Source organism: Temnothorax nylanderi, unplaced genomic scaffold (assembly GCF_030848795.1).
Source record: "Temnothorax nylanderi isolate EJ_2023f unplaced genomic scaffold, tnyl_v1.0 TNYL_tig0313_pilon, whole genome shotgun sequence".
In the NCBI taxonomy this organism is placed as follows: Eukaryota; Metazoa; Arthropoda; class Insecta; order Hymenoptera; family Formicidae; genus Temnothorax; species Temnothorax nylanderi.
Window position 1 is genome coordinate 103,851 of NW_027249375.1, and position 72,089 is coordinate 175,939.

Consider the following 72,089-nt stretch of genomic DNA (forward strand, 5'->3'; position numbering starts at 1 on the left):
AGAAGTTTCGCGACATGACGGAAACCAGCGACGAAGCCAGAGTAAGCCAAAATCGCGAAACAACGAAACTATTAATAACAGCTTAGATACGTCTATTTATGATGCCTTTGACAAGTGCATGTTATCGATTTTATTTGAGCGATACGCCCGGTTCCTGTCGGTACCAAGACCGACGACCACCGATCGCATTACGCCTAAATGCTTTTCGCATATAAGTAGTGTGAAAATGCCACGGCGAAATCTACTTGCACTTCTCAAGATTGCAGATCGCAATCTTGAGCGAAGTTGAACATATGCCCTTTCGCAAATTTTCGGCGAAGCCTGTCAAGAAGATTTATTTCCCAACTTTACGAAAGTTTCTAATATGCAACTTTATCTAACAAATCGCACATACCGAAACGGATTAATAAAATGCAACGTGTCTGCACGTTGCACGCAAGCAACAAATTTTTACTTGGTGCAATTGCACGAGCAATTTTACATGAAGCAATTGCGTGTGTTAGTCAATTGAAAGAATCTGTGTAATGTTCCATTTGTACTGAGCATAATACACCGCTTGCGATATATATGTATATACGTAATGTCATATTCAAATTGATACGAGCTAATTTATGTATATATGTAGTCACTACATTGTAGTGCGCGGCATATCTACATTTTGATTATCATGATCCGTCAATTAACGCATTTATTGTTATTAATCTACAGAACATTTTTCTAGCATATTTACAAAATTTTAACATGCACATAAATAATTGTATGTAAACATGTATCAATTACTTATGTATTTTTCTATCTTTCCTCGTGATTATTAAATGTAATATTCAAATCTTCTAAACATCACATTGAATCAATCAATTAAGGACAATTGGAGCATGAACATGATGAATACACTTATAAATTTTCAAAATTATTACTACTATATATCCCTCAGATTGTATAATAACAAACTTAATGTAAACCCCACAGACCAATATCTATTTTTGGTTTCGCGTGTTTCAAAATACCTCCGAAATCGGTTCCGCGTGTTAGAATATACTTATTGTTTTGCTCTATTATGTGTTATCTGTTATCCGTTATTTCATAGACATTACAAGTTGTTCAACTCTCTTACAATTTCAAATAAGCAATGCAATTTGAATACGTGTGCATAATGGTCTTACATCTATAGTAAATGCGGCGAACTTTCACCAATTCGCAAAAAAAACATCTACGCTATAGCGATATTGACTAGTAGAAGCAGACGAGTAGAATCGCGTGGAAATTCCCACACGACACGAACAATGCGTCGAAGGGCGGTGCCAGACACGAAACCGTGGCACTGTGAGCCATCCCCCTCGCACCACCTCATACGCTCGTAGAATTTCGTCGAGCTTGAGGGTAGCTTTCAGTGCAACTTGCACTTCACTGCTCAGTGAGCCTTCAACCACGTGTCATTTTCTACTCATTCTAGTCATGTTCGTACAAGGTCCGCAGATCATCAAAGATAGATCGAATAATTCCGAAGACGGTAGTGATGAGGAAGGTCCTGAAGACGCTCTCCAGGTCAATCCTCCGCAATAAAATTGACTTGGCAATTAAATAAAAAATTATTATAATTTATTAATATAGAACTATACCAATAGTTAAACGCAAAAAATATATAGATACCCCTAACAGGACATGTAGATTCTAAGAATGTTCGGAAAATATCGCAAGAAAAAAAATATTATAGGAATATTCTCAGTACATTTATGATATCATGTGCTGTTAGGAATATTTTATATATTTACATTTCATATATTTAAGTTTAATCGAATTTTTTTATTGTGCGCCAACAGTATTCATTATTGTGTATGTCATTAGTTATAAGTGTTGAGTTTTTATACATAATAAGTATAAATTTATTCGTAATCATCTAAAGATTAAATTTATAAGAAACTAAACGTAATTAATAGTTGTTAAAAGCTCTTTTGTGTCATTAATTTGTTATAATTTTAAGTAATAATAATACAGTTTAATTTCTTGTAATTTGAAGAAATATCTTGTACATTGTGCTTACAGAAACGACGGGAAGAATGCGAGAGAAAAGCCAGACGGGGAGAGATGGACCCCCGTTTGGAATTCGCTTTTCAACTCTTGATGGACGCGACGCAGTTATCGCGTCACGAAGTCATGGATCATGTTTTCGAAGATGACATGTTGGACGAAATCAATCAGTTGTTTGTACCGCACATGAGATCTACTCTCGTCTGGTACTATCAAGAGGTTGAAGAGCCAGAACCTCCGACTGATACGGTATAAAATTTCGACAATCGTTAGGCAAGTAAAGGCAGAGATAATCGCGAGAATTTCATTAAAGGTGCAGCCGAAGACTGTAACTTCTAGATCAGCCCCGAATGCGACAGCATCAAAGGTGAAGGAACAAAAGGAGTCAAAGGAGCCTCCGAAGAAGAAGCTTTTTCTAACCGATGGCTGGCAAGTGCCTTGCACAGGCATCTGTATTTATATGTTCAGGTAATTTAACAATGTAATGTTGGAATAATACATAAAAACTGAATTCCTTTTTATTTAAAATATACATCTATATAGAATCAGTGTGTCTAAACAATTACCAGAAGAAGGATTTCAAAAAGACCTTTACACGGGTGTAATAGATACGATGAAGATAGGAATAATAACTTCTGTTCAGCGAATTGTGGAGCAGGTGTTCATGGATGCGTTAGCGCATCCTGGTGCGGAAGGTGAAGACGATTGTTCGATGATTAAAAGTCTCCTGTTACCAGGCTTAAGATCTTTTTGCAGCGCTCTTAAAGGTACTTTTACAAATTCATATTAAATTAGAAATTTTATTTTTATACTCACACCAAAATAACATTTACAATTGTTAAAAACTTATACAAACAAATAATTATGATTAAAAATATTATAAAGACAGTAATTACTTTTTAAAGCTGATTATGACCATTTGTTTAAATTTACGTAATATTTATAAAGTTTGCGAAAAGGTAGCGCTCGATGGTGGTATATTCAGCGACGGCGAGCCAATGATGATGGAAGTGCACAATTTTGAAGAAGCGAAAGCTTTTATAGCGAAAGAGAATGCTGTGGAACGAATTGAGGAAAGGGTGAAACTCTGGATAAAAAAGCTCAAGGATTTTATGGCGGAAAGTAAACAAGTTAAAAGAGAGAATGATATCTCTGGACCGCAGCAAGAACTCGAGTATTGGAAACGGCGGGGTGCACAATTTAGTCAACTAGTCAACCGTTTACAGGTTCTGTGCTTTCTACCGTTCTTATATATATATATATATATATATATATATATATATAATAATATAATAATATAATAATATAATAATATAATAAATATATATATAAATCTTTAATTTTGCGATTAAATTACACAATACAGCATTTCTTAGTTATTTTAAAAGGCATAAATACATATTAATTATTTTAATTCTGCATAAATCATGTTATGAGAATCTATTAGAGATTTCTTTATAAATATAAAATCTTTTTTTAAACAAAACATAACAGGATCATGAAATCACTATGTCACTTCTATGTCTGCAAGTCGCGCGTTCAAAGTTAATTAAAGATTGGGTCGACGCAGAAGATGAAGTGACTTACTGTTATAATGAAGCAAAAGATAACGCGAAGTTCATCCAAGCATTAGAAAAATGTTGTCATTGTCTTTATCTCGATGATCCTGTAAGTTATTAATCTGTCTTGTAAGATAAAAACGTGATACATATATAATCCTTGAACCTTACATGATTTTGCATGCAATTAAATTTTGATTTCTGCAGGTGAAAATGCGGGATTCGCTCGTATCACTATTACAGACTGTCCGATTGATATATAGTGTCTCGAGATATTATAATACTTCAGAAAGGACGAGTTCGCTAATGATTAAAATTACGAATCAAATGATTGTTGCCTGTCGAGATTACGTCACGAAAAGAGGTCGAGAAATTATTTGGGGCCAAGATCGAGTAGCCGTTCGGTCGAGATTGAAACACTGTTTACGTCTAAACAAGTACTGATCATATTTTATACATTTTAAATAATCTTACAAGAGTAAATAAATTTGATTCTGTTATAACTTCAATCATTAAATTATGTTCTTAAAGACGTTTAAAGAATTAGAAAAAGTCCAGTTGAGAATATTCTAATATCAATTTCTAATTAAAGAGACATAAGTAATAAATAACCAAAACTAATTTTTGTTCAAGAGCTTATAGAGAAACGTACAGACTAGTTCGATGTTCACCAGCAGTTACGGAACAAGAATTTTCCTTCTCGGAAACTCACGTTTTTGGGCGATTTGATGCTTTCTGTGCTAGAATCCGCAAGATTCTCACCATGTTTGATCTCATACAAGATTATCAAACTCTCTTTGAAAGACGAATGGAAGGATTGCTTCTCGGAGAAGGTATAACGTATAATAACTTCAATATTTAAATTTTATTATGTAGAATACATATATATGTTAAACATTTTAAATCTCTAAACTACCATAACAATAAAAACATTAGAAAATTAAATAAATTTTCTATTATGCAATAATTAATTTTAAATTTCTTATGTTATTCAAATTTAAATAAAACTATCTAAATAATTCACCATCTTAATAAAAACCATATATTTTATTACAATTAATTTTGTTTTAATTTTGATCAAAACAATGCAAAAATGTTGATTAAAAGATACTTATTTTGATTGTATATTAAATAAATTACTATCTGTCAAATTTTATAGCATTAGATGAAGCCATGAAAACCTTCGAAGAAGCTAAGAAGATTGCGACTAGCAAATCTTACGATTATCTCGATCCAAGAAACACAGACTTCGATATCGATTATGACGACTTTATGGCAAAGACAAATACCTTGAAAGAAAATGTCGGAGAGATTATTGAAAAAAATTACGCTGATGTATGGGAAACACCACAGGGTATACGATTTTTAACGCGATTCGAAAAGGTGATAAATATATTCAAATTTTTAATTTGCGTAGTATATTTTAAAATTAATTATTTTTCTCAGTATATACAAATATTCTTTTTCTAAATATTTTTAATATTATAAGGTCAGCGAAAAAATACCGCTTACAAAATTGGAGGAAAAATATAACGTTGTCGTGAAATATTGCGATAGAGAGATTGATCGAATTTTAAAACTATTCAAACGGCAAAGAGACGATCCTCCGTTGCCGAGACATATGCCACCTATAGCTGGACGATTGACTTGGGCAAATTCTCTAAAGTAAGCAATATAGTTATTTGTATAATTATCTACAAATTAAGAAAGTATTAAAAATTATGAGATATAGTTTTAAAAACAATTCTCTAAAGAGCAGCATTGAAATTTTATTAGAGTACATCTGGATGAATTGACGGCATCCGTGTCAAATCATCCTGTGTTAAAGACATTATCATTGACTGCCGACTTGGTGAAAAGATATAATCACGCAATTGCTATTTTGAAACAATATCAAACCGATATTGCTGAGATTTGGACGCATCAAAATTCCTGGATCATCGAGGATTGTTTAAAACGGTCAGTTCAATATAGTCAAGAATTAATCTTGCTTTCTTAAGATTAACTCTTAAAACGTATATATGTTACGGGCAAAGTCCGCATGGTGTACAGTGTCAGCATTGCACAACGCGACTGGGCAAAGTAGTTTATTAGCGGACATTGCCCGGTTTGATGTAGGCAAAGTTAACACTGCCCATCCAGCGATAGCAATGTCAGCAACTATTATCACATTGCGGACTTAGCTCGGTTCCAAGTGGGCAATGTCAAAAATTAACAGTTAGCCTTATGTAGGCAGGGGAGAGGCTTAGTTTCCACGCGAGACGAGTTTCCAGCATGGATTTACAACTTTACACGCGTGGAAAGTTCACGCATGTACTTTGCAAGGCACACTATGTACTCTAGTTTAACATCTAGTTTAACGGTAGTGGGCCCCTTGTAGGAGGGCGGAACCTACTGCCTCCACGCATACACTTTCCACGTGAGACGAGTTGCCACATGGGTTTTCACGCGTGGAAAGTTCACGCATGTAATCAAAAACATCCACATTGCGTCATGGCTGCATCAATAAGCGTCCACAACGCGTTGTGGCATTTTCACATTGCCAAAACGCGTTGTAAGCGTTTTTGAAAGTGTCACGATACGAATTTCGCGCTGTGACCTTTTTGAATATGTCACAACGCGTTGAGGTCGGTTTTTTCGCTCAGTGAGCGTTTTCGGTCTTTGAGCCTGACATGTCCACTTAGCGCAGCTTAGTCCACGGAGATTTAGCATTGTCGACATTGCTCACTTGGAACCGAGCAAAGTTTGCAATGTGATAATAGTTGCTGACATTGCCATCGCTGGATGGGCAGTGTTAACTTTGCCCACATCAAACCGGGCAATGTCCGCTAATAAACTACTTTGCCCAGTCGCGTTGTGCAATGCTGACATTGTCCAGGCAATCCCGACACTGCACACCATGCGGACTTTGCCCGTAACATATACATCACATATATTTATATATTAAATAATAGTAATTATAAAGAAGATAACTTTACATAACAGACCGCTGCTTATTGTCGACGAGAAATCGGCGAAAGTGAAAGTCAACCTGGAAAACCGAGTCGTTCTTTTATTTCGTGAAGCCGATTGTTTAGCAAAAATAAATTTGGAAATTCCAATTGTTGCGCTAACAATATTAGCAAAAAGAGATTATTTTACTCTGGTCACGGATTCTCTCCAGCTTATGATCGAAGAATTCGTTTGTACCGCAAAGCGTGTAAAATTGGAAGTGCGCCCATTATTGTTACCGCATTTAGTTTGCGTTGCATCTTTATTAGAACCCGGTTTAACGAACTTGACATGGACCAAGCCAGATTGGAAGGATTTTTGTCAGAATACGAAAGAGCAGATCAAAACTTTCGATATCCTTATCACAAGAGTTCACGATGTATATGATAATAGGTGCGTAAAATATTAACTGTTAAAAATAAAGGTAAAACTTTAGATTAAGGGCGACCTCACCGATTTCAATGACCTTGATATATGTTGTCAAGGACATAATTCTGACAATGAGTAACTTTTTCTTATAACTTAATCGTCGCTCGTTGCTTATTAAAAAGTTATTAACAAAAAAAGTTTGAAAAATATAGCAGAGGGCGGGAGAGGGACTCACGCATATACTTTGCAAGGCGAAGCGAGGTCCATCCCACACAATGTGTCTAGTTTAATGGTAGTGGAGCCCCCCGCAAAGGGGCGGAACCTACTGCCTCCACGCATACACTTTCCACGCGAAACGAGGTGCTACATGGGTTTATAACTTTCTACGCGTGAGTCCCTCTCCCGCCCTGCTATATTTTTCAAACTTTTTTTGTTAATAACTTTTTAATAAACAACGAGCGACAATTAAGTTATAAGAAAAAGTTACTCAGAATTGTGTCCTTGACAACATATATCAAGGTAATTGAAATCGGTGAGGTCGCCCTTAATCTAAAGTTTTACTAAAATAAAATTAACTAGTCTTGTTCTAAAAACAAATTTTTTAGCAATGATAATCTTAATATTAGTACATTAATTGCTGAATAATTATTTCGTGATTATATGAAAAACATTTAGAAGCTTACGGAATTATGCAAGTTAATTTAATGATATGTGGTACTAGAATTTTGCAAGTATTGATGAGTATGCAGAAAGTAACTTTACATGCTCTGCCCGAGTCCGATCAACCGTGGACAATAGAGGAATTTGTAGAAAAGAACGAGGAAATATGTCGGATGGCAGCGGTAGATTTGCATCGTAAAAGCACAATGGTCGAGGAAGCGGTGGAGGAAGTATTACAGCTTGTCAGAAAAGCTACAGATAGTTTCAAAAGTACCAATTTCAACCAATTTGATTTTCTTACTACTGAAGGTAACGCATATCAATCTTTAAAACCTTGCAATTAAAATATGAGCTTTTGTGCAGAAAATTGGATTATTTATTTTCTTTTGACATCTATATATATATAAATGCATATATTACAATAATACGTAATAAATAAAAAGTGTGTACCTTCACTTGTTGTAATATTCGTTTATATATACATATATTATTTGATAAGTATCATAATATCCTGCTAACAATGCTTAAAGACAATTTAACTGTAACATTTATTATAAAAATAATAAAAACATCTACAGCTTGTAGAAAATTTTTAAAATGCAATAAAATATAATCCTTATCTTATTAAAAATTAAGGGTCAGAAGGAGAGAAGGCAACAGAACAAACAGGTCAGCAAGATTGGTCTGTGGTATGGAATTGTTTCGATGACCCTCATCAATTACTAACGACACCCGGTACTTTACCCAAAAGCATGCAAGATATGGTTCGAAACGCGGTATCCGAGATGAGACGATATTATTCTAGGAAAGTCGTGGACGTGTTAATAAAGATCACCAAACTATCTCTAGATGCGATTAGAAAACGATTTATTCGGGAACTTGATTCAGGTAATTCTTTAAATAGAACTTTTCAAAATCTTTATGCTAACAAACAAGACAAAGATTTAAGTTATTCTTATCAATGACAGAAAAAGTTTTTACTTAATATAAATATCAATATTAATTAAATTAACAATTTCTTTAAATACATTTTTTATGTTGTATTTAAAGTAAATTAGATCGTACAATTTAAACCAAAATTTTGTAAAATATTCGAAAATTGTAAAATTAATTTGACAGTTTTTTCGCGTTAAAACATTATTCTCTTATTTAACAAAAGATTTATGCTTGTCTATATTTTTAGACTAAAATAATTAATCAAAGATTAAAATAATTAATATTCAAATTTTCAATAGAACATACGCATATAAAATAATATAAATTATTACAAAAGATTCGAAGAAATCTTAGTGTCTTTAGCGTCTTTTTTTTAAATTATTTATTATACTTAGAGATAAATCTCTTCGCAATTGTATTTAAAATTAATTGTATTTATAGAAGCAACTCCGAATCCAGTGTTTTTATTACACGCAACCCTGATGATTCCGGCAGTAACAGTCAAGCCAAGCCTGGATGACGTTCAAGAGGCATTGATATCAGTTGGAAAAATTATCACGGGTGTCGCAAAAGGAGTGGCGCAATGGAATTCCAGAGGTAGCAAGGTAAAAGGACTACATTGACATTTTTAAACTTGGCGAACATGTTCAATACACATTATGTGGTTTTTACGTTACTTTACGATCATTATTAGAGCATGTGGAAAAATCTCCCTTATCCATCCAAACGAAATCTGGCCGATGTCGTGTTGCGGGCGCAGAGTAATGTCACGAAGCAGAAGCAGGAAGAACCAGAAGACTTGAAAACCAGAAGACGAAGACTTTACAAAATTCTTTCTGAAGAGAGACCCGTATTTCCAGTTCAAGAGAGAAACTTCTACACGATGGTTATGGACAATAAGGAAATCATCAAACTTCTCAGCATGTTGAGCACTTGCACAATGGAATTGCGGCAAGTAAGTAATATCAGCTAGATGATATTCATTTATCGACAGAATCGATTATTACGTTGGATTTACAGGATTTGACAGAATTTCTCGATCGTTGGAAGCCTTATAAGTTTCTGTGGAAGAACGAGCGCAGTATGCGAGAATTACTACAAATCTCTTTGTCAGAATTTGAAACTACTCTCCGCAAACACAGCGAACTCGAAGATCGATTGGCAACCGAGCCAGATATGCTCATATTCGGTACATCGATCGCTGTATCAACGGAAAAACTGAAGTATGGTGTCTATACGGAAATCAAAGGTACCACCAATATAATACTATTTGAATTACAAAAAGAATCAACCTGGTATATGTTTCAAAACAAGTCAGAAATTCAAAGACTAATAAACGAGCAATACGAGAAATGTCAAATTTAAAACCAGTTTAATATCTCATAAATACGTAGAGACGTTTCGATCTCCACAGAATCTTCCTCGATCAATTCATGTCCTTGTGTATTTATGAGATATTAAACATGGTTTTAAATTTGACATCTCTCGTATTGCTCGTTTATTGGCTTTTAAATTTCTTACTTATTTTGAATACTATTTGAATTTACGATTATGTATTTATATGTTTTAAATTATGTATATAAATAATACGTTTAAAAAAGTGTTGTGTTCAAATTTTAAAATAAGTACTTCAGAAATAATTCAAGAAGTAAGAAATACAGAGTATAAAGATAATAAATATATACATTTTTTTAAATTTAAAACAATTAAGTCAAGTCGTACAAAAATTACGAAAATTTCCTCAAAAGTTTCAGGCAATAATAGAGTTGTCTGTTTTCTACTTTCAATGCCCGTCAACAATGGATTATTTCATTTAACAATTCCTGCAGGTTGCACACATAAAATTGGTCAAGCAATGAAAAAGAAGTATCGTCGCGAAATGGAATATGTTTATGCGCTAATAAACGAAATGGATCGTAAATTAGACCATCAAATTCGCGATCTGGATGACGTACGTCTCATTATGGACACTCTGAAGAAAATTCGCGAGCAGGAGGTCGACATGGAGCTCAAGATTGATCCTATCGAAGAGGCTTTCAACATAGTCACGAGATACGAGGTGCCTGTGGACCAGGAATGCTTGGAGCAGGTTGATAATTTGCGAGACACCTGGCAGAATCTGTTGGCACGAGCGCAAGAGAATCACGTGTTGCTACTGAATTTGCAACCGCAATTCGAGAACGATCTAAGGAATAATCTCGAGAAATTCCGTGCCGATAACGAAATGTACTGCGAAGAATACAGATCATCCGGACCGATGCAGCCAGGCTTGAGTCCCCGTGACGCTTCGGACAGGCAAATACTGTTTCAGAATAGATTTGACGGAATGTGGCGCAAGTTACAGACCTACCAAAGCGGCGAGGAGCTTTTCGGTTTGCCTATCACAGATTACCCAGAGCTGTCGCAAATCAGAAAGGAGTTGAATTTATTGCAAAAGTTGTATAAACTTTACAACGACGTCATCGACAGAGTCAGCAGCTATTATGATATTCCATGGGGCGAGGTAAGAAATCGTGTTATCGCTGTTTTTCATATACATGGAACCTTTTTAATATACACATTCTGCAGATTTTTCTTTTAATGTATAAGTTAAATAATATTATTTATCAATTTAAATTTATTAATCCATTATTAACTTATTAATGACAAAGTTTTAAAAAATCTTTGTAACCTTCTTTATCAATATATAAAAACGCTGATTGTTATAATGATTTAGGTTAATATCGAAGAAATAAACAATGAGCTAATGGAGTTTCAAAATCGCTGTCGCAAATTGCCAAAAGGGTTGAAGGAATGGCCGGCGTTCTTTGCACTTAAGAAGACAATCGACGACTTTAACGATATGTGTCCCCTTCTCGAGCTGATGGCGAACAAAGCAATGAAACCGCGCCACTGGCAGAGAATCGTAGAAGTCACGGGATATTCGTTCGATCTTGAGAGCGAGGGTTTCTGTCTTAAAAACATCCTTGAAGCACCGCTTCTGAAAAACAAAGAGGACATCGAAGACATTTGTATATCGGCTATGAAGGAGAAAGATATCGAAGCTAAATTAAGGACAGTGGTAAACGAATGGTCATCTCATGAGTTGACTTTCATGACGTTTAACAACAGGGGAGAATTGTTGCTCAGAGGAGATACAACGGCGGAAACTATCAGTCAATTGGAAGACAGCTTGATGGTTCTCGGCTCACTCATGTCAAATCGCTACAATGCGCCTTTCAGAAAGCAAATACAACAGTGGCTTACTGATTTATCTAACACGAACGAGATCCTCGAGAGATGGTTGCTCGTGCAAAACATGTGGGTCTATCTCGAGGCGGTGTTTGTGGGCGGCGATATTGCGAAACAACTGCCAAAGGAGGCTAAAAGATTCAGCAAGATCGACAAAAGTTGGCAGAAGATCATGCAACGTGCTCACGAAACGCCAGGAGTTGTACCTTGTTGCGTAGGCGATGACTTGTTGAAACAGCTTCTGCCACACTTGCAGGAGCAATTGGAGCTATGTCAAAAATCTCTGAGTGGGTAAGTAGGTATACCGCGAATATATAGTGATGCACATATAATCGTCTTTCCTTCTTAGTAAATTTAAAAGAGATCTTTTGATTGCAACTTTTAGTTTAATGACAGCAAATTTTAATGTATAAATTGAAAATATCTTTTATTAATATATCTATTATAAATATAAAGATTATTCTTTTTAATGTTGTAGATATTTGGAGAAGAAGCGCATGATGTTTCCGAGGTTCTTCTTTGTTTCTGATCCCGCACTTTTGGAGATACTTGGCCAAGCGTCCGACTCTCATACCATACAAAATCACTTACTCTCTATTTTCGATAACACACGCTACGTGAAATTTCATGATATCGAATACAATAAAATGACAGCCATTGTTTCATCAGAAGGTGAAACTATACAGGTGAATATATGTATTTAATCAAAATAATAATTATACAATCCTTGTAACGTTATTATTTCTTCTAGCCGTTTTCATATATTGCATATATAAATGTTCAAATTCCTAAATATAAAAACTTTAAAAGTATATTATACTCTAAATCTAAGAAGATTATTGAAATTTATTTTAAAAGCAACATATTTAGCAAATAATATTCGCTAAGTGGAAAATTTTTTATATTTTTAATTTGGCATTATAGTACAGTAATTTTTAATTTTTCTCAAATTTGTGTAATATATTTGTTTAATGTAAATATAAGTTTTAGAAATATGAAACTAAATTTGTTTACAATTTTCTATGAAGCTGGAGAGAGCAGTAAGAGCAGAGGGTTCCGTGGAAACGTGGTTGATGCAATTATTACAAACATCGCAACTCTCTTTGCATTCTATCATCCGACAATGCTACACCACGATCAATGACGCAAATTTCAATTTTTTGACTTTTCTCGACAAAATGCCTGCTCAAATAGGTTTGTTGGGCATTCAAATGATTTGGACGCGAGATGGCGAATTGGCCTTGGCTCAAGCTCGCGCCGATAAAAAAATTATGATCGAAACGAACAATAAATTCCTTGATCTTTTAAATACTTTAATCGATCAAACTACGAGAGATCTTACTAAAATAGAACGGATTAAGTTCGAAACATTGATTACTATACATGTGCATCAACGTGATATCTTCGACATTTTGGTATGTCGCTAAATCAAATTTTTACTGTACAGATACAACGTCAAAAACATGAATAATCGCTGACTAGAATGCAACAGGCTAGAATGCAAAAATTAATAATCACATATTCCATTTATTTAGTGTCGTCTGAATGTACGATCCGTGAATGACTTTGAATGGTTGAAACAGTGCAGGTTTTATTTTAAAGAAGATCTAGACAAGACTTCTATATGCATCACGGATGTTCATTTTACTTACCAAAATGAATACTTGGGATGTACTGAGCGACTGGTTATTACGCCATTAACCGATAGGTAAATGCAATCGTAAATAATATTATTTTATCATACGACATCGTATGCGTTATTTTAGTTTTTGTGTTTTAGATGTTACATAACATTAGCGCAAGCTCTATCAATGTCAATGGGAGGGTCTCCTTGCGGTCCGGCAGGAACCGGAAAAACCGAAACTGTAAAAGACATGGGGAAGACCTTAGCAAAGTACGTCGTAGTCTTCAATTGCTCCGATCAAATGGATTATCGAGGATTAGGCCGCATCTACAAAGGATTGGCACAAAGCGGCTCGTGGGGTTGTTTCGATGAATTCAATAGAATCGAATTGCCAGTTCTATCCGTTGCCGCGCAGCAAGTCGCCGTAGTGCTTGCAGCAAAAAAGGAAAAGAAGAAGCAGTTTGTCTTCACGGATGGGGATCAAGTCGATATGTGCCCAGAGCTTGGAATATTCATTACTATGGTAATATTATCATGCAACAAACTTTTCTAAATTAAAGAAGTTATATCCATATACAGGTGTTTTCTAAATTTTTTAAAGAAAAATTGCCAAAATTAAATGCATATATAAAAGACATGGCGCATAATTCTTATGGCACATCATTCTTTAATACTTGGATGACTTTCTTATCTATTTTTTTATAATAACGTCACAAATTACTTACAATTAATAAAACAATTAACACGTATAAAAAGATTCCAATGCTAATTGTAGAATCCTGGGTATGCGGGACGAAAAGAATTGCCAGAGAACTTAAAGATACAGTTTCGCACAGTAGCTATGATGGTGCCTGATCGTCAGATTATCATACGTGTAAAATTAGCTAGTTGTGGATTTCTAGAGAACATTACGCTTGCTCGTAAATTTTATACTCTTTATAAATTGTGTGAAGAGCAGTTGACCAAACAGGTAACAATATTATGTACATTAGAGAGAGAGAGAGAGAGAGAGAGAGAGAGAGGGAGAGGGAGAGAGAGAGGGAGAGGGAGAAGGAAGGAGAGAGAGAGAGAGAGAGAGAGAGAGAGAGAGAGAGAGAGAGAGAGAGAGAGAGAGAGAGAGAGAGAGAGAGAGAGAGAGAGAGAGAGAGAGAGAGAGAGAGAGAGAGACATTAAAAAGAAGAATGATTAAAATTTGTCGTGATATTTTATAATGTATTGGTCTTAGGTTCACTACGATTTCGGCCTGCGAAATATATTGTCCGTATTAAGGACCTTAGGAGCGGCCAAGAGAGTCAATTCCAAGGACACGGAAAGCACGATCGTCATGCGCGTTCTAAGAGACATGAATCTGTCGAAACTCATTGGTTCTTATGCTAATTAATAATCAATTTTGAAAAACGCACAAACTGGTTACCTACACAGATATGCTGAAACATGTGACGTACTTTTCTGTAGATGAGGACGAACCACTCTTTATATCTCTCGTAGCTGATCTGTTTCCCAACCAAGTCCTAGAGAAAACATCGTATCCTGAATTGGAAGCAGCTATTAATGAACAAGTGGAGCAGGCTGGATTGGTTTATCATTCGCCGTGGGTGCTTAAATTAATACAGCTATATGAGACGCAAAGAGTGAGGCATGGCATCATGACGCTAGGTCCGACCGGCGCTGGCAAAACTACTTGTATACATATTTTGATGAAAGCGTTGACGCAATGTGGCGATTCACATAGGTTTGGATTTATTGCAACTTTTCTTGTCAATCAATTAATAAGCAATTTTTATGAGATGCAATGATAATTTTTACCGAATTTATGAATATATATATTCAAGTAGCGTAATTTAATTTGACAGGGAAATGAGAATGAATCCTAAAAGTATAACAGCCGCTCAAATGTTCGGCCGGTTAGATGTAGCCACAAATGATTGGACAGATGGAATTTTCTCAGCTTTATGGCGTAAAACGTTGAAATTAAAGAAGGGCGAACACGTATGGCTAGTGCTCGATGGTCCCGTTGACAGCATTTGGATAGAAAATTTAAATTCTGTATTGGATGATAATAAAACTTTGACTCTGGCTAATGGCGATAGATTGTCAATGGCGCCAACGTGTAAAATTATTTTCGAGCCGCACAATATTGATAATGCAAGTCCTGCGACTGTTTCGCGAAACGGAATGGTATACATGAGCTCCTCAGGATTAGACTGGAATCCAGTTGTTACCGCTTGGGTGAAATCACGATCGTCATTGCAGCAAGAAGTTCTCGAGCAATTGTTTACAGATTCTTTCGCACAGGTAAATTATTGATAGCAAACAATTCTATATCTTCTAAGAATTTAATTTCAATATTACATATTTTTATTTTAATTTAATGTTATATATTATAAAATTAATTCTTTCCTTAACTAATAAAAAACAATATCGCATTTCACTAGTATTAAACAGAAATTGTAAATATGAGGAAGATTAGATCAATTTTTATTTTTAATTATAAGCATACATTAAAATAAATATTTGAAATTAATAAGGTAAAAAATACCATATTATTAATTTTAACATAAAAATACGATATTGAAATACATATATAAAATATAATTAAATTTTTCATTTATTAGATATATTCATGGAGCACTCAAACGTTGGTACTCGCTATCGATGTCTTACAATGTAATATAGTAAGGCAAATGCTTTGCCTGCTGGAAGGTCTGATACCTCCCGAAATATCATTGGAAGAAACCGAAGACGAAGATATGGAAAAAGACAAACCCATTCCCATAACGGCGGAATATCTAACACGTCTCTACGTGTTCGCGTTAGTGTGGGGCATAGGAGCATTGCTAGAGACTGCCGACAGACAAAAGTACGACAAGTATCTTCGAGAAAACTTCGATACCTTGGACCTTCCAACTTCCGACAGGTATTTGGACGCTACAGTATTTGATTTCTTCGTCACCGATAAAGGCATATGGGATACGTGGACAAGTATGGTAACCAATTATGTCTATCCTGAATACTCGACGCCTGACTACAGTAATGTTTTGGTGCCTATACCGGACAATGTAAGGATTCAACATTTAATCGATTTGATTGGCCGTCAGGATAAAGCTGTATTGCTAATAGGCGAGCAAGGATCTGCGAAAACTGTCATGATGAAATCATATATGAAAAAATCAAATCCAGATACAACTTTGAGTCGCTCTTTCAACTTTAGCTCTGCGACCAGTCCGTATCAATTCCAAAAAACCATTGAGAGTTACGTGGAAAAGCGTTTAGGAAGTACATTCGGACCGCCAGGCGGTAAAAAGATGTCAATCTTTATCGATGACGTAAATTTGCCGCAAATTAATGAATGGGGTGATCAGGTAACCAACGAGATAGTCCGACAGACTATGGACATGAAGGGATTTTACTCCTTGGAGAAACCCGGTGACTTCACCGCCATTGTGGATGTAACTTTCCTAGCAGCCATGTGCCAGCCCGGAGGCGGGAGAAACGATATTCCCTCGAGACTCAAGAGACAATTTTGTATTTTTAATTGTACCTTACCTGACAACGCGTCAATCGATCGAATCTTTAGCGTTTTAGGTGAAGGCCATTACAACATTAAAAGAGGATTCTCACAAGAAGTCCGTCAGCTCGTTAAGAAAATGATTCCTTTGACTAGAATACTGTGGGAAAGAACACGGGCAAAGCTGTTACCAACGCCTGCAAAGTTTCATTATGTATTTAGCCTCCGAGATCTCTCGAGAATCTGGCAAGGTATGGTCGGTACGTTGTCGACAGTCATCGACAAAGAAAGCGTACTGATGCTGCTCTGGAAGCACGAGTGTACACGAGTGTTCAGCGACAGGCTAACGATACAAAGCGACAAAGATTGGTTTGATGAAGGACTAATTAGCACCGTAGCTGATATTTTAGGAGAAAAATACGTAAACATGCTGGACCAAGATCCTACATTCGTCGATTTCATGAGGTACGTAGTAATGGTAACTATGATCAATGAAATTATCAACACCCATATTGTAATTTAAAAAATGTTCCGTAATATTAACAAGATTGTTTTTAATGACAGAGATGCTCCAGAACCAACCGGTGAAGAAGGTGAAGACGCAGACGTAGAACTTCCCAAAGTATACGAACCTGTTTACGATCCTCAAGTGTTAAGAGAGAGATTAGACATGTTTCTGGCGCAGTTCAACGAAATGCAGAGAGGTGCTGGAATGGATTTAGTATTTTTCCCTGACGCTATGCTGCACCTGGTGAAAATATCTCGAGTCATTAGACATCCGAAAGGCAATGTGATGCTAGTAGGTGTCGGCGGTTCTGGCAAACAAAGTCTTACAAAGTTATCCTCTTTTATTGCTGGATACAAAACATTTCAAATCACCTTGACTAGGTCTTACAACGTAGCCAATTTCTTGGAAGACCTAAGATTTCTATATCGCACTTGCGGCGCTCAAGGCAAAGGCACAACGTTTATCTTCACCGATCTCGACATCAAAGAGGAGGGCTTCCTCGAATATCTAAACAATATCCTGAGTTCTGGAGTTATCAGCAACTTATTTACTCGTGACGAGCAAGCGGAAATTATCTCAGAGTTAACACCTATTTTGAGACGGGAAAATCCTAAAAGAACCCTTAATAATGAACTGGTGATGGATTTCTTTTTGCAAAGAACTTGTCAAAATTTACATGTCGTTTTCTGCTTCTCTCCCGTAGGTGAAAAATTCCGGAATCGCGCCCAGCGTTTCCCGGCACTCATTTCAGGTTGCACTATAGACTGGTTCCAACCTTGGCCTAAAGATGCTCTGGTTTTGGTTGCCCATCATTTTCTTCATGATTTTGAAATCGCTTGCACTAGCGACGTAAAAGCTGAACTAGTGAATGCATTAGGATCTATACAAGACATCGTTTCGGAAACGTCGGTCGAATATTTCCAAAGATTTCGACGCGCCACTCACGTGACTCCGAAGTCTTATTTAAATTTCATTGGTGGATACAAAAACATCTATCGATCTAAGCAACATGAACTAGGTGAAGGAGCTAAAAGAATGGATACAGGTTTAGCGAAACTCGAAGAAGCATCAATATCAGTTGAGATCCTAAAGAGAAATTTAGCCGTAATGGAACAGGAGCTAGTCCAAGCTTCTGAGAAAGCCGAGTCGGTGCTTTTAGAAGTAACAGAGAGAGCTATGCAAGCTGAAGCTTTTAAGAATCAAGTGCAAAGAGTGAAGGAAAAAGCGGAGCAATTGGTAGCTTATATAGCTGATGAAAAAGCGCTGGCCGAACAAAAGCTAGAAGCAGCGAAACCAGCGTTAGAAGAGGCGGAAGCTGCTCTGAACACCATCAAACCTGCTCACATAGCAACAGTGAGAAAGCTAGGTAGACCACCTCATCTCATAATGAGAATTATGGATTGCGTACTGATCTTGTTCCAACGTAAAATCGGATCCGTTGTACCTGACACGGCTGCGCCATGCCCTAAACCTTCGTGGGCAGAATCCTTGAAACTCATGGCCAGTACGACGTTTTTATTACAACTGCAAAATTATCCAAAAGACATAATCAATAACGAGATGGTTGAGCTACTGCAACCGTACTTCAAAATGGAAGATTATAATATGGAAACAGCCAGGCGTGTATGCGGCGACGTTGCTGGTTTGTTATCGTGGACCAAGGCTATGGCATTCTTCCATTCTGTCAACAAAGAAGTTCTTCCTTTAAAAGCTAACTTAGCATTACAAGAAGCACGATTGAAGCTCGCAATGGAGGATCTGGCAAGCGCTGAGCGGGAATTGTCCGAGAGAGAAATGGCTTTGCAGACAGTCAAAGAGCAATACGATACCGCGGTAGCGGAGAAGCAAAGGTTGACGGAAGCGGCAAACGTGTGCCTGAGAAAAATGACAGCTGCGACTGCTTTGATAAATGGATTAGGTGGCGAAAAGATTCGTTGGACCGAGCAAAGTGGAGAATTTAAAATTCAACTGGGACGATTGGTCGGAGATGTTTTGTTGGCAACTGGATTTTTGTCGTATTGTGGACCTTATAATCAACAGTATCGTGCCAGCTTGGTGACTGCATGGATGAATATACTGACCACCAAATCTATACCTTTCACTAAGAATTTGAATATAACGAATATGCTCGTCGACACAGCAACAACGTCGGAATGGACTCTTCAAGGATTGCCGAACGACGAATTGTCCGTCCAAAATGCACTTATTGTCACGAAATCTTCATCTTATCCGCTTCTTGTGGATCCTCAGAATCAAGGAAAGATGTGGATCAAGAATAAGGAGAGCACAAACGAGTTGCAGATTACTTCACTAAATCATAAGTATTTCCGAACTCATCTTGAAGACAGTCTTTCGTTGGGTAGACCACTGCTGATCGAAGACGTTGCAGAAGAACTCGATCCAGTACTCGATAATGTACTTGAGAAGAACTTCATTAAATCAGGATCTATTGAGAAGGTCATCGTTGGGGATAAAGAATGCGATGTAATGCCAGGATTTATGTTATATATCACCACCAAACTACCAAATCCAGCATACAGCCCAGAAATATCCGCGAAGACATCGATTATTGACTTTACCGTGACAATGCTGGGTTTAGAAGATCAGTTGTTAGGTCGAGTAATACTTATGGAGAAGGCCGATTTAGAAGCGGAAAGAGTCGCTCTATTCGAATCAGTCATGACCAATCAACGTTCCATGAAGGAACTTGAAAGTACGCTATTACACAGACTTACATCTTCGGAAGGTTCTTTGGTGGACGACGAGGCGTTGATAACTGTTCTTCGAGAAACTAAAACTACGGCCGAATCGGTGAACGAAAAACTGCAAGTGTCCGCTCTTACTGAGAAAAAAATCACCTTGGCGCGCGAAGAGTTCCGCGCGGTTGCGTCAAGAGGATCCATTTTGTATTTCTTGATAGTCGAAATGAGCAATGTCAATGTAATGTATCAAAATTCATTGAGACAATTCTTGACAATCTTTGATAATTCAATTACGAAATCTACGAAGAGTCCTATAACTTCGGAGCGAATAAACATTATCCTACGCCATCTCACGTATGAAGTTTGGGCGTTTACTCTGAGAAGTCTCTACGAAAGGCATAAATCTTTATTTACATTGATGCTAGGTATGAAGATAGATTGTCATAGAAACGCCATTTCCCATGCAGAATTCAATGCCTTCATAAAAGGTGGGGCATCCTTGGATCTTAATGCAGTAACACCAAAACCGTTCAAATGGATACTCGATATAACGTGGCTAAATTTAGTCGAGATAAGTAAACTGAAAGTGTTCTCGGATATACTGACAAAAATTGAATTCAGTGAGAAGGAATGGAGAGTATGGTACGAAAAAGAGAAGCCGGAGGAGGAAGATTTGCCTTGCGGCTATCAAAAAAGTCTTGATGTATTCCGGAAATTATTGCTCATCAGATCGTGGAGTCCCGACAGAACTTTGTCCCAGGCGAGAAAGTATATCACTGAATCGTTGGGTAAAGAATACGGGGAGGCCAAAATATTAGATTTAGAAGCAACGTGGTTGGAGTCTGAAACTAGAACGCCACTGATATGCTTATTATCTATAGGATCTGATCCAAGTCCTCAAATTACAGTGCTAGCTAAACAAAAAACGATTCGTAAGTCAGCATTTTAGTTATTTTCTTAACACAGTTAAAGGAAACTTAATTTTTTTCACAATAATGAAATGTATATCGTAACAATATTTTAAATATTATAGCATTAAATTCAGTATCTATGGGGCAAGGCCAAGAGCTTCATGCTCGAAGAATGATTAGCGAAGCTATGAGTACAGGCGGCTGGGTGCTGTTACAAAATATTCATTTATCTTTGCCTTTCTGTACGGAAATAATGGATGCTCTTGTTGAAACAGAAACTGTTCATGAAGTGTTCAGATTATGGATGACAACTGAAGTACACCCTCAATTTCCCATCGGTTTACTACAGGTTAAATTTATATTTCATAATTCTTAACGTATTTAATTCTTAACCCACGTAAACATCGATTGTCGTATTAAAAATGGAAAGAGAACAAATTTGCGAAACAAATTTGAAGAAATATAGCAAATACAGGAAGTGATATATTTCAGATAGCAATCAAATTCACGAATGAACCACCTCAAGGCATAAGAGCTAGTTTAAAAAGAACGTATCAAGCGGTAACTCAGGACGCATTGGATTACAGTACTCAATCGCAGTGGCCACCTTTGTTATATGCTGTTGCATTTTTACACACTGTAGTACAAGAGAGAAGAAAATTTGGACCGCTCGGTTGGAATATACCTTACGAATTTAATCAAGCAGATTTTGCAGCATCGGTTCAATTCATACAGAATCACTTGGATGATATGGATCCTAAAAAGGGTGTTTCTTGGCCGACAATCTGTTATATGCTTGGAGAGGTTTCAATCTATTTTTTTCATTTTCATTAAATAAGTAAAGTGACATACTTTTTATATTTCATTCATATTTTTTACATTTATTTATAATATGTTTACACTTAGGTTCAATATGGCGGTAGAGTTACGGATGATTTTGACAAACGTTTATTAACTACTTTCACGCATGTCTGGTTTTGTGACGTATTGTTACGACCCGGCTTTGAATTTTATCGGGGATATAGAGTGCCCCAGACGAGAAATCTTCAGGGATATCTGGATTACATCGATAGTTTACCTGCTACCGACACACCGGAAGTCTTCGGGCTACATCCTAACGCCGACATTACCTATCAAATCAATACAGCGAAAGGAATACTCGATACAATTCTTAATGTACAGCCAAAAGAGGGTGGTGCACAGGGAGGTGAAACTAGAGAGAACGTCGTGTATAAATTAGCCAACGATATGCTATCTAAATTACCCAAGCAGTACAATTCCTTTGAAGTGAAAGAAGCACTTCAAAGAATGGGTCCATTGTTGCCAATGAACATTTTTCTAAGACAAGAAATAGATCGGTAAGTATTCCTTCTCATCTATTATACATAAAATGAGTTTAAATATGATGCCGATAAAATACAGTAATAAAAAGTTAATTCTCTTTTTAATCTTCGTTAACGACGATTTGTTTTGTAGAATTTCGCGAGTCATCAAGGAAGTACGAAGTACTTTAACAGATTTGAAGCTAGCTATCGAAGGTACTATAATAATGAGTCAAGGTTTGCGGAAATCATTAGATGCGATGTATGATGCACGCATACCGGACAAGTGGTTGAAAATATCTTGGGAATCGGCAACCTTAGGTTTCTGGTATACGGAACTTTTAGAAAGAGATCATCAGTTCAGACAATGGTGCATTCATGGCCGTCCAAGAGTATTTTGGATGACTGGATTTTTTAATCCACAAGGATTCTTAACGGCAATGAGGCAGGTAAGCGTTAAAGAATTGTGTTAATACAGAAATAAATAAATCGATTAATATTATTAACGAGAGATATCTACATATATTTAATATGTTATCTAATAGATATTTAATTTAATAATTAATAAGAGTTCAAGAGAAAACAAATATAGTTACAAGTAAAGTCAGTAAATTCTAAGTCAGAAGTTTTGTAGTTATATTTTCCAGTAAGCAAACTACTAGCAGTATCCGTCAGAAATTGCTAGCAAATTAGTATCAACTGTGTCCACATTGAGCTCGTGTTTTGTTAGCAAAACCTATTGATATAACAAGACAGAAGATTGTTTGCAGAATTGAACGCAGCCTCTGCTTTTTATTTCTGAACACCGATCTACATTAAACTGTGTAGCTATATAGTGTAGTGTATGTTAAAGTCTACTTGATTTCTGCCGTTAATCTATCATCATATTTTGTTGATGAACTTTTCTATATTTCTGCTAGCATTCTATCAAAAGTATCGTACCAGATTCTGTATCAAATTTGTAGTTTTTGTTGTTTTATATACAACACCCCAGATAGCACAGTGACGTCATATGACGTATTAATTCCGTCATAATGCCGTCTCTAACGTCATTATGACGGCATTATGACGGAATTAATTGTCATTGTGCTATCTGGGACATAATGACTTACAGACTTTCAGACTTACACTTATAGACTTACAATATTTTTTAACAAAATTAGATTTATTTGCCTACTGCTAAATATAAAAAGTATATAATATTTTATATTAGATATAATATGTCGAGTTCTAGAAAATATAAAATTTGCAATCAATACAGTTTAACCTCGTTACAATAACTAACTTTGTCTTTTAATGCTTAAGTTGTCCTAACTTCAATTAAATACATGAATTTTAGGAAGTGACCAGAGCGCATAAGGGTTGGGCTTTAGATTCCGTAGTTTTGCAAAACGTGATTACACGCTACAATAAAGAGGACATTAAAAGTCAGCCTCAGGAAGGAGTTTACGTCCACGGTTTGTTTCTGGAAGGTGCATCACTTGATCGAAAAGCCGGTAAACTTGTCGAGAGTAGGCCGAAAGTTCTTTATGAACAAATGCCGGTTATTTATATTTTCGCAATTAACACAACCGCCGGTAAAGATCCAAAATTATATGAGTGCCCTATATATAGAAAACCTCAAAGAACAGACGCGAAATATGTGGGTTCTATTGATTTTGAAACGGATTACAATCCCCGGCATTGGACACTTAGAGGTGTAGCCTTGTTATGTGATATTAAATAAAGAATTAGATAAAGTACAATAAAATTAAAGTAATTTAAATAACTTAAAATTATATTCGAATTATGTCTGGTACCTAAATTTGTTGTATTTTTTCCCCGCTTTGAGGTATCAAGCAATAAAAGATGTGAGATGTAATTAAATGTTTAAAACGTTTATATTATATGACTAATACAAATTATCATATTCTTTAAATAATCATGAAACATATAAAAATATTGATTGCTTAATAAAATTAATCACAATATGTCGGAACGCTTATTACGTATATCCCTACAAAATTTTATTTATAAAGAGTATAACTACAAAATAAAAGACACATTAACCCTAATTATTGATATTTCTTGTTATATCACTAACGGTATGTAAATCGATAACAAAAAATAAGTCTTCTGAATGATTAAATTTTATAATTATAGTGCTATGAAAATGTACTTAATAAAAACAAAAATGATATTTTCTACTTTCCATATATTTAAAAAATATATATAATAAAATAAAAATTATTGTCCAGCTTTGCATAGCATAAACTTAGAAATAAAGAACTTTTTACATTTTATACAGTGTGTACAAAATGAAAACAACTTGAATCAATTCAAAACTTTTTAAAACCTTCTCAAAAATGCATTATATTGGAAAACAACTTTTAGTAGTATTATCAATATTATATAAAATATGATTTGTATATTGTTGATTTTATTTTAGCAACTTTGTTTTCTACAATAAAAGTAATTTTAGAGATTTTATCACTTGGGATAATGCTTTCCAGGAAGCTTCCACCTCATTTCTTCCCATACCAATCTGCATGAGAAGAGGACAAGTATTAAGCTCTATTGCTTTCATGAAATAATGACTCTCTGAAATTATATCCTTCGTATTAATTGTTACATCGACCTCTGACAGTACAGACGCCAATTCAGATATCTTTTCCGTTATGGATTCATTAGTAATGAATTCATTGCCAAAAAATTCGTTGGGAAAAATAGATTCCAATTGTTCTAATATTTTATTGCGCTTATCCTCCTCCAAGGAATCTCTCCATTTAATATGATATTCAGCTAATTTAATACCTAAATTAATCTTTCTTGCCGTTTTGGCGAGTGCGCGATAACGTTCTTCCGCATTTTTATTCATTAATTCCGTGTCAATAGTTGTAATGGACGAGTTTGAAGAATCTTCTTCACTTTTCTCTTTATGGAAATCGTTTGAATTATTCACAACACATTTTATTCTATCTACCATTCTTTTTGCAGCATCATGTTTTGCTTGCTTTTTTGTAGTTGCTATTCCATCTTCTTCAAAACTAGATACTTTACATCGAATAGTAAAGATTCTGGCATGTGGTGGTCCAATATCCCGGATAAGAATATATTCTGGTTCTTGCAACTGATTATCAGCACAAAGTTCCTAAAAAAAAAGTGAAAAAAAAAATAAACCCAGAAATACGTTATTATAACATTAATTATATAAATTTAAGATAATTACCTGCAATTCACCTACAGCATTAACAAAAGGTACATTTGCTGGTATCTTTGGTGGTGGTGGAGCGGAATGAAATGGTGACTTTGATGGAGACATTGTTGGTGTAGTAGCAGCTGGCAACTGTGGATAGTTTCTATGTGCAGCAATCTCTGTTAGCATAGCTTTAGCAGCTTCATGTTTCGCATCTTTCTTACAACGACCTGTACCAGTTGCACTGAGTCCGTCGCACATAACACGATATGTAAAAGTATTCACATGACGACCTCCACCGTCATGTATCAATTCATAATCAGGTATCATACCCTGTTTCACCATCATCTCTTGGAGAATGGAAACTGGTGTTTTACTCATGTTAATCGGATTATTCTCTAACTTTCAACAGTATATGTTGCAAAAGTTGCAGTTACTTATCCGTGTGTATTTACTGCGCTGCTTCGTACAAAAGACTACTCTGAAAATAACAGTTACGCTTATAGTTTTTTCTGAATTTACAACTTGAGCACACATATATAGACAGAACACACAAATATATCAAATAACATAAAGAACATTTGTAGCATTGTAAATCTCATATAACTGTAGTTTATATCGTACTTCCAGTTAGAGTAAAATTTAAAAATTTTACAAAAGAACTAACTCAATAAAAATAATGTCTCAAATCGTGATATAAGACGTCTGATTAACGTCTTTAAGACGTCTTATATCCCGAGACATGCATGTTGTCTGGGAACTATCCCAACTCTAGGCCTGTTCGTTTTAGCTGAACTTCTCGTACAGTTCATCTTTTCTCTCTTTCTATCCAACGTGAAAAGAAAAAGAGAAAAGTTGAACTGTGCAAAAAGCTTCAGCTAAAATAAACAGGCCTTATGTCAATAGAAATTTGTTTGGTTATACCACTTTTTATATTTTACACTTTTTCTCTTTCTCCGTCCAAAATTTGAATACATATCCATTTTATTAAAAAAAGAAAGAGTACGAAAAATACAAAGGCAAGCAAACAAAATATATATAATAATAGCTTTAAAAAATCATTTATACAAGATAGACAGATCATATAAAAATATCAACATTATATATTGCAAAGTTGTCATATTCATACACATATAAATAATATATGTATACATATCTCCTACTTAAAAAAATATGAAGATAATTATCTGCACCATAATATGTATTGTAAAATTTAAAAACAAGCTACAAGCACATTATGTAATTTTTTAATTAAATTTTTAATTTAATTAGTTTGAAGTTTAGATATAAACAAACATACTTTTTTACGAATATTGGCGTGTTCTTCCACTTCTTTTTTTTTACTGTAAATTACATTTACTGTAAACTGCTTTGGTTTCTTGCCAGTATCGTGTTTACCATAGCGATTTGTTGGTTATAAGCTTCTCACGTTAACTATAAACGTGCGCGAAAGTGACGAACAATGCGATCGAAAGCGACTTATAAGTACTGAATCTTAAATTTGGTAGTCTGCCGATAGAAACACATGGCAAGCTCGCAGGATTAATTTCTTCATGCTATTCACTCGTGCCTCGTGCTGTCTGTAAACGATCTACACTCTTAGGCTGCGTTCGGGGAGCGCGCTATTAGCGCTATTGCATCATTCTATCTTTATCGCTCATCAAGTGTAGAACAAGGATAGAATAAGCAAATAGCGCTAATAGAGCGCTCCCCGAACGCAGCCTTAGGGTGCCATTACATGGAGCGCGGAAACGCGGAAACGCGGAAGCGCGGAAGACAAAATTTACTAGATTTCCGTCGATCCGTTCCGTTCATTTGATTGCCTTAGGATGCCGTCCCATGCAGGACGGAATTTCGGAAAACGGAATCTCGGAATCATTCTGATTGGTTAGCCCCATGGGGCACAGTACAAGCCCCATGGGGCTAACCAATCAGAATGATTCCGAGATTCCGTTTTCCGAAATTCCGTCCTGCATGGGACGGCACCCTTATATTACATGGAGCACAATTTGCGCGGAAAAGCGGAATAGGGAATTATAAAATAAGAATGTTTAGCGGTATTTATTGATTAAAATGCTTGTATTCAATAAATAAACTGAAAAGATAAGCATACTAATACAAATTGCAATGAATTAAGTCAACACACATTTAATAAAGGAATATAAATGTCTAGTTATCACCATATTGTTCCGCTTTTCCGCGCAAATTGTGCTCCATGTAATATAAGGAGAAATAAACTTGCGGAACGAGCGCGTCAAATGTTCGTTCTTTTTCTCTGTACTGTTGCACTCAGATACCTCAGATAGGTTATGTATTTTTATAATATATTCTATCCCGCTTAGAATATTGTGGACAGTTCTCCGTGAAATTGGAAAAGTGATTTAATTGTTATAAACTATTCGGTAGAACAAGCGCTAATGCATAAGTGCCCTATAGCCGTGAAGCTCCGCTGTTCCGCTCAAATGGGATAGAAAGAAGCGACGGAAACGCGGAATCTAGTTACTTTCTTTCCGCGTTTCCGCGTTTCCGCGCTCCATGTAATGGCACCCTAATCCGCTCCATGGGACTCCACCCTCAGGCTGGGGTCCCATGGAGCGGATTACGCGGAAGCGGAACGAGCGTATCACCAATCACGGGACCGTTTCGACGGAATCTTTGAAAGGGTTCTATCAGAATGATGCCGTGATTGGTGATACGTTCGTTCCGCTTCCGCGTAATCCGCTCCATGGGACCCCAGCCTCAGTGTTGCTACATCTCGTCGGTATGACGGGAATCATAACCTGATTTCTGTCAACTTTAACGTTTAATATCTCGCGTTGCGGGGCAGAGCGACACTTTTTTCTGCCAGATTCTTTCGTTTCGTGCAAAAATGCGTCGATTGAGCATAATTTCATTGATATTTGAGGTGAGGCCCCTAAACTAAATAATTACCGAAAATTGATTGGTCCATACACATGTGCATAAGGAAATAGACCAATCAATTTTCTTAAGGCCATCGCACACAAAATTGCATAGCTTAGCATAAGCGTAACATAAGACCGCTAAACCAATGAGCATCCAGCATAAAGTCGCCATATTGATTTACATAAGATGCTCATTGGTCCAGTGCATTTTGTGTGCGATGGCCTTTAGGCTGAAATCCCATGGTGCGGAATGGGAGTGCGGGATAGAGAATGCGTCATAGACACAGCCAATCAGAGCTATGCGGCAGTGTTTACGATTTTTCCTGCATGCGTTCGTGGCGCAGTTGCGTTAAAGATTTGCGTCATAGAGCCATAACCTTATACCTCTCATGTATACTCTCATTAAAACTTTAATAGACTCTTCAACCATCATTATTTTGGTTTCCATATTCACACAAAACAGTTTTAGCAAAAAACGGCAACAATACTGTATGGCGTGTATGATTGAGACCAACAGTACTGTGCCGAGGCTGCATCACGCATTCCGCATTCCGCAAGTCTTTGACCGGCATGTTCACATGGTGCAGAAAAATGACCAAAAATGCGTCAATGCAGTTCAAAAATTTAAAAATATTGTTTTCAACTTTTTCATATTCAATATAAACTTTTATTTAATGTTATATTAATAATTATTTTTGCTATTACAAAGATTATTTTTTATAAAAACGTTTGAATTATTTTAATAAAATGTTTATTATATCAATTATTTTCATTCCGGATGCGTCATTGCTCGTCTATGACGCACCATGTGCACAGGGCGGGAGACATTTGCAGAATGCGTTGATGCGGCATAGCTCTGATTGGCTGTGTCTATGACGCATTCTCTATTCCGCACTTCCATTCCGCACCATGGGATTTCAGCCTTATGCTTACGCATTATGCGTTATGCAGAAGTGTCTGCTCCCCGCTTTATGCCCGGTCTGGCCCGGTCTACAATGGATGTTGTAAGTCGTAAGTCGTAAGAATTAGCCAATCACAGTTCATTATTCTTCGACCGCAAGGAGAATAATGAACTGTGATTGGTCAATTCTTACGACTTACGACTTACAACATCCATTGTAGACCGGGCCAGACCGGGCATAAAGCGGGGAGCAGACACTTCTGCATAACGCATAATGCGTAAGCATAAGGCTGAAATCCCATGGTGCGGAATGGAAGTCGTAAGTCGTAAGAATTGGCCAATCACAGTTCATTATTCTTCGACCGCAAGGAGAATAATGAACTGTGATTGGTCAATTCTTACGACTTACGACTTACAACATCCATTGTAAACCGGGCCTCTACAATGGGTGTTGTAAGTCGTGAGTCGTAAGAATTGACCAATCACAGTCCATTATTCTTCTTGCGGTTGAAGAATAATTAACTGTGATTGGCCAATTCTTACGACTTACGACCTACAACATCCATTGTAGACCGGGCCTAAGGCCCGGTTACTGTTACGAAAAAGTGTGTGTGGCCAGCTTAATGGACTGTGATTGGTCAATTTTTACGACTCACGACTTACAACACCCATTGTAGACCGGCCCTAAGGTCTATCCAGACAAACTTGCATAGGTGCATAACCATATGCATAAAGAAACAGATTGGTCTATAGGCCATCGCACACAAAATTGCATAGGTTGCATAAGCATAGCATAAGACAGCTGGACCAACGAGCATCTTATGTAAATTAATATGGCGACTTTATACTGGATGCTCATTGGTTTAGCGGTCTTATGCTACGCTTATGCTAAACTATGCATTTTGTGTGCGATGGCCTTATTTCCTTATGCACATGCATATGGACCATGGTGTTAGAAGACAGGTGTAACAGTTTCGAGGATGCGCAGTCGTCATTTTCTTTGACCAATCAGAACTTTATCCAAGATGCCAAAAGCAATATGGCTCCTTCAATATTATTGTGAAGTATATTATAGTTAAAGGTTATATTGTGTTTAGATATTAGATATTCTATTTTTGCGGAGAAGCTATGCCAACGTGCTGTCGTCGTCATTCACAGTCCTCGTCATCATTGACTGTGTTTACATGACACCGTTAATCGGGTTTTATAACATCGGTAGTTGTCAGGAAGACCAATCGTAATCATTCTTCAGAAGAATGGAATAGCTGTGATTGACCGGCCTAAGAACTACCGATGTTATAAAACCCGATTAACGGTGCCGTGTAAACGGAGTCATAGTCTTCCCGTTGACTTTTGTAATTTTCACTTCGTTTCAAGATACATAACCGACCTCCAGACGTACGCGGCGGTTTATTTTACCGAAAATGTACAAAATGTAAAATAAAAACATGTTCTGGAAAAATTGCATTCCTTTATTTATAATTGTTTTAATATAATATCACTCCTACACTTTCTTTTATATTACAATCAATTACACGTCTCTACAACTTAGAACGGTGCTCATAGTTCAATCTCAGATTTCAGATTACAGAAAAGCTTATCTTAAGATGCTGCAAAGGCTATTTTATTATAGCATTTTATAATAAACTTAAGACAATTTTAAATATAACATTGTGTCAGGAATATTGTTCTTACAGTTTGCAATACGAGTAATCATTTCTGTATACTTCCTTATTAATAACGTTTTCTAATTCCTTATTTGCAATATTTATTCTTTATATACTTATTAATGTAGAAATTGTTTTTTTAACATTAGTATATTATGTATTATATTTTTTTAATTAATTTGTGAGGTTTTGTATTATATTTACAAATTTTTTATTTTTGTTTGCATTTTTGTCACAAACTGTGACTAATGCTGCATTTAAATGTGGCGCCACATTTTGGATAAACATTTGATTGGCTGTCGTATTCTCCGGCCGCCATTATGCGCAATGTTACACCTGTCTTCTAACACCATGATATGAACCAATCAATTCTCTTATGCTTATGTTTATGCGCTATGCAAGTTTGTCTTGATTGACCTTTATGCGCATGGGATTAGAGGGACTCTATTGTAGACTAGAGTCCTATATTAGTAGAGAGACGCGAGAGACGCAAACTTGTTCCTCCTTCTGATTGGTCGGTTATAGACCAATAGACAGCAGGGAGTACGATCATAAGATGGCGGTCTACTAATATAGGACTCTATTGTAGACGAGCCATTAGATTGGACATTTACACGGATTGCACTTCTGACGAATGCACCAATCGCGATGCTTGTCTGTAATTTAAGGATTGTTTTCAATAAAATTAGCCGCCGATTTTACAGAATATAAAAATTCATGGGCGATTAATAATTTTATTCGCGATTAAATTTCAGAATTGTAATTTAGATAAATTGGGATATAGATTATAACCTAATTTTGCAACATTTTAATAACATGTATTAAGGGGATCCTATAGCGGCAGTGCACTTTATGCACTAAGTGCACACTTTAACTCGTATTTTATTTATTATAAATGTTTAAGAGCAAAAATGCAAAATCGGGCTGTTTCGGGCACTACATATGAGCTTACTGATTAAAAATATCCTAAATGGCTAAATTCTTATAATTTGTAATTAAATTACGAATTATAAGAATTTAGCCAAAATATCGAATGAATCTTATTCCATTTAGGATATTTTTAATCAGTAAGCTCATATGTAGTGCCCGAAACAGCCCGATTTTGCATTTTTGCTCTTAAACATTTATAATAAATAAAATACGAGTTAAAGTGTGCACTTAGTGCATAAAGTGCACTGCCGCTATAGGATCCCCTGAGAAAGGTTAGGTATTACTGCAATGTGTACGTACACGTGCAGATCTATAGTAACGTGTATAATATTTTATATTGTTTGAAAACAGAGTATGAATACTACTAAATAAATATCCAAATATATTGGGTACATGTTAATATTTTAATATTATTACAATAATAATATACTACAAAAGTAATACTACTGTACTCTGATTACATTGAATATTTTATGACAGTAAGAAAATGGGAAGTTTAATAGGCATACGTTTCTGTGTCAATACTCAGTTAAGAAGTTATGCAGTAATCTCAGCATTAAAACCGATAAAAAAATCTGTACATTATTGGTCATCAAATAAAAGAATACATTGTCTCCAGAGCCAGCAAAGGTCTCTGCAAATCGCTCAATGTTGTGACATTTTTTATTTTTCACTTTACAATTGCGTCAAAGTGAATAATGCAAGAAACTTTTCGACGACCTCTATGCTGGCAAAAAGCAAAAACCGTGGCGAAAAGAAGCAAAAGACACAGCATATTGATTATAATGAGTTCGAACAAGTTGTTGATGTTAATAAATTGGTATCTCAACTCGACAAGGCAATCGAAGACTTGAAAAATGACTTTGCTCAGCATTTGTCAGTAAGATCAAGTATAGGTGCTATTGAGATGTTACCCATCAAATTTGAAGGCAAAGATTACACATTGCAAGAGCTTGCACAAATTAGTCGTAAACCTAAATTGGTAGTGCTGAATGTATCTACCTTTCCACAAGCTATTCCAGATATTCTGAAGAGCCTTATGAAAAATCAGATGAAGCTAAATCCGCAACAAGATGGGACTACAATTTATGTTCCTATCCCTAAGTAAGTTTTTTTTTAGAAATATTACTATCTTATTATAAAAAAGAAAATGCCTTCAAACTTCCATAATTTTTATAGTTATTAAAAGCCAGAATATATTATAGTTTTGAATATTTTTTTAAGTTTAAGAAAATTGAATTATAAGGAATATTCTTATGATGCTGATATATTTTCAGAAAAAAGTATAAGGGTATTATTAATTATATTTTTGTAAAATTGTTTATTAAATTCTATAAGCAATATGTAATAAAAGTTTATAAGTAAAATAGCATGTAATTAGCTGTTTAATTAGTTATTTATTTCTATGTTATCTATTTATAAAATAAAATTAATATAAAAATATAATAACTGAACATAACTATTATTCTGGCTCAGATTAGTACAAAAACATTTACATATGTTTTTACATTACAGAGTAACAAAGGAACACAGAGAAACCTTATGTAAGAACGCAAAAAGCTTTTATGTGAAATGCTGTGACCATGTTAGACAGATACGCAATAAGCAAATTAAGGTAGTAAAGCAAAAGGAGAAACTGGCTAAAGATCTAGTATTCAGAATAGAAAATTACATAGATATTCTGAGTCATCAATATGTAGATAAAGCTGAACAAATGTTGGAAACCAAACAAAAAGAGTTATTAGGCGATTCTGAATAAAATTATTTGATTTCAACAATTTGTAATTTTTTATTTGAATTATGTTGCTAATTGCTGTATGAAAATGTATATAATATTTAATTATATAATAAAAAGAAATATATACACTCACTTTTATAATACATTTCCTTATCCTATTCTTTTATATATACATATATGTATATAAAATCGATTCTTCCTCGACAAACTTTTCATAATAATTTCTTTACTCCAATTTCCATCTTCAATACTCTTTTTACTTCATTTTTTCATTTATCATGTTCATATAGCCATTTCATCTTCTCTTCCTCAATTCTCTGACAAATTTATTCTTGCTTTATTTTCCCTTTAATCTTTATTCTTCTATTGTTGAATTATCTCCTGCAATGCCTAGCCAAAAAATTTCTCTTGATTCCTTTTTAACAATCTTCCTACCCTTTTGAAAAAGAATAAAATTTTATAGAAAAGATTTATAGAAAAAGACTATATTAGCATTTTTCTTTTCTTTTGTTCTCTGTTCTACTTAATTATATATGTCATGTCCCCATAAAATATTCCATATTTTATTTGTATTATACTTGAATATACTAGGTTTATCTTCGTGCTTATTTCTCTTCTCACATTAGTCTTATCAAATTATAGTTATATCATCTCGATCTATATATCAGAGACACGGAAAATTAGATGATAATGAAATGACTTGCAAAAAAAAGAGATAATATGTAGAGGAAAGTCCCCTATTATGAGATAGGCTCCTAATATGCGACAGCAAGGTTTCTGCTAAACTAATAGTCCCTATCTGTTGGTTCCACCATGAACTTATTACCCTTGGGATAAAACCTATTTAGTGGAAAATTCATTGTTTGATTGTGCGTGTAGTCGTTGCAGAGAAAGAAATTGTGAAATTGGATGTTGTCAAGTGCCATGGATATGAGTCTTTAAACCTTGTTTATTATATAATTAATAAATATTTGGCAATAAGTTCTGCATGCAGCGATAGAGTAAGGTCGTATTAATAGGAAAATACGGGATATGTTGAGTTGCTCAATTGTAGAGATTAGATTTGGTGATCGCGAAACCGCAAGGCGTGGTGCTCGTAACATGAGATACTCAGGGTACTCCTGGGTTGCTGGAGTATGAAAGTTATTGTATAGTAATAAAAGAAGAGAAAATACTATATTAACGTTAAGGGAAGGTTTATACGAATTTATAAGACTGTGCTGACCTTGATTTGAAAGGAAAGGGTGGAGGGGGAAGATTAGGTACAATATTGAGTATAAGTGGGTTTACGATTGTTGCAAATATGCTTCTCCATTACATTTGTCTTTCAAAAACTTTAAATAAAGTTTTTTAATTGCAATATGATGTATTTTGCACTTTATTAGCGATTTCCCGAGGTCTCTCATATTAGGAGCACACTTTTTCGATTTTTTTGAAAGTTTATTTTTTACATTTTTCTAATTTTCAGAAAAATCAATATTTAAATTAAATTTTACATTTCAGCATCTTAAAGCTTATTAAATTCCCTTCATAATGACCTACTATATTTTTCAATTCTGCCCATAAACTTCCGGCAATCATATAAAATAGATGTGGTATCTCATAATCAGGGTCTTTCCTCTAGTATAAAAATAGAACTTATTGTAAATCAGAGATAAATATTGTACATTACATACACATTGGCATACATTTTCAAATGTTTAAAATTACCATATACTATTATAAATAAATTATAAATATAAATAAAGAGAGAGGAAATAATATTAATATAAAAAAGTAAATTTCTCTAATATAACAATACAAATTAAATAATAATATTTTATAGGTATTATAATAAAATTAAAAATATATATTTAGTATTTTAAATTGAACATTAAATAATATAATGTGTTAATATATATTATTAATATTATATTATGCTATTAATATAATAACGTTTACAATTATTATATTATTTATATATTGATAGTAATGTGTTATACTAACACATGGGTCCTAGTAATTAGTAAAATATATAATAATATGCAGGGTGCTTCCAAAAATGTTAACACTATGGAAGTAACTTTTTCTAGAGAAATAGAACTGATATAACACAAGATATCATAGTAACAAATGTATTTTACTTTAAAGAGTCTTCACTTATTATTCACCATCGATTGTCAACACAACTTTGGAATCTTCTCCAGGTGATCTCCAGAACTCTGAGGCACATTTCTTTGTATTGTTGTAATTTGTAATCACATTTACAATTTTCTGTTGGAGATTGCGTGATTTCTGGCTGCAGAAGATGGTAAAAGAATGGTAAAAGGATGGTGTTTATCCTACGAAGCCATGTAATTATGTACAAGATCTCTGACCAAAAATTGTAGATGTGATTGTGAACAATATCCGAAGAGATGTACAGTGCCTCAAAGTCCTGAAGACCACTTGGAGAACATTGCAAGAATGTGTTGACAATGGTGAACAAGTGGAGACTCTTTGAAGGCAAAATACATTTTGTTACTTTGTAAGATATCTTAATTGTGCCATCAGTTCTGTTTCTCGTTTCAAAAAAGTTACTTCCATATATAAGTGTTAACATTTTTTTAAAGCACCCTGTAAATTACTTTATTTAAAATTTAAAAATATGTATTAACATAATACATATTATTGATGTAAATAACATATTATTGTACTATACTAATATTATTGTATATTTTAATATTAATAATTATTATCAACATATTACATATATTTAGATAAACTATATATTAAACATACTCCATAACCATAAACATACTCGGAAAAAAAGGATTTGCTACTATAGCAAAAGGATTTGCTAGTATTATAGGGCCAACTAACATTTTTTGCAGTGAGAGCTATTAATTTTGTAATAATAGCAAAACCTTTTGTAGCAATAGCAAAAAGTTTTGCTGAACTTTCGCTACTTAGTAATAATTGCAAAAAGATTTTGCTACTATGGCTAAATTACACCGGTCAACAAAATCCTATCGTTTTCAGATTGTTTTTATGAGAATAAGTATTTTATACTAATTTGGTTGCGCTGAACAAGAATCTAGTCTTGAAAATACTAAGTCGTCTCTGGTTTTTTAAATAAATGCATGGGGTCAAAAGTGCTAAAAAATGTGTTTTTGGTCATTTTTGAACACAGTAGAAAAACAACGGGAGCTCCTGAAACATTCTAATTGGGATGAAATATAAAAGCTTAAAACCTTGCCCTTTTAGGTTACAGATCGAAATAAGTACCAAGTTTTTTATACGAGCGCGCACCGATTCCGCCACATGCTTTCCTTGACGCGTGCACTGTTCTCTCCGCTCTCCAACTATTTTATCATTGGTATTAAGTTAATTTGAGAGTGATTTACTGTTGTTGATTCTAAATTTGTTATACGTTTTATTAGATTATAGCTCTAGTTTTCGAGACAAAGCTTCCTCTTAGAAAGTATTAAAGGAACGGTATAATTAGAAAACTAAGTACTTTAAGTTAATGGCACCTAATATTTCAATCTATAGCCTAAAAGGGCAAGCTGGTTTAAGCTTTCATTTTATCCCAATCAGAATATTCCAGGAGCTCTCGTTGTTTTTCTACAGATGTTAAAAAATGGCCTAAAACACGGTTTTTTGCACTTTTAATCCCGTTGCTTAAAAACTAGAGCCAATTTATTATTTTCATTTTTAGATTCGGATTCTACAAGAAAAAATCTATCAGAATCAGTTACGAAAAGAAGTCTAATGACGCTAAGTGATCGCGAGGTGGCCACAAAATATTAATTGTCCTCATATAAACAAATTGCATTCTATAAACAATAAGTTTGCTCTTTGGTTATTCATTACTCTCTAATTGTGCCTTCTGAAGCCTCGTACGTATGCCTAGATATACACATATATAAGAAAAAGAAACAAAAACCATTGCAATTATTGCAAATTGGGTGTTAATAACAAGAAACATCGCTTTTAGGCGTTTTTCACATAACTCTTATTCCATTCCTTAAGTTGATATCTGGCGGCATTGTTATGTTATTATAAACCTTCTAATAGGAATCTGATCAAAACAGATTTTTTACTGATTTCTTATTGGTCAAGCATTTACATTTATTGATATTCTATTGAAAATGGTCTCGGCCATTGAAAGGGACGTCAATACTCTATACAAATATATTAATCGAGGACTCCACTATGTAGGGGATGGTAGAATGAGATAAAAAGGTGAGATGAGAATGGTAGAATGAGATGGTAGCTGGATTTCCAGAAGTTTCCATTCGGAAAGGGGATATATATCCAGCATGCGCAGAGACACATTTAGACACATTGCGCAGATCAATAGACGCAACATTTTGATTTGAGGGGCTCGTCCGGGAATCCGGGATAGCGCGAGCCATCGACCCTCGGTCGGAGACGCCGCCGGTGACGCGGCATCAGTTACGCGAGGATCAGACACGAAGAAAGGTGGAGTTCCCGGCGATGCTGCGCTAACGAGATAAAGAACTTCAGCGAATTCAAGAGATACTACAGATAAGTCCTTCCTTAACTCGATAACGGGCGTCTGAATTGTTCTTACGGAAATGGTTACCTGGAATGATTTTTACATCTCAATTAAAAATTATTGTTGTTAATTACATATTGCATATTTTTGATTATTCCATAATTCATTAGTATTTAAAAACAATATGTATAGATTTACTCAACAATTTCTAAGAAAAGTAAAGAGAAACAAAAAAATATTTAAAAAAGTAAAAAGCACACATTAAACAGCTTATTATGACAGTATTTCTAAAAAATAATGATATCAATAAATAAAACGCTTTTATATTGCGGATTTTGATGAAGTTGCATATTCAAAGGTTTATAAAAAAATGGTTATAAAAAAGAAAGTAAATACATTATATAATATCCATTTTATAGCAAATTAAAATAATAGCTACTCGCTATCATATAAAGTTATTTATAATATGTTTGCTGGTTCAGATTTATTATTATATAAATTATTTATTTTTATGATATTTGTTTATTATATTATAAAAATCTAAGCCACATAAAATATATTTAAATAATTATAAATATTTAGTAAAACTTGATTTTTTCTAAAATGTTTTATATATTAATTAGATTGAAATATAATAAATCTATATATGGGGCATTCTCCGCGTGTCGGAGTCCTCTCTTGCCCACTTCAATTTTTGACATAATTCAACCAACCAGGGCTTAAAATTTTCGTTGAAGTGTTTACTTTTTAATGCCATGTGGCCTTTTGTAAAAATTCAATATGGCGGACTGATGCAGCGCCGAGAATGAAGAAAGTAAAAAAAAATTAATTGTATATCTTCTAAAAAAATGCAGAAATGTCACTTGATTCGGATGAAACTCGGTACTAGGCGGTTTTCGAGGTCGTTGATTCCGAATCTGGTCGAAATTTGGAAATTCAAAATGGCGGATTAAATATGGCCGCCCGTAATGCAGAAATGTCACTTGATTCGGATGAAAGTCGGTACTAGGGGGTTTTCGAGGTCGCTGATTCCGAATGTGAAGTCGAAATTCGGAAATTCAAGATGGCGGATCCAATATGGCCGACCGAATGCAGAAATGTCACTTGATTTACGTGAAAAAAACTGTCGCTTCAGTAGCGCCAAAAGCTGTCGCTGTAACACCGATAGGATGATTAGAACAGTTTTACGGTATTATTTTTAAGATCTAGATATTACATTTGTATTTAGAGACCTTCAAAAGTCCCTAACAATAATTTTGCATTGGTTGTTATAACTATTATTACGATTTTTCCTTGAAGTAATGGATAGTTTAGTTAGTTAATAATAACACGAAAGGAGGCAATGAGAGCCGTACATGCTTTTACAGAATTGCTTTTCCGGTGGTTCTTCAGTCGTTGAATACGAATTTATAGCTACGAACACGTATTTTTTAAAGAAGGTACCATAAAATCATTCAAACTATCCTGTCGGTCTCAGAGCGACAGATTTTGGCGCTACTGAAGCGACAGTTTTTTTCACGTGAATTAAGTGACATTTCTGCATTTTGGTCGGCCATATTGGATCCGCCATCTTGAATTTCCGAATTTCGACTTCACATTCGGAATCAGCGACCTCGAAAACCCCCTAGTACCGAGTTTCATCCGAATCAAGTGACATTTCTGCATTACTAACGGCCATATTTAATCCGCCATTTTGAATTTCCAAATTTCGACTTCACATTCGGAATCAGCGACCTCGAAAACCCCCTAGTACCGAGTTTCATCCGAATCAAGTGACATTTCTGCATTACGGGCGGCCATATTTAATCCGCCATTTTGAATTTCCAAATTTTGACCAGATTCGGAATCAACGACCTCGAAAACCCCCTAGTACCGAGTTTCATCCGAATCAAGTGACATTTCTGCATTTTTTAAGAAGATATACAATTAATTTTTTTTTACTTTCTTCATTCTCGGCGCTGCATCAGTCCGCCATATTGAATTTTCACAAAAGGCCACATGGCATTAAAAAGTAGACACTTCAACGAAAATTTTAAGCCCTGGTTGGTTGAATTATGTCAAAAATTGAAGTGGGCAGGAGAGGACTCCGACACGCGGAGAATGCCCCATATATAAATATTATATATTATTAACGAAACATGTTTTGTATTAAATAAATTTATAACAATTATTTTATTACTTGTTACATCTCTTCTAAGCATTTACACATATATTTTCATTGAATTGTTATTTTTTGTTATACATTAATAGTTAAAATTATATACATTATTATTTATTTATTGTATATACTCATAACAATACACATTGTATATACTCATAACCACATTCAAACTTATAGTATAGTATGCGTTTACTTCTTCCTCTAAGGATTTGAAAGGCGTTTTTTAAAAGAAACGTTCACAAATCTTTTACATCTTTTACAATCTCTCCAAATCCTCTCTTCTGACCATAAGCTACCCTTACATACTGATACCTTTCCCTCCTCTCTCCCTTGCCCACCCTCTCTCCTGGTGACTTCCTCCTCTCCCTTCCATTCCTCCATTTCTCCTTCCACCGTTTCTGTTCACCTCTTCCGGCTTCTCATCCTCTCTTCTTCTTTTTTTTGCTCTTGTTTCTTAATTCTCTCTTTGTCAAGTAGTCACCTTCCTCGTTCTCTCCTCTCCACCACCTCAACCTCTTCTCTTCCATTGTCTGTTCCTCGTCCACCACAGCTTCCGATTTTCTCCTTATCTCCCAGCTCTTTTCTATCAGTTTCTCTTTATTCCTCTCCTTTTTCAGCTTTACCAGTAGCACCTTTTTTTCCTTCCCCTATCCTTTCTACTTCCCCCTCACCTTTACCCTTCTCCTCAGCTCCCTCTTCATTATCATCTTTATTATCTTCCTCCTCTCATTTGGTCCCTCTGCAACGATCCCCCTCCATATTATATTCCTCTTCCTTTTCCCTCTCCTTTTCTTTCTTTCTCCTTTCCTCCTCTGCTCTTTCTTCTATCCTCTTCCACAGCTCTCTCTCCTGTCTTTCCATCTCCTTCTCATTTTCCCTTCCTCGTTCCTTCCCCTCTCCTTTCTTCTCCTTCTCGCCTTTCCTCTTCTCTACCTCCTTCTTCATCTTTTCGACTTCTTTTAAAGAGTGTTCCTTCAGGTACTAAATTGCTTAAGGAAGTTTTGCTGTATGTTGCTTAGTTTTGTCCCCAGAAAAGGAAAAGTGACGCGAAGACAAATTTTCAAATGGAAAAATGCCGGGGTAAACTCGACACTTTGCCTGATCGTCATAATTTGATCTGGAACTTATTTCTTATTGTCTGAAACTAAACATACATTGTTTATCGTGTATTTAGAAAGTACAAAAATTCGGAATTAAGTAAAACAATCATTTGAAATAATGAGAACAAAAATTGTTGAACATTCAATAATTTTTATCTAAACTCATGTCTGAAATACAATTTATGCAAGTAAATTCGCTTCTTCTTCTTCTTCTTATATTTGTATTGGCTCCTGCCTCTAATACGAGGTCAATATGGCCAGCATTTGCCCCTGTTTGCGTAAAAGTCTGAATCACTGTTAGCGTGGCAAAGTCTAAATGGAAATCACTAAAAATCTGAGTGAGAATCAATGCAGACAGTATCAGTCGCAATACTTAAAAAATTTTCGTTCCGGACAAAACACGTCCGAACAGGTCCGCGCACGTTGAGCGAATTGCAAGTAAATTCACGATTAGACGTGCGCACACATTTGTCATGGGCCATGTAGCTGCATGACAAGCATCGTTTGTTATTGCACTGTTAAAGGTTAGAGGATGAAATTTAAACCAATACCATGAGTTAGATTTATTTTGTTATTTTTAACTACCATGTGCGTCAAAATTTATTAGTTTAAAACAAAATAGGATTATTTTAACTCCATTAGTTTAGTCAAATTAACATTGTTTTAGTTAAATTAACTATATATTGAGTAGGAGCAGTATATGGGGTGACGGCTGGTCTAGTGGGTAGAGCGCCAGATTCGTAATCCGGAGAACCGGGTTCGAATCCCGCTAGGCCACTGAGAATTTCTCAGCAAAAACGCTGCCCCCTCCATCTAGCGGAGAAAGGTATCCCTAGATGGAAAAACTGGGCTCCGTCTTTCGGAAGAGACGTTAAACCGTTGGTCCAAAGGAAATGGTAATGGTAAAGCCCCTTGCACAATGCCAGGCAACAGGCAATAGGAACAGAAAATAACCAAAAAATCGTTAATTACAAACTAAAAAATTCGAATGCTATGATTGGTTGGCAACAGGCAATAGGCACAGAATTTCGAACGTGACGGAAACTCTGTGTCTATTGCCTGTGTCACTGTTTATTCTGCATTTATACATGATTTCTGATTTCTATTCCCTGTTCCTATGCCTGTTGCCTGGCATTGTACAAGAGGCTTTATGGATGAGTTGGATAGTTTTGGGTACGTCCCTTTAAAAACGCCCAAAGGCAGGTTGCAGTTGGATAGGGTTGGGTACGTCCCTTGAAAAACGCCACAGGATACTAGATTGTAAACCCTACGGGGAAATGCAATAAAAGTCAGATTTTACGGAGTAGGAGCAGTGGCGACCTATGGAATAGTTAAAAATTACTCAAAATTGAGTTTAATTTAAGGCCCCTGGATAGTCACGGAAAATACAGCGGTCGAGTGGCACGACACCTACTGGAGGAAGCTTCGTAGCTTGATACAGAGCGCCGCGATGTGGCCGCGAGTCACTCGAGAGTCGGCTGGTGGGGGAAACGCACACAAGAGAAAGCACGTACCTGTGCCCTCAGATACGTTCTTTCTCTTGTGTGCGTGTGCCCCACCAGTCGACTCTCGACTCTCTCGAGTGGCTCGCGGCGGAAAACAGTGGACAATTGTCTTGCGGAAGATCTCATTGGTAAAATAACTCATTAATCGTACTAAAAATTGTGTGTTATTGAGCTTCAGTTTGTTGGTTATGTCAATGTGCTATCCATTGCCTCAAATAATAATCCAATAAAGTGCCATAAACCATTTTCCAGAACAGTGCTACGCCGACCGCATCAGCTGTCAATTTTTCATTGCACTGTTACTACACTTTCTATATTAGGATCAGCAAATTAATGAGCAGGTAAACATACAATATGTTTTCATCTTTCATTTGAGCGCTTATATTCAATCGTACGGTGACTCCTTATTTGAGATCTTCCGTAAGAATTGTCCATATTTCATCTCTCAATTCAAGATGGCTGACCTGGGTATCCAGGGCCCTTAACCCTATGAATTTAACAGTGTATGGGAGCCGATAAAACGGCGTGGTGTCGACTTTGTCCCGGACGTCGTTTTTCACTTTTGTCACTTCAAAAATATAAAAATGTTAAAAATATGCAAAAACTATTATCGGATTCATATAGAGCATCGAATTTCCCATCAAAATCACTTACCGGTAGATTCGCAAGAGTAAAGCTCGAAAGAGTTGAAATTTTCGACAGATCAGAAAAATTACTTTTCACCATCAAAAACGCTTATGTCGCGCTAAAAATTACACCATAACTCAGAATGTCACCAAATTCCGTTGATAATACTGGCACATAAAGACGCATTTACAGTAAGAAAGGCAAGTTTCTACGATAGATTTAAATTGGCAAAAAGCCTAGTGTCAAGTTTGTCCCGGTCTCTCCTATTTATTTTTTTATTTTCTGAAATTTCAAAATTTTTATTGTGTATGGGCAATATATCGCATTTATATATAGGTATGTTTCGAAGTTTATCTTGAATATAGGTAATACTGCTTGTTGTCGAATTAATTTATTTTTTACATACATTTTACGACATATTATTTATCGTTGTCATAAATATATTGTTCTTAAAATAACATTTTAAAATTGAAGTATAGGCTCCAATGGAAATCCACGAATATAGAAAACGAGCTAACGAGTTTTTAGTTAGCCCGTTTTCTATATTCGTGAATAACATTTTAATTTCACTCTTTCTTCATAACATCACATATATACATATACTTATGTATTTAGTCTTCTTTCTTGCGCTTTTTCTATATGTATGTTTTGCATAGAAATACAATTTTTATTAATTAATTTTTTTAGAAATTTAACAAAAGAAATATTAATAGATTTTAGAAGAAATACTATTAGTTAGTAGAAATATTATTGAAATATAATAGTAGAAATACTATTGAAATGAAAGATATGCTCGGCTCTTTTTTTACATTTTTAATGTCTTCTTTTAGGCGGATAAAATACAATTCAAAAGCACGGAAAAAAGAAATGGAAAGTTTACTCAAGGCAAACGGTTTTTCTAGTCGATACCGTATCGGAGTTTCATAATTCAAAGGCTCACTCAAGGACAGTACTCTCGGGTAGTCTCGCCAAGAACTTTCAGTAGCAACGTTTGTTCGAGGTAAGTAATTCGCACGCGTCAAAATTAAATATTAAAGATTTGGTGATCATTTCAACGATACTTAGGACTGACTTTTTCGTTATGTTATTATTTAATATCAGTTATATTTAATCGCTGCTCTTTCACTATTGCTTCTTTTTTTCGGTCTTTGCAAGGCTTTTCCGCGCACCTAATTGACCGTCAAAATGCATTGAGGTCATCCACATTTTTCGACGAATGCAAAGACGCAAGTAAGAAATAAAGCGGATCCGTATCTTTGTGTGCGAATAATGTCGAGTGCTTGACCGACGATTTTATTTCTTTTACGCGAAGCTAATAGAACTGTTCTGAAGTTTTCTCGTTCTTTCAGCATCAATAAGAAATGTCACTGATCTCTATATAAAGGGGTAAAAACCACAGTGGTGTAAGTAAAATATTTTAAAAAAATTGACTTACACCACTGTGGTTTTTACCCCTCCATATAACACTGGATGGCGTATTCAGAGGAATTTTTATGCCGAATTGAAGCCATCTTTGATACAGTAAAATATGCTAATATGCGGCGTTCTACTGTTGATGTACTTATGCTGTTTCGAGTTGTGTCTTTTCAAGAAAGTACAAATAAGAAATGTCTACGCATCGGAAGTATTCAAACAATATACAAATCAGTTTGTGCTTACTGTCATGCAGTGAAAGGCAGTGCATATTTTATTATATCAATAAAAATGGCTGCACATACCATACACCATCCAGTGTTATACAGAGAGCAGTGAGGAATGTTTATTCGCTTTTTATTGTAAATGTGCTTAAGAGCTCATTTTAATGAGCTTTGGATATGTATTTTTTTATTAGCATCGAATTATGTTTACGGGTTGAAACAATTCCTCAAAGAAATTCCATATATTTGATTACGAGTTAATATCTCTGAAATCGTGAGGTATATGAAAAAATGTTATAGACAAAAGAGTTACGGTATTAAGTAATCTCTGTAATCGGTAATTAGATTTTTTTAATGTCCTACTTTAAATGTCCTAACAAACATCCACCTTTCAAGGTATTTTTTTGCAAAAATATAATATTAAAAAATCCAAATACGTGTTTATAGACATCACTTAATACCGTAACCTTTTTGTCTAAAACATTTTTTCATATACCTCACGGTTTTGGAGATATTAACTCGAGTAATCAAATATATGGAATTTCTTTCGAGTTGTTTCAACCCTTAAAGGAACTATCTGAAGTCTGTTTTCTATTGTTGAACTGGTTGCACTAGTTCAGAGCTTATCTTTTTCCTTCCAGTGTGGAGTAAAAAAGATAAACTCTGAACTGGTGCAGCCAGTTCAGCAATATAAAACGGACTCCTGGTTTCAAGCGCTAAAAAATTATGATTTTTATATATAAATTTTTTCTGAAAAAAAAAAAAAACGGCTAGTGCTGTCAACTTCATGTTTGTATATACATTTTATTTATACTTCATAGAATATGAATTTTGTTCCATGAATTTTGATATTCAAAAATAAAATGATCTGCACGGATAGAAAATTGTAGTTATAATTTATATGTCAAAAGCCCAAATCATTGCATTGAGCTGTTTTCTATCTGTCAACAATTTGACAAAATCAGTGTGGACACGTCTACTGTCCATGTAGATATCTTGATAATTTTATGTTTATTTTGTATATTAAAATCCATAGATATTATATAAAGTATAAACAAAATATATGCACAAACATGAAATTGATAGAACTAACAGTTTTTTTTTTCAAAAAAATGTATAAAAATTATTTTTTAGCGCTTCAAACCAACTGCTCCCCTTAAACATGCTTTGAAGCCGACAAAAGATACGTGTTTTCTACGCTTCGCTACTCTACAACATATCAAAATCGATGAGGGACAGTTCTCTATATTCTATTGTTAGAACCTTTACATTATTTTATTATTTGATATCGGTTATATTTCAGTCACATTTATTTTCTTGATTTGGCTTAATAAATGAATATAACATACTGATAAATGTCATTTTCCGGAATTTTCCAAAGTTTGAAAATTTTATTAATCTAAAAATTTACTAATTTTATTAAAAGAGGAACGTTGATGCGCTAATAATAAAGCTGATAATAAAAAATTAATTTAAAAAGTAGATACTCCATCGATGTTTTTAATGGAATTTTAATTGGAGGCTTAATGTCACTCAGATATCGAATATTGGATCTGTGAGAAAGTTACGAAACTTCCATCGAAATTTCTGCGAAGAAAAAATCGATTTTATATTTTACCTATAAAGAGTGATGCCGCCACTTTTTATTAATATTAAAATATTTTCTGTATTAAGTGATTAGTTTTGGTTGATGGCTACTTTACTATGGCTTTCTTGATTATTACAACAAAAAAAACAGATAAAAAAAGCAAAACTCTCCCTAACAAAGTTATTCACAATTCCTGAGGCTTTACGTACTATACGTAATATTTATTTAAATTGCCAATAACTGTCTAGCAGAATTGAATTTACACTTAATATTGCAAGACAAAAGAATTCTTAAAACGATAAAACTGCAATATATGTTTTATAATATGATCCTACCTTTATATAGTTTACAAGTACAGCTTGAAATTACGAATGGTAAATTATTCGATATTTTTCATAATAGCTGCAGGCTGTTTTACAACAGCAATTTTTATTTAACCATACATACCATCTTACCTTTTCTCTGCTTACTTTTTATCTCGATTTATTACTTGTAAATCCCCAGTGAGTAAACCATATATACCTTTTATACCGGCAAGCAAAAGCACGTATTTTTACACGGTATTACCTATCAAATAACAATATGTATATTATAAAGTAACGAGTGAGCTATATCCGAAACGTGTCATGGTCAAAGTTACACTAATGAGTAATGAGTAATTAGTGTGACTTTGACCATGACACGTTTCGGATATAGCGAACAAGATGTTCCGATTATTCCGTTTTATTATACATTTACACTTTTACATTTTATCATTTAAGGGCCCTGGATATCCAGGTCAGCCATCTTGAATTGAGAGATGAAATATGGACAATTCTTACGGAAGATCTCAAATAAGAAGGAGTCACCGTACGATTGAATATAAGCGCTCAAATGAAAGATGAAAACATATTGTATGTTTACCTGCTCATTAATTTGCTGATCCTAATATAGAAAGTGTAGTAACAGTGCAATGAAAAATTGACAGCTAATGCGGTCGGCGTAGCACTGTTCTGGAAAATGGTTTATGGCACTTTATTGGATTATTATTTGAGGCAATGGATAGCACATTGACATAACCAACAAACTGAAGCTCAATAACACACAATTTTTAGTACGATTAATGAGTTATTTTACCAATGAGATCTTCCGCAAGACAATCCCTGGTGGAAATAATTTTACAAATTTTCACGCAAAAATTGTGCGAAAACTACAATTTCTTATAATATAATTACAACTTTTCACGCTATTTTCACGTAATTTTTACGTCAAAAGTACGCGATTTGGGCCATGTTTGTAATTTTTCATAAATTTACGTAGAAATTTTTATGAATAACTACAACTTTTTGGATATACTACAAAATAAAATATAAAATTTACTTAAATTCTCTCGTTGAACATTATTTTATTGCTGAAAATCTTGATTACGTGCAAGCTTAATTAAATAAATTTATATTGTACTTAGAAAATTTGCTTACCACCGCTGGATTTGAACCTGAAACCCCTGGCTCTTGAGTCAGTCACCTTCCGCACTGTGCTACAACATTGATTGATGAAGACGTTTCGTATTGTCTATATATGTTACACTTATTGTTAGCAGACGTACGGAAGGTGTCAGCTCTTAATAGGGTCGGCTCATTATATATATATATATATATATTTTTTACAAAATTGATGTCGGTCATCTTTCGATATCGAATCGATGACTTATCGACATCGAATTTGACATTGAAAATCAGCCGATTTCAATCAAATTGTTTTGGCATTAAGTTGCTTCTTTCTAAGTTACTTGTGTTCAAAACTCTAAAAATTTTGTCTAAAATTAAGAAACTATCACCATATAGTATGCAGATAGTCATCGATTCGATGTCGATCGATATCGAACCGATGACTATGCATACTCTCATATGGTGACAGGCCGATATTCATTATCGGTTCTTATATTCAAGTCCGTCTTAAGTTGAATCTTAAAATGTCATGAACCAATCGCATAGCCGTATTAAGCCTCTTGCACAATGCCAGGCAACAGGCAATAGAAACAGGAAATAACAAAAAAATCGTTAATTACAACCTAAAAAATTCGAATACTATGATTGGTTGGCAACAGGCAATAGGCACAGAATTTCCAACGTGACGGAAACTCTGTGTCTATTGCCTGTGTCACTGTTTATTCTGTATTTATACATGTATTTATACATGATTTCTGATTTCTATTCCCTGTTCCTATTGCCTGTTGCCTGGCATTGTGCAAGGGGCTTTAGCGTCTTAAGACATAACTTAAGACGGTCTTGAAATAAGATTCGACTATGAATACCGGCCATTAGTCTCTTAATTTTAGACAAAATTTTTAGAGTTTTGAACACAGGTAACTTAGAAAGAAGCAACTCTTGATGCCAAAACAATTTGATTGAAATCAGTTGATTTTTTATGTTAATTTCGATGTCGATGAGTTTCCGGTGAATCGACGTTGAATTGACGTCGATTCGACATCAACCTTCTCACTGGATAAACATACTAAATATGCGACATGTTCGACATTTTTACATCAGGCTATGCTGAAATCTACAACTTTCAATAAGATCTGTTTCTATTCCTGCACTGCTAAACTAGTGCACACTGATGCAGTATAAGTTAGAGTGGGACAAGTATACTTTGTTTATATCTTACATTTAATCATAAAAATATTTTTAGAATATTGTAGAAAGTTGTAAATAGTTGTAATTTTTACAATAATTTGCAACTTCTACAAATTACTAAAATTTTTATAAAAAATTTTGTTAGAACGTTGTAGAAAGTTGTAAATAGTTGTGATTTTTACAATAATCTACAACTTCTACAATTTACTACGTTCTCATAAAAAATATTCGCAGAATGTTGGAGATAGTTATAAATAGTTATGATTTTTACAATAATCTACAACTTCTACGATTTACTACGTCTCATAAAAATGTTCGTAAAAAAGTTGTTACAATTTTCTATTACTTTTTACAACTTACTACAATTTACTACAATTCACCATGAATTTCTACAATTTTCACAAATTTGTAGAAATTTGTGATTTGTTGTAGAAGATTGTAATTTTTCATAGAAATACGTAAATTGTTGTAAAATTATTTCCACCAGGGATTGTCCACTGTTTTCCGCCGCGAGCCACTCGAGAGAGTCGAGAGTCGACTGGTGGGGCACACGCACACAAGAGAAAGAACGTATTTGAGGGCACAGGTACGTGCTTTCTCTTGTGTGCGTTTCCCCCACCAGCCGACTCTCGAGTGACTCGCGGCCACATCGCGGCGCTCTGTATCAAGCTACGAAGCTTCCTCCAGTAGGTATCGTGCCACTCGACCGCTGTATTTTCCGTGACTATCCAGGGGCCTTAAGGGCCTGAGCAGAATAGCTGACTTATAATTTCAAGACAGTGTTTTATGCTTTAAATCTTTGTTTTTAGCAACGCACAATACTGTCTTGTGTCTCAAGTCTTAAACGAGTGTACAAAGTGTCAACATTGTAAGACTTGAGACATAAGACAGTATTGTGCGTTGCTAAAAACAAAGATTTAAAGCATAAAACACTGTCTTAAAATTATAAGTCAGCTATTCTGCTCAGGCCCTAACGCACAAAATTATCTTATGTGCGCACGATGGTGCCAGGAATCAACGTCTGGCTACTTATGATGGTTTTGTACTTGTTGAGGCTGTGTGAAAATGTCTCACTTGATAAGGATCCGATTAGGATCGAAACGTTGTGATTTAATAAAGAATTAATTTTGGCCAGTTGTGTCGTTAAATAATTTTGGATCGTTTTTAATATTTACTGGCGAAGAGAAATTATTGTGTTATTTTTAATTTAATTTGACTTTTCGTTATCTTGCTTACTACTAAAGTCATCTTATCCGCATATGGGGCAAGATGACAAAAACGACACGTTCTTTTAAAAATTCTAATTTATTTAACAGTTTTTAAATTTTTACAGTTGATACAAAAGGCTTTAGTGAATCTAAAAAAAATAGGTCATTATTTTTAAATTATTACAGAAATTAGGAAAAATCCATAAACTATAAGGTCGTTATCTTACCCCCCTTTCTCCTACGCAAAGATTACTTTGTAAGAAACGTACTTTCAGAATTTTCTTTCCAAAGGAAATTTCGTGGTACGTGCTTCTGTGGGCCGCAATTAAGCTTTACATCTTTTCGGGATCTCGTTTATTTAGTAGGCAATCTAATTTTTCTTGGATTTTTTCAAACAAACCAATCTGATCACCTATCTGTGTTTTGAATTTCGACAGTTATTAACCGTCCAAAAAAGTTGATCTTTAGATAAGTATCTGACGTCATAATTGTCATACTCCCGTGTGAGGTTGCTGATCCTCCATCGGGCGCCTCCCCAGGTGGCGGATAGGGGAAAGCTCGCTAGAAATAGAGGGTACCGGGGAAATAAAATACCCGGGGCGGACCAAAATCAGCAGGGCCGGTGTCTAGGCCTAAAGGAGGCAATCACTCCAACTCCAAGACACTCGGGAATTGTGGACTGATGACCCGCATTCCTTAAATCTAAGGTATCCTTACATTGCTCCTGAAATCTAACGTATTTTATACAATAGCACAGCTAATTTGGTGTGGCTGAATGCTTACTGCTTAAAACGCGGTACATTCGTTGAAGTTTCGGTGTCGAGGAATGACGACGTCGACACCGCGGTGCAATAGCGGGCATATGTGGGGCTTATGTCCGCCATTCATATTTACATTTATAACAATATGTTATAAAATGTTTGTATTCTTTCCTGCTCATGTGTGGCAGTGTGGTCTTGTGGTAAAGCGCCAGACTCGTAACCCCGAGGAACCGGGTTTGAGTCCACCTGATCACAGGAATTTTTATATTCCAAACTGCACCCCCGGGCACGAGTGGGGCTTGTGCGGAGAAACTGGGCTATCTTTCGGGGGAGACATTAAATTTGAAATTGGTCGTCAAGCTTGGGGAGCTTGGGAGTTTTGGGTCAATAATACTGCTACCACTAGCTGCAACGAAAAATGTTTATTACTAAAACGCGGTACATTCGTTGAAGTATTGCGTTCTGCAGCTATTCTTTCTAGTTTGGCTCTCATTAGTTTTTGCTCACTTTCACGTTCACTTTTTGTCTTGAATTGCATCATAAAGAAGCGATTTTGAGCATTCATCTCGGCACGAGCTTTCAAGTATATAACCAAGTATAGAACACTTGTCGAAAGCCTCTTTGAAAAAATTTTTCGTCCGGACAAAACACGTCCGAACACGATCGAGCACGCCAACCTATCGCGACAGCGTCCGACCGACAAACCGACCGACCGATCGCGACTTTCGAACTCGACGTCGACGCCGCGGTGCAATGGCGGGCATATGTGAGGCTTATGTCCGCCATTCATGTTTACATTTATAACAATATGTTATAAAATGTTTGTATTCTTTCCTGCTCATGTGTGGCAGTGTGGTCTTGTGGTAAAGCGCCAGACTCGTAACCCCGAGGAACCGGGTTTGAGTCCACCTGATCACAGGAATTTTTATATTCCAAACTGCACCCCCGGGCACGAGTGGGGCTTGTGCGGAGAAACTGGGCTATCTTTCGGGGGAGACATTAAATTTGAAATTGGTCGTCAAGCTTGGGGAGCTTGGGAGTTTTGGGTCAATAATACTGCTACCACTAGCTGCAACGAAAAATGTTTATTACTAAAACGCGGTACATTCGTTGAAGTATTGCGTTCTGCAGCTATTCTTTCTAGTTTGGCTCTCATTAGTTTTTGCTCACTTTCACGTTCACTTTTTGTCTTGAATTGCATCATAAAGAAGCGATTTTGAGCATTCATCTCGGCACGAGCTTTCAAGTATATAACCAAGTATAGAACACTTGTCGAAAGCCTCTTTGAAAAAATTTTTCGTCCGGACAAAACACGTCCGAACACGATCGAGCACGCCAACCTATCGCGACAGCGTCCGACCGACAAACCGACCGACCGATCGCGACTTTCGAACTCGACGTCGACGCCGCGGTGCAATGGCGGGCATATGTGAGGCTTATGTCCGCCATTCATGTGTTTACATTTATAACAATATGTTATAAAATGTTTGTATTCTTTCCTGCTCATGTGTGGCAGTGTGGTCTTGTGGTAAAGCGCCAGACTCGTAACCCCGAGAAACCGGGTTCGAGTCCATCTGATCACAGGAATTTTTATATTCCAAACTGCACCCCCCGCACGAGTGGGGCTCGTGCGGAGAAACTGGGCTATCTTTCGGAGGAGACATATTTGAAATTGGTCGTCAAGCTTGGGGAGCTTGGGAGTTTTGGGTCAATAATACTGCTACCACTAGCTGCAACGAAAAATGTTTACTTTGTTATTTTTTTGACTTATATATCGCATATCTCATTATGTAATAAAATCGTATGTTTTTCTTTTGTACATTTAAAATTCCTTAATAATTTAACGAAAGTTATTTACAATTTTTCTGTAACATTGATCTTTTTGAGTATTAAAAGTTATGGGTGTTAATTTATTCTTTAAATAATTAATATATAAGGATGTAAGGATAATTGTGAGACTGTACAAAATAATTTTATACTAGCGCATTGGTTTAATTAATTATACATATGTATAAAAGAATTTTATATTTATCTTTTTATGAAATAAATCACATAAAAAGATATCAACATTAAATAATTTATTAACTACCACGTAGAAGCGACACTAGACAATGTTTGACAAAATTTGTAATTTAAGACATACAATAATTACATATCTTATATTTCATATGCATCTCTTAATTTTTGCTTATCACAGCACTGAATGTTATACTAAAGCACCTTATTTTCACATATGACAGTAAAATAAAATAAGTGCATTGATTCTTTTAAATTTGCTACTTATTTAACATTATTTCATAATGCATTTTTAATAAAGTTGTTTTTGAATTATAAAACTATTTGTTCAAAATTTAATAAAACTAGACATGTTCAAGAGCAAGCGTATATACGTGTCAAACATAAATACAATCTCCCGTTAATCTACACATCCTAATCACAAAACTTTATCTTAAGTAACTGCATTCGTTATAATGTGTGAATTGACACGTGCAGTGCCACTGTGTTGCATATATATTTCTGTTTTCTTAAAAATTATTTTATCGCAGATTAGATGTGACGGGCTAAAGTGTCAAAGAGATAAGAGTGAAAGAATTAATTTTTTAAAAACTATTTGCGATTTACGTACATATAACGCCCGGATTGTATGTCAAGTACTATACGATTTGTACTGTTAGCAGTTGGAAGTATTAAAAATTTAATTAAGGGATAAAGTATTATAAGTTTCTGCAAAATGGTATTCCTTTACTTCGAATAAGACCAACTTGCGAGTGAAATACTTCCAGATAAATATTTTTTCTTGCACTTATTGATAAGTACAAGCCGTATTTTACTGTTTCTTGAGAATTATACGATAAAGTTATAATTGTTAAACGCTTAATGTGCCAAGCGCATAATATTCACGTTTATGAATTTCCGTGTCCGGCAATAAACTTTGAAGTATTTGCTATGGAATTTTCTCGCTGTTTTAAAGAAAGCGATTGCGTATCGGAAATTAGAGAATAGGCTCATTTATTATCTACATAAGAAATACATGTCAAATTTATAAAAGTTGTCGTCTGCAATATTTTTCTCTGGAACAAAACGACGAATTTTAGCAATTTAATTTATTTACAACATATAATATTGTAAAATGTAAAAAAATAATAATGTTTATAAGAGTGAACAATTTCGCTTTTACAAAATGAATCTCTCGCATACACAACTGATATGACGTCACCAGAGAAGGAAGTTCACATTTTCGGATAAAAGCGCAGAGAAAATATCGACGAAAAGGAAGTTAAGTACACCATGGGAGATTGATAGGCTTTATTGCGCACGCGGTGCTGTTTTCTCCCTACTTCGGGCTGCGTTCGGATTTTTGAGCCGCCTGAGCGGTCTCGAAATTAAATTAAATTGGCTTTCGTGCCAGGTCGGTCCACTTGGTCCACACGTAGCAAGACTGCTACGTGTGTGTGTGACCTTACTCGTCAGTTTCTCAACGGAAGTACTATACCCAATATGAGATGGGAACAACTGACAAACATAGGTTGAGTGGTTCTAGCGTAGATTACCTCTTCCATGTTTTCCGTAAACCTATCGTATTTCTCTACAAATTGCGCGATAAGGGTCAATACGGTTTCTTGTTACCACCTCAGCTGATTATTTCGACTGGAGATGAGTGCTATATAATTATCCATATAATATCGCGAGTGCTACATAATTAATATCTTGCGACATTTTTCGGTCTGCCTCAGATATCTTGTGGACGTAATCTGAGATGTCTGCAAAATACTAAATAGCCAGACACTTGTGCATCTGCTGGATATCCACCGGATATCTGAGACCATTTTGGGATGTCCTGCGGTTATTGAGATATCCCAAAATGATATCTGTAGGACGTCCCTCATATAAAGTGTCCTGTGTGGGTCTTTACTGTTCTTCAAATTATCGACCGTTATGGGAATAAATATACAGCTGACTGGAATTGAACTATGTACGAACAATGTATGCACATTAAAAACAAGATACATACGCTCGATAATGTTGCGTCGTAGTTTTAGTACCAGGGTTTTAGTAGCAATTAAGGTTAAAGGCTTGCGGATTCAACTATGTTAAAATAAGGGTGTTTCCGTTTGAAATCTGTGAGTTTGCATGTTGCTTTCATAAAGGAAACGAAAATTATAAAAACAAAGAAAAATTAGACAAACAAGAGAAGAAAAATTTCTACGTACTTTATTTAATCATCAAATTTTCTATGCTCTCTGTTCACGAGATTTCCGGTTTTAACGGATTTCGATTCCAACGTGAACTCTGTTTTTATTTATTGTCGCGAATCTTTTACAATATGCCAATACGTTCGGATATTTCGTTGGGATAACGAGTTCTATGTAGTTCACGTTGTTTTGAATTTTTAAATAGGCGATAAATCATGATTAAAAAGTGAGTTTTTGTAATCATTTTCTATTCCTCTTGACATCATTTTGGTGTTATCGTGATTGACTGCATTCAGTAAAACATTTATTTTGCAACTGTTGAAAGTTTTCTTCGCTAAGATAAAACTATTTCTTTAAATCTAAAAGTATAATCTAATCTTAGCAAAGAAAACTTCCAAAACAGATGCAAAATAAACGTTCTCCTGAATGTGGCCATTCATATTATCTGAAATGTACATAATTTATTTGTAAAAGATGTCAAAAAGGTAAAAAAAAGCATAAAATTGGATATTATACGTTATAGATATATAATTGCATCTTAAAAATTGCACAAAAGAAAATTCTTATCAATATACGTAAGTAAATACTACTGTATCACAAAACAGTATCACAAAAAATAGTCTTATATTAATAAACTACAAATTATGAAAAAACAAAAAGGAACTTTACTTTTTAGGACATAGCCAACTAGGCTACACTGGCCTAGTTGGCACCGATCTCTTGATACGCGTATCAAATAGTATATTTAAGCTGATCAGCCAATAATCAAACTAATTCACTAGTTATTTAATACCCGTATCAAGTGATCGGTGTAAACTAGGCCACTATCTATAGATATAATTGCATCTTAAAAATTATATTTAACGAAAACATTCTTTTTATCAATACATAAGTCAATACTTATTATCACAAAATAGTATCACAAAAAAGTCATAATATAATGAACCGTAAATTATTGAAAAACAAAAACGAACTTAATTTTTTAGAAAATATTCTCTTATACTACTTATCAATTGGAGGGGTTAAAGTCAAATTTTTTAAAATATTGACTCGTGCGCATAGATACAATCTATACAATATATAATTTGCATCTATGCACACGAGTAAATATTTTTAAAAATTTGACTTACACCACTGACTTTTACCCCTACAATTAATATTCAATTATTAAAAATATATATATAAAGCAGAAAAATATATTAATTAACTTTTCGTTGATTACTTGTGTACAACCATCGCGATATTTTCTTTTCCATTTTTGTTAAATTGCTCTGAGGGAAAACATTCAAAACAGCACCTAAAATAAAAAATATAACAAAAAAGTTTATGCATTGTTCAAAACAATAAATATAATTTATGAATAAATTTTACGCAAATTTTAACTTACAACTGATTGCTTCATGAAGTTTTGTATTTTCGAATTTAAGTTTATCACCTGACCCTGAAAAATTCATCATTCGAGCCAAAGAATTTGATATTATTTTTGGTAATAAACGACCAACAGCTGTATATTCATCAGTTTGTGAATCAATCTTCATTAATTTCACAAAATAATCCACCTGAAAAAAAGGAAAATTTAAGTTTATGTATAACTAATTACATATATATGTAATAAAATTTCTCTTCATTATGAGATGCGATCCACTTGATGTTACAAATGCTTCGAAGCATTTGATTGACCAATCAGAATAAAAAACTTTACAAATTGGCCAATCAAAGAATGCTTTGAAACATTTGTAGTGTCAAGTGAATTGCATCCATAATCAACAACAAGCGTAGAGAAATTTAATTTAAATATAATGCCCAGAGAAATTTATTTTATATTTATTATGAGTGATGCAAGTATACTTACTACAGGATAAAAATTATCATCAGACATCAAGAATGTTTGAATTTCTAAAAATGAGTCTTCATTATTTAAGGGCAGTGTAGGAAGATTTTTTGGCTTAATGACTTTTTCCTCTTCTGGAGCTAATTTTCATTTCTTGAAAAAGATCATGTCTACACAAGATATAAATTGCACAATGGAGAAGAAGAAAACACTGGAAGACATTAGTAGGTACATGATCTTTTAAAACATAAATGCAATCATATAATATAAATCTTCTAAATTCAGAACCCTTCCACTTTTCCCTTTTATTTCGAACACCTAAGCTCCTTGGTTTTCGAGTAAACTCAATTGGAAAACAGTCAGTGATATCACGCAACATATTATTGATTTGAAACACAACTGCATCTGGCAATGTACACCGAGAACGAACACTTATAAGAAAATAGAGCATTCTTTTTACAACACCCAGATATACAAGATGGAGTACGTCAAGACGAAATTGAGAAACCATGCCAATTCCAATATCTTCCAATATTGAGTTACCGTTATGATGGCGAGGATTATCTCTATTACGGAAAGATTCATCTGTGCGACGTGGACAATTTTGTTCAAAAAAACACATTCTATTTCTGTAATGCGTCCCTTTCACAATACATTTTTCACATGCATAGTAACCACCATGCGCAACGCATTTCTTTACAAACGAGCGAGCTTCAGCATCCAGCACAAAATTATCAATTCTAAATTGATATGTAGTACCATTACTCCATTCAAAACCGTTTTCTTGTAAATTCGCTACTTCAGTGACAAACTCCTCCAAGAATACATTAACATCATTAGGTTTTCCAGAGCCCAAATAAACAGCAATCAGAAAAGGATATTTTAAATCTCGAAATTTTCCAAGAATAGGCCAGAAATGCTTTTCAGAACTTTTACTCAAAGGAATGCCATCTATATTAATATCTATCACTATTTCACCATGTTGATAGATATATTCGTCTGAAAGTAATTGTCGAATATTTGTTTTGATTCCCTTATACCAAAACTGTCCATCACCGAGATCACTGACAATAATTTTCCTCGAAGTATGCAATAAAGTCTTGTAACTTTTAGGCAGAAAAGGAAATAATGGTTTTAACAGAGCCAATAATGCATCAACCTTTTTCTTTGAAACTCCTCTCAAAGACCATTCTCTTAACGCATTTAATAAGTAATTGTTTTTTTCTTGTTCATTATTAAACTGTGATGTTTCATCTATATCACTTTGTTTATCACAATTTTGTTCAGCAATACTTTGCTCATTATTTATATCATCATAATCTATAAACGCACTGTTTTCAATAGTACTATTACTTTTACTACTGATGGAAAAATTGTCAGAATAATTGGAGGAATTTGAACAAAGATTTGAATCTGGATCTATATTAAGATAATTGCCACCTTCTTCTTGAAAACCTATGTGATTCTCAAGGAAAGAATCTACATTTGTATCATCATTATTGCTCTCACACACATGCCTTTGAGTACTATTATTACTATTAATAGATCCCGTAGCTATAGCTTTAAGTTCATTTAATTTGATGTGTTTTTTAGTACTAATTCTATGTTTGAATGGTATCTTTCTCTTAAATAAGGCTCTCTGTAATATAAAATATAAAGAAAGGATTAATACTATAAATGTATTGATATATATGTTCAATAGAAGAACCAATTAATTCTGTTTTACGAAAATATTAAATATTTCATTAGTTTTGTAATATATACATATATACATGTTTATTGGAAGATGAATGTAAATTGTATAATAAATAGAATATGTCTAACTCTGTGTGTGTGTGTGTGTGTGTGTGTGTGTGTGTGTGTGGAAAAATAATAAAACAAGTTTTAAAGCTTTATACCTTCTTATTGCCTGGCATGATATATTTTCATGTAATCTGATGACAATTTAATAAAAGTGAATTTCACGATCACGAAAATCTGTACAGCTCTCTACAGCTACAATCTCAGTGTGTTTCCTCACGACCATTCGAAAGTGGATTCTCAATATAACTCTTTAATTATAGCTCTCTGCACACAATAGAGAAACAGGGATAAATGTTAAATATTAAAAATAAAAATTAGAAATAGAGATGAGATAAACGTAGCGCACAATGAATAGAAATAAGATATCATACAGATACAACATAACCTGTTATTTATCTCTAGTGCTTATTGAGAAGACTGATTCTAAAACTCTATATATATATAATTCCTTTATTCATTTAATATTTATTCTTATTTCTTCATTGTGCGCAGATCTTACCTTGTAAACACTATAGCCTCTCTCATCGAAAATCTGCTAAACGCACTTGGAAAATCCACCGATCCACGCGGAATTAATTGCGAAAATAGCGGGAACGCGGGAAGTGCCGGGAAGTCTTCTTCTTCTCGAGACTTCTTTTGTCTATTGGCTGCGTTCGGTTTGGACGCTCACGCGCTGTAAGCATCGCTCTATCTTCGTTTGATATTCGATGTGCAACGAAGATAGAATGATGCTTACAGCGCGTGAGCGCCCAAACCGAACGCAGCCTATATAGCGCTATATATAGGTTAAGAACCAATGTGGCTAGTTCTCAAGAATCGGTCATAACAAAGTCACATATATTAATTACCATTTACAATTGTATTTTCTACTGTCTACATTATTTCAACGATATATTAAAGCAACAGAAATATTTTGGGAACCAAAGGACGCTTTTATCTATAATATAGCGTACGATTTCTTTTTTCATTTTTATATCATTTTTGCGTCATTTTTTATCAGTGACTTTTAAGAGAGAAATAAAGTCATGATGATATCCTAATGATATCATTATGACTTCTATGTTCTACCTGGGTAGGAACCCTTAGCACAGTGCCATGTTATTAGTTGTGCAAATCGCCATATTCATTTCCAACTTCTTGACGGAGTGTACCTACCATGGTACCTACTGTTCTTACTTCCCCGATAACCAAGCGTGCCAGCACGACAGCGCACGCTGTGCTCAGCATGTCATGTAAAAACTATGCTGTCTCTGTGTCACTTTTATATCGATAAGCAGACAGTGATAGCACGGTGCTATCACGATAAGTATTGTTTGTTATCTTATGAACGATGCCGAAAATTTTGACCTGCAATATGCTAGCATGCTACCTGCATTGCCCGTTAAGCGCAATGTGCCGTCACTGTGCTCATCAGGTGCGGCAGTATCTGGACATCACATGACAGCATGCCATTGCACGCGTGCGTGCATTATGCGGCCATCGTGCTAATATTTAGTTATATATAAAATTATAAAAGTTACCTACAAAATAAAAGTGTCAATTATTCTGACATCGACTACACGCGATGCCATCCTACTTCCTTTTTCATACTATTAAACGAAATGAATTGTCAGATGAATTAAGTGTCCGTGGTGTACTTTGGTCATGATTTTTATAAAATAGTTTGCTGTTACACATTCAAATTAAAAATTTTAACAAAGAGAAAAAAAGAACAGAACAGCAGTTCTGTATTACGTAAAAGTTGTTCTTACATCGCCTCAATGCACACACCTACTAAAAAAATTACAAAATACCTAAATATTAAAAATATATACATTGTAATCGGTAACTTTTATATATTATACATATAAATTGTGAGAAGTAAACTAGATTACAGTTAAGGTGCTTATGTGATATATCATGTTGTCAAATGTATTTAACTAAATAATAATATATCAATGTGAAGATAAAATGTAAATTAAAAAAATTATTACATTCTATAAGAGACAATTAAAGAATCTTTTCGAACAAAAAAATATATATATTTATCCTTATAACTTTTTGCGAGCGCGAACGCTTCCCTCGTATTTCTCTCTTGTCCACATTGTCGTCCCCTAACAGTGGATCTGCTTCATTCGGGGGATTATCGGTGTAAGACATTATTATATACGTTACCATTTGAATAATTATACTATGACAATACACACGTCCGAATACGTTCACGGCCTCGATGAGACTCAACGCGTGATATCAAATACCGTTCATTCGGTACTGTCGATTCTTGCGTTCTCCCTTTAATTGGCTCTGTTCGTCGGCCAGCGCGCATCGATCGCGATCTCTCTAACAATAAGTGTAATAAAAACTATCTATCGAGCATACTGGCCTAGTTTACATCGATCACTTGACACGCGTATTAAATAGTAAATAATTAGTAAATTAGTTTGTTTATTGGCTGGATCAGCTCAAATATATTACTTAATACGCGTATCAAGAAATCGATGTAAACTAGGCTACTGACTCTTTATCATTTAAAATAATCTACTGCCCAACATATGTGTGTGTGTGTGTGTGTGTGTGTGTGTGTGTGTTTGCGCGTGCACAAGGGGGGGAGGTTGAGCTAAATATAATTGTAAGAAAGACAGCGGTCAATATTGATCGAGTACGTAACGTTGAAAAAAAATTTTTTTTTTAGAAATATTGAAAGATTTTAAGTATGTAATTGAAGTAAAAAAAAAATGATTCTTCAACTCTTCGGGATAAAGAAATTGCGTGGGCTGAAATCTGTAAGCGGTACAACGAATCTACAATAATTTTTCAAGAGGTAAATATAAAAGAAAGGTTATTTTGAATTGTAAGATTACTGTTCGACAAAGATAGAGCTAAAGCGGCAATTCTATGTAGATCACTGTGTGAAGCGAAAACGTTCGGACGCATTATCGTTTTGTTAAATTTGTTGAAATAAATTCTTCTTTTCCTAAATACCGATTTGTTCTTTCCGATGAACCGGCTTCAAATACTCTACATTAGTACATTTCTAATATATATTATTTTTCTATTTGCACATAACATATTGTAACTCTTTTCTTTCCATTTCCCTCTTCCTTTTTCTCTCTTTCTCTCTCTTTTTATCCAATTTTCTACTTTATAACATTGAATGTGTGTAAAAAAATTGTTACTATCAAATTAATAAGTTACAATGCTACAACGCCGAGTAGAAGTTCCAATATTTAGTGCAGTACTTTCGATTTCAAGATCTCAAAGTAACCGCATAAACCATAAAGCTTAAACGAATCGATTGCAATCGAGAGCTATAGCATCAGCATTTACATAAGAAAAATGTAAAATTTTTGCAGTATATATAACAGTACAAAATTACCTTTTTCAAAAAAGGTAAAAAAAAGTGCCAAGTACACGCAATGTATTTTGTAAATTCAAAATTTAACCTAAGTGGTAGCTTTATATCTTTTTCACAAAATTATATTATCTAACTTAACTCAAGTGACATGTATTTAAAAAAAAAAGATGTAAAATCTTTAATTTCTTCTTCACAAAATTATATTACCTAACTTAACTCAAGTGACATGTATCTAACCTAAGTGGTAGCTTTATATCTTCTTCACAAAATTATATTACCTAACTTAACTCAAGTGACATGTATTTTAAAAAAAGATGTGAAATCTTTAAATTAAATTGCGCCAATTGTAAAGAGAATATGTATATTGCTTTGAAAGATAATTGTTATGCAACTACTTTAAAGAAATAAAACCCAAGTGGTATCTTCGTATTCCTATTCAAGGGTCTTCCTATTCTAAACCCAAGTGATAATAGCTTCTTAATTCTCTTTAACAAATTTTTAATATTACAAAGAATCATTTTAATTACAAAGAATTAAAGAAGTAACAGTACAAAATAAAAATATTTAATTAAAACAAAATAAATAAATTTTTCTTGTAAAAAAACTTGGCGCTGCTTTTTTACTCCTGTCGCATTCTTCCCTAAATTATGTTTATTGTTTTTTATTCAATCAAAAATCTTAGTACTAATGTTTAAATTTTAATGTTTAAATTTCAAAGTCTAGCAGCGCCAAGTTTTTTTACAAGAAAAATTTATTTATTTTGTTTTAATTAAATATTTTTATTTTGTACTGTTACTTCTTTAATTCTTTGTAATTAAAATGATTCTTTGTAATATTAAAAATTTGTTAAAGAGAATTAAGAAGCTATTATCACTTGGGTTTAGAATAGGAAGACCCTTGAATAGGAATACGAAGATACCACTTGGGTTTTATTTCTTTAAAGTAGTTGCATAACAATTATCTTTCAAAGCAATATACATATTCTCTTTACAATTGGCGCAATTTAATTTAAAGATTTCACATCTTTTTTTAAAATACATGTCACTTGAGTTAAGTTAGGTAATATAATTTTGTGAAGAAGATATAAAGCTACCACTTAGGTTAGATACATGTCACTTGAGTTAAGTTAGGTAATATAATTTTGTGAAGAAGAAATTAAAGATTTTACATCTTTTTTTTTTAAATACATGTCACTTGAGTTAAGTTAGATAATATAATTTTGTGAAAAAGATATAAAGCTACCACTTAGGTTAAATTTTGAATTTACAAAATACATTGCGTGTACTTGGCACTTTTTTTTACCTTTTTTGAAAAAGGTAATTTTGTACTGATATCACCTATTTTGTAGTGTTAAGCAAGGATCTGCAAAACATTTTTATTTTTTATTTTTTAATTATTCACAAAATTAGCAATACCAACAAATACATAAAAATTAATAATATTTAAGTAAAAGTAAATTATACATTTCTCACAAAAATTGAAGGAACACTAAATTTATCTTTAAAAATGAATAAAATTTAAATTTCAAGCTTAAAACCTCTACTTCCGAAAGATTACTATTATTCGTCCAATTTTTATTATGTCTAGACATAATTTTAATTCAGCGAATTTTTATTATGTCATGACATAATTTTAATTCTGCCGCTAGGGAATTTTTAAGTCGATTCTTATAAATCAAGCTTGAATTTGATGTCTAAGTGTCCCAGGTTGCCGATAACGAGGTCCACATAGTGCGCTCCATAGTTTTCGGTGTTCAGGTGTATTAATACCTTGAATTCGATGTCCACGTGTTCCAGGTTGCCGATGACGGGTTCCAGATAGTGCGCTCCATAGTTTTCGGTGTCCAGGTGTAATAATACGTTGAATTCGATGTCTAGGTGTCTCACGTTGCCGATGACGAGGTCCACATAGTGCGCTCCGTAGTTTTCGGTGTCTACGTGTATTAATACCTCGAATTCGATATCTACGTGTCCTACATTCAGATTTAAAGTTATTAATACACCTAGACACCAAAAACTACAAAGCACACTATGTGAACCTCGTCATCGGCAACCTGGGACACGTAGACATCGAATTCGAGGTATTATTACACCTAGACACCGAAAACTACGGAGCGCGCTATCTGGACCTCGTCATCAGCAACCTGGGACACCTAGACATCAATTTCAAGGTATTAATACACGTAGACACCAAAAACTACGGAGCGCACTATGTGGACCTCGTCATCGGCAACCTGGGACACCTAGACATCGAATTCAACGTATTAATACACGTAGACACCGAAAACTACGGAGCTCACTATCTAGACATCGTCATCGGCAACCTGGGACACCTAGACATCGCATTCAACGTATTATTACACCTGGACACCGAAAACTACGAAGCGCACTATGTGGACCTCGTCAGCGGCAACCTGGAACACCTAGACATTGAATTCAACGTACGATTACACCTGGACACCGAAAACTATGAAGCGCACTATCTGGATCCCGTCATCGGCAACCTGGGACACGTGGATATCGAATTCAAGGTATTAATACACGTAGACACCAAAAACTACGGAGCGCACTATGTGGACCTCGTCATCGGCAACCTGGGACACCTAGACATCAAATTCAACGTACGATTACACCTGGACACCGAAAACTACGGAGCGCACTATGTGGACCTCGTCATCGGCAACCTGGGACACGTAGACATCGAATTCAACGTATTATTACACCTGGACACCGAAAACTATGAAGCGCACTATCTGGACCTCGTCATCGGCAACCTGGGATACCTAGACGTCGAATTCAAGCTTGATTCATAAGAATCGACTTAAAAATTCCCTAGCGGCACTTTCTGCCAAGCGTAGAGAACCTTCTTTTCCGGCAGCGGTGGTAATACGATGTAAGGATACGAAATCTCTCCAGATAAACATGAAGCAATTGACTCAATATGTATTATATACCTAATATCTAATTTACCTAAATAGAAATCTTCCTCCTGACCGATAAGTCTATCGACCTTATTTAATTTGCCTACTAGATCGATCGAAATACGCGCGCGATATCGAAACTGGCGATACCTGCGCCGCCAGCGTCGAAAAAGTGAAAGTGACATTTTCTGATATATATATGTTATATTGATTGAGAGACGACGACGTATCTCCGTATCTCCGTATCTTAAAAATAAATTTTCACATTTGGACTTTGCGTCGCAATATCTCCGCTCGTAGGGCACGTAGCGGAAAATATTATAGGAGATACCCCCCCAAAGTCGACCCCAAGCTATCGATCAAGCCTACTTAGAACTTGATCCGTTCACTCGTTATCGAGATCTCAACATCTTGGGTACTCGCAACCCGTCGCGTCGCGTAAAAGAGTCACGGTCGGTCTCGCTCCGCGTGTACTTGGCACGAGACACTACCGTGTCTCTTGATTTGACGTTGAAATGAGAGGATATGTTTATAAAATGACACTTGAGATTGATTCAGTAAATTTGTCTTTTGTAACAATAATCAATAAATAGCCATAAAATTAGCATAACACACAATTTGCCTTTACAGTTATTTACAGTTTTTAAATAATTAAATCACGTCGATTTAATTGTGGGGAAGGAAGGGTTTTTAATGTTCCAACGATAACTGTGTTTCAAGTCCGGCTGTGATCGGCGCGCAGTAAGAAGTTGAAACATATCTGTATGTATTATTAATAAATACATATATACGGAAAAATTAATATTGAGCTGCCTAAGATCTAAGCTTAGACCAAAAACGGCTTGTATCTTATTCGATTGTGTATCATAGCGGTCTTGTTTTCTTTTATTATAAAAATTCACCCCTGTAAAAAAGGTACAAAAAGGCGTCAAGTACACGCATCTAGCTACAAGAAGTATGATATTAGGAAATGGTATCAAAAGTAGGAAGTAAATTTATAACAATTATTTTAAATTACTTGTTATTTCTCTTCTAAGCATTTACACATATGTTTTCATTGAATTTTTCATTGTTATTTTTTTATTAAACATATATTAACTGTTATATAATTATACATTATTATTTATTTATTATAAATATATTAGTATATATACTCATAACCTTATTCAAACTTATATTATGTTATTTCGAATTTGTAACATAAATTCTTACTGATGTACTTTATTAATTTTTGTAAAGTAATCGGACATCTGATGTGATTTTTAACCTCTGTTTAATGCACCAGCTCACGCATGAGCCAGACCTTTTGATTTATAAGAAAGAAAAGACACAAACCTTATCTGAGGCGAGGAGAGACTGTATATCTCTGACAATGAGATAGCACGACTATCAATTTGAATCACAATCAAACGTGAGGAACATAAACGACGATAACATCTTAGTAAGCTCGAAGAAGTAATTATGATCCAGCTCAATATATATTGAAAAGATTGTTCCTTTTATACAACATCAGATAAATAAGCAATCATATCGGCAATATTAAATACAATATAATACAATATTTGTTCAACGAATAGTCGTTCTGGTTTAGATAATATCTGTCAATCTTAAATTAGACATCAACTTTCTGAAAGTAAGAAGTAATCTTTGTATTGATATCTTTTTTTTTATGACCAGCTTCTTGCAGTTAATAACTGACTAGATTGCAATTAAGTGAGCAATCCAATTATATATGGACAGAACGACCATTCGTGGAAAAGGAGAACGCTGTGGAATATTAAAACTTCTCAATATTAAAGATCACTATTTCGCATAGGACGAATAATAGTTAACGAAAGATAGATAACTATCTTAAACGTAAGAATATGTCTAAGATTTGTCTGACGACAAGAATTCTCTTCTTACCAATAGGAATATAAGAAGTGAAATCTAACGTTAATTGCGCTTTATCGAACGCAACAGAATGTTCATGGACTTTAAATAGCAGTTTCAAGTATCTAAATGACTTTTAGTAACGCGAGGATCCTTTACATGTATTTACAAATAGCTAGTCGGTTATGTTAACAGTAATCTCGGTTGCAACCGGTGAATCAAAGAAAGAGATAATGACTGTACTGAGCTCAGATTTTCAACGTGTGAAGCTTGGCGGCTTCGCTCGACGGACGAATTATAATGCACTCGTTCGCCCCTGAAACCAAGATCGAAATGTAACCGGATTTATGTAATCCGTTACATCGCGCTAATCGAAGATTAGCTTCCCCCATGACGGATCTCTGGTTTCATTAGAAAGACAGATTTTACCTTGTCACAGTAGACCTGATTGACTAAAGCGCTTGACCCTTGAACCAAGGATTTATCCGGGTGAGGCCAGAAAGATCGTCATCTCTTTTGCCGGTATGGTCTAATGGCCGCTCTTTTCCTTGTACAGAAGAAGGATGCAACAATGGCGACGATCCCGTTTCTGTGATAGCAAGGAGTCGTGACGACGATGCCAGACTTTGTGCCGGTATAGTCCCGTGGCAAGCGAGCTTGTCTATGCTCACATATATCGTTGAGCCGTATGAACGATAGCCTCGCAACCACTATGTATTCTTATGATTTGATTAGCCTTTTAGAAAACTAAAACCGACTTCGTCTCACTGAAGAGAACGATGATACCTCGACTGATCTCGACAAGCGCCCGGAAACGAATGCTCTCTCCAACGATCGGCACGCTCATCGACGCACGCTTCGCTACCGGAACTAATGCCTCTTCCGGCGATCGGCACGCTCGTGGATCAAATCCAGTTGCGCCACGCTCTCAGCGCTGAACTATTGTTTTGAAACATGGCTGACACTGAAAGCGCGGGTCGCTCAAAATGATACAAATCCCGCCATCTACCTTATCTTGACTGCATTAGTATTATGATAAACGCAACAGAGGGCAGCTAATATACAGTCTCTCTTTGTCTCTCACTATATCTCACTGAATCTACTTTCGCTTCAAACAACCTCATTGTCAGTAAATTTTAATAGACCTGATGTGCTATAAATGTACATGTCCTAAATGCTTTCTATGATTTATGCGCGTTAAATCTCGGAACACTGTCGAATGAAAGGTATAGGTATGTATTCTCGATCAAAGAAATTACTATGAAGTGAGCCTCATTTTTCAACAGTGGGCAGTAAAAATCAGGTAAGACTTCCGTATCCGACCCGACTTTGATGAAATTTGTCCGGCACGTAGTACTTACTAAATGTAATCGATTGCTACAAGTGCGAATGTGAGAAAACGTCTAGTTTCCAAGATATCTTCAAATATTAATTATCTGACTAAATCAACCATTTTTAAGTTTTTCATTGAAACAAAGATTAGAGTTTTTAAATATTTCGCTAAAATGTTTTATTTTATATTAATATATTAGGAAATTGTGTACGTAATGTGTTGACAAAATATAAGAAAAAAATACAACAAATCAAAGAAGCTCATTTTCTTACATTTTTCGCACTGTAAGTATCAAGGGTGTGAGGTGGACCACGTGCTTCGTGTGGAAAGTTGAAAACCCATGTGAAATCATATAATGCTTTTGTAACTATATCGTATAAGTAGAACTTTTAATATATATATATATATATATATAATGTTATTTGTTCTTATTTTTAAAAATATATTTTTGTTTTATCAATACTGGTATATAAGGTCTATAGCAGTTTTTCTTATCCTTGCAACAAAGAGTGTTCAATAATATTTTTGCCAAATAAAATACTTTGCTAAAAAATATCTTATTTTTAGATAGTCTACCGCACATTTTGATTAAAATTATTTTAGTATCTTTTCCTTTTTCAGTTTATTTATTCTTATCTTTTTATTATAAATGTAGGTGATTAAATTTCTTATAATAGTGTATGAATGCACATAAGTGTTTATTTAATTATTCTCTTAAATTTCAAAAATTTGTATTATTGTATGGGCAACTAACTGTATATGGCTTCCTCGTAGAAGAAGCTTTGTTTTCGTAAACCTCCGTATATAGAACTTTGATCGCATAAAAAGCTAGGTCTAATCAACCAGATTTTAAAGCATTATATATTAAATAGGGGTAGATAAAACTGAAGAATATAATAGAATTAAAGAAATTACTTATATTAAAAAGGTTACCGATTTCTGCCTAAAAAATGTATAAGTTATTTGATGCATAGAGTATCGTTTAAGAAAGGTTGGTATTGAATTTGGCGATATAATCAGTAAAAGAATTCTTTCTTTATAAAATTTTGAATTTTTTGAGAAATGTCCGTGGTTGCTTTAACTTCCGCCAATTTTGAAATATCGGGCTATTTATAATTCTATTATATTTTTCAGTCTTTTTTCTACCTCTATTTTATATATAATTCTTTAATATTTGGTTGATTAGACCCAGCTTTATATCAAATGTCCATATGCGAAGTCCATATATGGACCATGTAGCTCGAACTCCCAAAGTCAACATCGATTTGACATTGTTTCGATTATAAAACCCCACTTGTACTAAGCTGACCCTCTATCAATTCATATTAAAAGGTTAAATTTAAAATTAAGAAGAGTGCATGTGCAAATTAGAAACTTGCACATTGCTTCCTTATCATTACACGTCGCTACCATAGCTTCTATTTTATTTTGCTCATAAAGCTTCCTCTATGAGAAAGCCAAACTAATAAATACTAATAACTATACATCAAATAAAATAAAAGCTTCCTCATAAGAGGAGCTTTGTGAGCGAAATAAAATAGGAGCAGTGGTAACGATCTATAATACTGTAATTATGAGGAAACAATGTGAAGTTTTTGAAATTTTAAATAAAAAGAGGTAATTTTTGTATTAGAATAACTCTTATCAAAACAATGAAATTTACTTAAAATAGTTCTTTTTATCCTGCATTGTTAAAAAATTATGAAAAAGTATACATTTCGAATGGTAACTTCGGAGCGACGTTGAAAACTGTCAAAATAGACAGACGAATTCAAAACCAAAGTAAACATATTTTGGTTTAAAAATCATTTTGTTAAATGTTCAAAATGGTGTCCACAGACTTCTAAACACATATTAATACGTTTGCGAATATTATTTCGGACATCTGATAACATTAACGGAGTAACTGTAGCAGTAATCTACAAGCAGTACGTATTCTTATTTTAATTTCTTTATTTGTTTTAGGAGTAATATTCATCACTTTGTGCTTTATGTAATCTTACAAAAAGAAATCTAATGACGTTAGATCTAGTGATCTAGACCTCACATAAATTGCATTCTATAAACAATAAGTTTGCTTTTTAGTTATTTATTACTCTCTAATTGTGCCTTCTGAAGCCTCGTACATTATCCTAGATATACATAATTAAGAAAAAGAAACAAAAACCATTGCAATTATTGCAAATTGGGCGTTAATAACAAGAAACACATCGCTTTTGGGCGTTTTTCACATAACTCTTATTCCATAAGTTATTGATATCTGGCGGCATTGTTATGTTATTATAAACCCCTTCTAATAGGAATCTGATCACGACAGATTTTTTTACTGATTGGTCAAGCATTTACATTTGTTGATATTCTATTGAAAATGATCCCATTGAAAGGGACGTCAATAATACTCTATACAAATGTATTAATCGAGGATTGCATTATGTGGGGGATGGTAGAATGAGATAAAAGGGTAGGGTAAACTCGGGTAAGATGGCCATAGTTTTTTAAAATGCAATAAACATACATTTATTTTTGTTATATTTTAACAGTGTTTGGTATATTCCTTCACTGAAGCTTAAAGTACGTAAAACTATCGAAATTAAGAAGAAAACACTTAACATAAATTTTATATTATCAAAGTATTACAACGTATGCATTGGCCATCTTATCTGACCTTTAAGGAAAAGATGGCCATAGCAGAAAAGATAACCATAGTATTTTAAATAAATAGTGAAAAATAGAAATACAAATTATAGGTCAAATTACAATTTACATAGCTTAATTATGTGTGTAACGTTGATTACGGCAGCTTAACTATAATTTATTTAATGTTATAGCAGCTTTTAGCGGACACATGAAAAACTTTGCAGGCAGTCGAAAGTAAAAATATAATATAATATTCACAATATTGTTATTTCGAATAGTGTACGCACATAAACTACTGTAAATATTGATTATCTTTGAGAATGACTACAAAAATGCACTGTTTAGCCATTATTGGAGAAATTACAGCCATGGGCCATCTTTTCCGTATGGCCATCATACCCGAGTTTACCCTAGAATGAGAATGGTAGAATGAGATGATAGCTGGATTTCCAGGAGTTTCCATTCGGAAAGGGGATATCCAGCATGCGCAGAGACACATTTAGACACATTGCGCAGTCTACGATCAATAAACGCAACATTTTGAGGGGATCGTCCGGGAATCCGGGATAGCGTGAGCCATCCACCCTCGGTCAGAGACGCCGCCGGTCTTGCATCAGTTACGCGAGGACCAGACGCGAAGAAAGGTGGAGTTCTCGGCGACGCTGCGCTAACGAGATAAAGAACTTCAGCGAATTCAAGAGATACTACAGATAAGTCCTTCCTTAACTCGATAACGGGCGTCTGATTTGTTCTTACCAGAAATGGTTACCTGGGATGATTTTTACATCTCAATTAAAAATTATTGTTGTTAATTACAT

General features: G+C 34.7%; 5 protein-coding genes and 1 long non-coding RNA gene across 10 annotated transcripts; 4 read left to right on the forward strand and 2 right to left on the reverse strand.

Moving 5' to 3' along the window:
- The first annotated feature begins 2,049 nt into the window (after nucleotides 1–2,049).
- LOC139781047 (dynein axonemal heavy chain 5-like) lies at nucleotides 2,050–2,818 on the forward strand. Its single transcript, XM_071719857.1, has 3 exons — nucleotides 2,050–2,277; nucleotides 2,342–2,496; nucleotides 2,572–2,818. Exons 1-3 carry the CDS (start codon nucleotides 2,086–2,088, stop codon nucleotides 2,816–2,818), a joined length of 594 nt encoding a protein of 197 aa, XP_071575958.1. The 5' UTR covers nucleotides 2,050–2,085.
- Nucleotides 2,819–2,981: 163 nt separating this feature from the next.
- Nucleotides 2,982–24,075, forward strand: Dhc1 (Dynein heavy chain 1). Its single transcript, XM_071719858.1, has 30 exons — nucleotides 2,982–3,254; nucleotides 3,523–3,696; nucleotides 3,795–4,024; nucleotides 4,221–4,420; nucleotides 4,747–4,970; nucleotides 5,077–5,252; nucleotides 5,364–5,546; nucleotides 6,573–6,971; nucleotides 7,669–7,916; nucleotides 8,244–8,495; nucleotides 8,985–9,148; nucleotides 9,238–9,498; nucleotides 9,564–9,792; nucleotides 10,373–11,046; nucleotides 11,260–12,065; nucleotides 12,253–12,460; nucleotides 12,803–13,189; nucleotides 13,310–13,482; nucleotides 13,555–13,921; nucleotides 14,174–14,368; nucleotides 14,624–14,762; nucleotides 14,854–15,130; nucleotides 15,252–15,693; nucleotides 16,014–17,371; nucleotides 17,471–21,048; nucleotides 21,150–21,376; nucleotides 21,520–21,831; nucleotides 21,934–22,385; nucleotides 22,504–22,798; nucleotides 23,689–24,075. The coding sequence occupies exons 1-30, from the start codon at nucleotides 3,027–3,029 to the stop codon at nucleotides 24,073–24,075; spliced, it is 13,245 nt and encodes a 4,414-aa protein (XP_071575959.1). The 5' UTR covers nucleotides 2,982–3,026.
- LOC139781051 (RISC-loading complex subunit TARBP2) lies at nucleotides 22,831–27,168 on the reverse strand. 4 transcript variants are annotated; one of them, XM_071719863.1, is made up of 3 exons: nucleotides 26,923–27,168; nucleotides 25,558–26,005; nucleotides 22,831–25,479 (listed from the first exon to the last, which is right to left on the reverse strand). In XM_071719863.1, exons 2-3 carry the CDS (start codon nucleotides 25,903–25,905, stop codon nucleotides 24,790–24,792), a joined length of 1,038 nt encoding a protein of 345 aa, XP_071575964.1. In that variant the 5' UTR covers nucleotides 25,906–26,005; nucleotides 26,923–27,168; the 3' UTR covers nucleotides 22,831–24,789. The 4 variants fall into 4 exon arrangements, with proteins under 4 accessions (XP_071575964.1, XP_071575963.1, XP_071575962.1 ...); XM_071719862.1 differs by having other exon boundaries at nucleotides 26,879–27,168; XM_071719861.1 differs by having other exon boundaries at nucleotides 25,558–26,000; nucleotides 26,825–27,168.
- Nucleotides 27,169–32,081: 4,913 nt separating this feature from the next.
- Nucleotides 32,082–33,795, forward strand: Mrrf1 (mitochondrial ribosome recycling factor 1). Its single transcript, XM_071719866.1, has 2 exons — nucleotides 32,082–33,029; nucleotides 33,441–33,795. The coding sequence occupies exons 1-2, from the start codon at nucleotides 32,413–32,415 to the stop codon at nucleotides 33,682–33,684; spliced, it is 861 nt and encodes a 286-aa protein (XP_071575967.1). The 5' UTR covers nucleotides 32,082–32,412; the 3' UTR covers nucleotides 33,685–33,795.
- Nucleotides 33,796–44,387: 10,592 nt separating this feature from the next.
- On the forward strand, nucleotides 44,388–48,141 carry LOC139781059 (uncharacterized). The gene is made up of 2 exons (XR_011720407.1): nucleotides 44,388–44,539; nucleotides 47,526–48,141. It is a non-coding gene; the product is annotated as an uncharacterized lncRNA (long non-coding RNA).
- Nucleotides 48,142–56,051: 7,910 nt separating this feature from the next.
- On the reverse strand, nucleotides 56,052–60,245 carry LOC139781058 (uncharacterized). 2 transcript variants are annotated; one of them, XM_071719871.1, is made up of 5 exons: nucleotides 59,675–60,245; nucleotides 59,271–59,439; nucleotides 57,394–59,011; nucleotides 56,929–57,100; nucleotides 56,052–56,838 (listed from the first exon to the last, which is right to left on the reverse strand). In XM_071719871.1, exons 2-3 carry the CDS (start codon nucleotides 59,286–59,288, stop codon nucleotides 57,488–57,490), a joined length of 1,542 nt encoding a protein of 513 aa, XP_071575972.1. In that variant the 5' UTR covers nucleotides 59,289–59,439; nucleotides 59,675–60,245; the 3' UTR covers nucleotides 56,052–56,838; nucleotides 56,929–57,100; nucleotides 57,394–57,487. The 2 variants fall into 2 exon arrangements, with proteins under 2 accessions (XP_071575972.1, XP_071575973.1); XM_071719872.1 differs by having other exon boundaries at nucleotides 59,271–60,245.
- Between the last annotated feature and the right edge of the window lie 11,844 nt (nucleotides 60,246–72,089).

Coding starts and splice junctions, on each gene's coding strand:
- Dhc1 (XM_071719858.1), top strand. CDS start 3,027: ATGATGATGGAAGTGCACAATTTTGAAGAAGCGAAAGCTTTTATAGCG. Junction 3,255..3,522: donor AACTAGTCAACCGTTTACAG/GTTCTGTGCTTT, acceptor AAAACATAACAG/GATCATGAAATCACTATGTC. Junction 13,483..13,554: donor ATTACGCCATTAACCGATAG/GTAAATGCAATC, acceptor TTTGTGTTTTAG/ATGTTACATAACATTAGCGC.
- LOC139781047 (XM_071719857.1), top strand. CDS start 2,086: ATGGACCCCCGTTTGGAATTCGCTTTTCAACTCTTGATGGACGCGACG. Junction 2,278..2,341: donor CAGAACCTCCGACTGATACG/GTATAAAATTTC, acceptor ATTTCATTAAAG/GTGCAGCCGAAGACTGTAAC. Junction 2,497..2,571: donor ATCTGTATTTATATGTTCAG/GTAATTTAACAA, acceptor ACATCTATATAG/AATCAGTGTGTCTAAACAAT.
- LOC139781051 (XM_071719863.1), bottom strand. CDS start 25,905: ATGAGTAAAACACCAGTTTCCATTCTCCAAGAGATGATGGTGAAACAG. Junction 25,480..25,557: donor ATGCTGTAGGTGAATTGCAG/GTAATTATCTTA, acceptor CTTTTTTTTTAG/GAACTTTGTGCTGATAATCA.
- Mrrf1 (XM_071719866.1), top strand. CDS start 32,413: ATGGGAAGTTTAATAGGCATACGTTTCTGTGTCAATACTCAGTTAAGA. Junction 33,030..33,440: donor ATTTATGTTCCTATCCCTAA/GTAAGTTTTTTT, acceptor TTTACATTACAG/AGTAACAAAGGAACACAGAG.